This window comes from Oncorhynchus gorbuscha, linkage group LG05 (genome assembly GCF_021184085.1).
Source record: "Oncorhynchus gorbuscha isolate QuinsamMale2020 ecotype Even-year linkage group LG05, OgorEven_v1.0, whole genome shotgun sequence".
NCBI classification, from domain to species: domain Eukaryota; kingdom Metazoa; phylum Chordata; class Actinopteri; order Salmoniformes; family Salmonidae; genus Oncorhynchus; species Oncorhynchus gorbuscha.
The window spans coordinates 16,076,279-16,148,367 of record NC_060177.1 but is presented as its reverse complement, the minus strand read 5'-3'; the positions used below and the strand labels follow the sequence as shown (position 1 = coordinate 16,148,367).

The following is a 72,089-nucleotide window of genomic DNA, read 5'->3' as shown; positions in this document are numbered from 1 at the left end:
CAAACACCTCTCTACACTATTACAATACAAACATCACTCTACACTATTACAATACAAACATCACTCTACACTATTACAATACAAACATCTCTCTACACTATTACAATACAAACATCTCTCTACACTATTACAATACAAACATCACTCTACACTATTATAATACAAACATCACTCTACACTATTACAATACAAACATATCTCAACACTATACTATTACAATTCAAATATCTATCTACACTATACTATTACAATTCAAACATCTATCTACACTATTACAAAACAAACATCTCTCTACACTATAACATTACAAACACCACTCTAAACTATTACAATACAAACACCACTCTACACTATTACAATACAAACATCACTCTACACTATTACAATACAAACATCTCTCTACACTATTACAATACAAACATCACTCTACACTATTATAATACAAACATCACTCTACACTATTACAATACAAACATATCTCAACACTATACTATTACAATTCAAACATCTCTCTACACTATTACAATAAAAATATCTCTCTACACTATTACAATACAAACACCTCTCTACACTATTACAATACAAACATCACTCTACACTATTACAATACAAACATCACTCTACACTATTACAATACAAACATCTCTCTACACTATTACAATACAAACATCTCTCTACACTATTACAATACAAACATCACTCTACACTATTATAATACAAACATCACTCTACACTATTACAATACAAACATATCTCAACACTATACTATTACAATTCAAACATCTCTCTACACTATTACAATAAAAATATCTCTCTACACTATTACAATACAAACATCTCTCTACACTATTACAATACAAACATCTCTCTACACTATTACAATACAAACACCTCTCTACACTATTACAATACAAACATCTCTCTACACTATTACAATACAAACATATCTCAACACTATACTATTACAATTCAAACATCTACACTATTACAAAACAAACACCTCTCTACACTATTACAATACAAACATCTCTCTACACTATTACAATACAAACATATCTCAACACTATACTATTACAATTCAAATATCTATCTACACTATACTATTACAATTCAAACATCTATCTACACTATTACAAAACAAACATCTCTCTACACTATTACAATACAAACATCTCTCTACACTATTACAATACAAACATCTCTCTACACTATTACAATACAAACATCTCTCTACACTATTACAATACAAACATCTCTCTACACTATTACAATACAAACATCTCTCTACACTATTACAATACAAACATCTCTACACTATTACAATACAAACATCTCTCTACATTATTACAATACAAACATCTCTCTACACTATAACATTACAAACACCACTCTACACTATTATTACAAAACCATTCTACACTAACAATACAAACATCACTCTACACTATTACAATACAAACATCTCTCTACACTATTACAATACAAACATCTCTCTACACTATTACAATACAAACATCTCTCTACACTATTACAATACAAACATCACTCTACACTATTACAATACAAACATCTCTCTACACTATTACAATACAAACATCTATCTACACTATTACAAAACAAACATCTCTCTACACTATAACATTACAAACATCACTCTACACTATTACAATTCAAACATCTCTCAACACTATTACAACAAACATCTTTCTACAAACAATACAAACATCTCTACACTATTACAATACAAACATCTCTCTACACTATTACAATACAAACATCTCTCTACACTATTACAATACAAACATCTCTCCACACTATTACAATAAAAACACTATTACAATACAATAGAAAACCTCTCTACACTATTACAATACAAACATCACTCTACACTATTACAATACAAACATCTCACTACAAACAATACAAACATCTCGCTACACTATTACAATACAAACATCTCTCTACACTATTACAATACAAACATCTCTCTACACTATTACAATACAAACATCTCTCTACACTATTACAATACAAACACCTCTCTACACTATTACAATACAAAACATCTCTCTACACTATTACAATACAAACATATCTCAACACTATACTATTACAATTCAAACATCTACACTATTACAAAACAAACATCTCTCTACACTATTACAATACAAACATCACTCTACACTATTACAATACAAACATCTCTCATACACTATCTCTCTACACTATACTATTACAATTCAAACATCTATCTACACTATACTATTACAATTCAAACATCTATCTACACTATTACAAAACAAACATCTCTCTACACTATAACTACAAACTACTCTACACAATACAAACATCACTCTACACTATTACAATACAAACATCACTCTACACTATTACAATACAAACATATCTCTACTATTACAATACAAACACACAATTACAATACAAACATCTCTACACTATTACAATACAAACATCAATCTCTACACTATTACAATACAAACATCTCTCTACACTATTACAATACAAACACACTCTCTACAAACACTATTACAATACAAACATCACTCTACACTATTACAATACAAACATCTCTCATACAATACTATCTCTCTACACACTATTACAATTCAAACATCTATCTACACTATAACATTACAAACTATTACTATTATAATACAAACATCACTCTACACTAATACAATACAAACATCACTCTACACTATTACAATACAAACATCTCTCTACACTATTACAATACAAACATCTCTCTACACTATTACAGTACAAACATTTCTCTACACTATTACAATACAAACATATCTCTACACTATTACAATACAAACATCTCTCTACACTATTACAATACAAACATCTCTCTACACTATTACAATACAAACACCTCTCTACACTATTACAATACAAACACCTCTCTACACTATTACAATACAAACATCACTCTACACTATTACAATACAAACATCACTCTACACTATTACAATACAAACATCTCTCTACACTATTACAATACAAACATCTCTCTACACTATTACAATACAAACACCTCTCTACACTATTACAATACAAACATCTCTCTACACTATTACAATACAAACATATCTCAACACTATACTATTACAATTCAAACATCTACACTATTACAAAACAAACACCTCTCTACACTATTACAATACAAACATCTCTCTACACTATTACAATACAAACATATCTCAACACTATACTATTACAATTCAAATATCTATCTACACTATACTATTACAATTCAAACATCTATCTACACTATTACAAAACAAACATCTCTCTACACTATAACATTACAAACACCACTCTAAACTATTACAATACAAACACCACTCTACACTATTACAATACAAACATCACTCTACACTATTACAATACAAACATCTCTCTACACTATTACAATACAAACATCACTCTACACTATTATAATACAAACATCACTCTACACTATTACAATACAAACATATCTCAACACTATACTATTACAATTCAAACATCTCTCTACACTATTACAATAAAAATATCTCTCTACACTATTACAATACAAACATCTCTCTACACTATTACAATACAAACATCTCTCTACACTATTACAATACAAACATCTCTCTACACTATTACAATACAAACATCTCTCTACACTATTACAATACAAACACCTCTCTACACTATTACAATACAAACATCACTCTACACTATTACAATACAAACAACACTATTACAATACAAACATATCTCAACACTATACTATTACAATTCAAACATCTCTCTACACTATTACAATAAAAATATCTCTCTACACTATTACAATACAAACATCTCTCTACACTATTACAATACAAACATCTCTCTACACTATTACAATACAAACACCTCTCTACACTATTACAATACAAACATCTCTCTACACTATTACAATACAAACATATCTCAACACTATACTATTACAATTCAAACATCTACACTATTACAAAACAAACACCTCTCTACACTATTACAATACAAACATCTCTCTACACTATTACAATACAAACATATCTCAACACTATACTATTACAATTCAAATATCTATCTACACTATACTATTACAATTCAAACATCTATCTACACTATTACAAAACAAACATCTCTCTACACTATTACAATACAAACATCTCTCTACACTATTACAATACAAACATCTCTCTACACTATTACAATACAAACATCTCTCTACACTATTACAATACAAACATCTCTCTACACTATTACAATACAAACATCTCTCTACACTATTACAATACAAACATCTCTCTACACTATTACAATACAAACATCTCTCTACATTATTACAATACAAACATCTCTCTACACTATAACATTACAAACACCACTCTACACTATTATAATACAAACACCATTCTACACTATTACAATACAAACATCTCTCTACACTATTACAATACAAACATCTCTCTACACTATTACAATACAAACATCTCTCTACACTATTACAATACAAACACCTCTCTACACTATTACAATACAAAACATCTCTCTACACTATTACAATACAAACATATCTCAACACTATACTATTACAATTCAAACATCTACACTATTACAAAACAAACATCTCTCTACACTATTACAATACAAACATCACTCTACACTATTACAATACAAACATCTCTCTACACTATTACAATACAAATATCTCTCTACACTATACTATTACAATTCAAACATCTATCTACACTATACTATTACAATTCAAACATCTATCTACACTATTACAAAACAAACATCTCTCTACACTATAACATTACAAACTATTACAATACAAACATCACTCTACACTATTACAATACAAACATCACTCTACACTATTACAATACAAACATCTCTACACTATTACAATACAAACATCTACACTATTACAATACAAACATTTCTCTACACTATTACAATACAAACATATCTCTACACTATTACAATACAAACAAACATCTCTACACTATTACAATACAAACATCTCTCTACACTATTACAATACAAACATCTCTCTACACTATTACAATACAAAAACACTATTACAATACAAACATCACTCTACACTATTACAATACAAACATCTCTCTACACCATGACAATACAAATATCTCTCTACACTATACTATTACAATTCAAACATCTATCTACACTATAACATTACAAACATCACTCTACACTATTATAATACAAACATCACTCTACACTAATACAATACAAACATCACTCTACACTATTACAATACAAACATCTCTCTACACTATTACAATACAAACATCTCTCTACACTATTACAGTACAAACATTTCTCTACACTATTACAATACAAACATATCTCTACACTATTACAATACAAACATCTCTCTACACTATTACAATACAAACATCTCTACACTATTACAATACAAACACCTCTCTACACTATTACAATACAAACAAACACTCTCTACACTATTACAATACAAACATCACTCTACACTATTACAATACAAACATCACTCTACACTATTACAATACAAACATCACTCTACACTATTACAATACAAACATCTCTCTACACTATTACAATACAAACATCTCTCTACACTATTACAATACAAACATCTCTCTACACTATTACAATACAAACATATCTCAACACTATACTATTACAATTCAAACATCTACACTATTACAAAACAAACACCTCTCTACACTATTACAATACAAACATCTCTCTACACTATTACAATACAAACATATCTCAACACTATACTATTACAATTCAAATATCTATCTACACTATACTATTACAATTCAAACATCTATCTACACTATTACAAAACAAACATCTCTCTACACTATAACATTACAAACACCACTCTAAACTATTACAATACAAACACCACTCTACACTATTACAATACAAACATCACTCTACACTATTACAATACATCTCTCTACAAACATCTCTCTACACTATTACAATACAAACATCTCTCTACACTATTACAATACAAACATCTCTCTACACTATTACAATACAAACATATCTCAACACTATACTATTACAATTCAAACATCTCTCTACACTATTACAATAAAAATATCTCTCTACACTATTACAATACAAACATCTCTCTACACTATTACAATACAAACATCTCTCTACACTATTACAATACAAACACCTCTCTACACTATTACAATACAAACATCTCTCTACACTATTACAATACAAACACTACACTATTACAATACAAACATCACTCTACACTATTATAATACAAACATCACTCTACACTATTACAATACAAACATATCTCAACACTATACTATTACAATTCAAACATCTCTCTACACTATTACAATAAAAATATCTCTCTACACTATTACAATACAAACATCTCTCTACACTATTACAATACAAACATCTCTCTACACTATTACAATACAAACACCTCTCTACACTATTACAATACAAACATCTCTCTACACTATTTACAAACAATCAACAAACATTACAATTCAAACATCTACACTATTACAAAACAAAACCTCTCTACACTATTACAATACAAACATCTCTACACTATTACAATACAAACATATTACACTATACTAAACATTCAAACATCTACACTATTACAATACAAACATCTCTCTACACTATTACAATACAAACATCTCTCTACACTATTACAATACAAACATATCTCAACACTATACTATTACAATTCAAATATCTATCTACACTATACTATTAAACAAACATCTATCTACACTATTACAAAACAAACATCTCTCTACACTATTAATACAAACATCTCTCTACACTAACAATACAAACATCTCTACACTATTACAATACAAACATCTCTCTACACTATTACAATACAAACATCTCTACACTATTACAATACAAACACCTCTCTACACTATTACAATACAAACATCTCTACACTATTACAATACAAACATCACTCTACACTATTACAATACAAACATCTCTCTACACTATTACAATACAAACACACTCTACACTATTACAATACAAACATCATCTCTACACTATTACAATACAAACATCTCTACACTATTACAATACAAACATCTCTCTACACTATTACAATACAAACATCTCTCTACACTATTACAATACAAACATCTCTACACTATTACAATACAAACATCTCTCTACACTATTACAATACAAACACACTATACTATTACAATTCAAACATCTACACTATTACAAAACAAACATTACACTATTACAAACAAACATCACTCTACACTATTACAATACAAACAATATCTCTCTACACTATACTATTACAATTCAAACATCTATCTACACTATACTATTACAATTCAAACATCTATCTACACTATTACAAAACAAACATCTCTACACTATAACATTACAAACATACTCTACACTATTACAATACAAACATCACTCTACACTATTACAATACAAACATCACTCTACACTATTACAATACAAACATCTCTCTACACTATTACAATACAAACATCTCTCTACACTATTACAATACAAACATTTCTCTACACTATTACAATACAAACATCAACACTATTACAATACAAACATCTCTCTACACTATTACAATCAAACAAACATCTCTCTACACTATTACAATACAAACACCTCTCTACACTATTACAATACAAACACCTCTCTACACTATTACAATACAAACATCACTCTACACTATTACAATACAAACATCTCTCTACACTATTACAATACAAACATCTCTCTACACTATACTAACAACAAACATCTATCTACACTATACATTACAAACATCACTCTACACAATACAAACATCACTCTACACTATACAATACAAACATCACTCTACACTATTACAATACAAACATCTCTCTACACTATTACAATACAAACATCTCTCTACACTATTACAATACAAACATTTCTCTACACTATTACAATACAAACATCTCTACACTATTACAATACAAACATCTCTCTACACTATTACAATACAAACATCTCTCTACACTATTACAATACAAACATCTCTCTACACTATTACAATACAAACATCTCTCTACACTATTACAATACAAACATCACTCTACACTATTACAATACAAACATCACTCTACACTATTACAATACAAACATCTCTCTACACTATTACAATACAAACATCTCTCTACACTATTACAATACAAACACCTCTCTACACTATTACAATACAAACATCTCTCTACACTATTACAATACAAACATATCTCAACACTATACTATTACAATTCAAACATCTACACTATTACAAAACAAACACCTCTCTACACTATTACAATACAAACATCTCTCTACACTATTACAATACAAACATATCTCAACACTATACTATTACAATTCAAATATCTATCTACACTATACTATTACAATTCAAACATCTATCTACACTATTACAAAACAAACATCTCTCTACACTATAACATTACAAACACCACTCTAAACTATTACAATACAAACACCACTCTACACTATTACAATACAAACATCACTCTACACTATTACAATACAAACATCTCTCTACACTATTACAATACAAACATATCTACACTATTACAATACAAACATCTCTACACTATTACAATACAAACATATCTCAACACTACACTATTACAATTCAAACATCTCTCTACACTATTACAATAAAAATATCTCTCTACACTATTACAATACAAACATCTCTCTACACTATTACAATACAAACATCATCTACACTATTACAATACAAACTACTTACACTATTACAATACAAACATCTCTCTACACTATTACAATACAAACATCTCTCTACACTACAATACAAACATATTACACTATTACAATACAAACATCACTCTACACTATTACAATACAAACATATTACACTATACATTACAACAATCAAACATCTCTACACTATTACAATACAAAATATCTCTCTACACTATTACAATACAAACATCTCTCTACACTATTACAATACAAACATCTCTCTACACTATTACAATACAAACATCTCTCTACACTATTACAATACAAACATCTCTCTACACTATTACAATACAAACATCTCAACACTATACTATTACTCAAACATCTACACTATTACAAAACAAACATCTCTCTACACTATTACAATACAAACATCTCTCTACACTATTACAATACAAACATATCTCAACACTATACTATTACAATTCAAATATCTATCTACACTACACTATTACAATTCAAACATCTATCTACACTATTACAAAACAAACATCTCTCTACACTATTACAATACAAACATCTCTCTACACTATTACAATACAAACATCTCTCTACACTATTACAATACAAACACCTCTCTACACTATTACAATACAAACATCTCTACACTATTACAATACAAACATCTCTCTACACTATTACAATACAAACATCTCTCTACACTATTACAATACAAACATCTCTCTACATTATTACAATACAAACATCTACACTATAAATTACAAACATCACTCTACACTATTACAATACAAACATCATCTCTACACTATTACAATACAAACATCACTCTACACTATTACAATACAAACATCTCTCTACACTATTACAATACAAACAAACTATTACAATACAAACATCTCTCTACACTATTACAATACAAACATCACTCTACACTATTACAATACAAACATCTCTCTACACTATAACATTACAAACATCTATCTACACTATTACAATACAAACATCTCTCTACACTATAACATTACAAACATCACTCTACACTATTACAATTCAAACATCTCTCTACACTATTACAATACAAACATCTTTCTACACTATTACAATACAAACACCTCTCTACACTATTACAATACAAACATCTCTCTACACTATTACAATACAAACATCTACACTATTACAATACAAACATATCTCTACACTATTACAATACAAACATCTCTCTACACTATTACAATACAAACATCTCTCTACACTATTACAATACAAACACCTCTCTACACTATTACAATACAAACACCTCTCTACACTATTACAATACAAACATCACTCTACACTATTACAATACAAACATCTCTCTACACCATGACAATACAAATATCTCTCTACACTATACTATTACAATTCAAACATCTATCTACACTATACTATTACAATTCAAACATCTCTCTACACTATTACAATAAAAATATCTCTCTACACTATTACAATACAAACACCTCTCTACACTATTACAATACAAACATCACTCTACACTATTACAATACAAACATCACTCTACACTATTACAATACAAACATCTCTCTACACTATTACAATACAAACATTACACTATTACAAACAAACATCACTCTACACTATTATAATACAAACATCACTCTACACTATTACAATACAAACATATCTCAACACTATACATTACAATTCAAACATCTACACTATTACAATAAAAACATCTCTCTACACTATTACAATACAAACATCTCTCTACACTATTACAATACAAACATCTCTCTACACTATTACAATACAAACACCTCTCTACACTATTACAATACAAACATCTCTCTACACTATTACAATACAAACATATCTCAACACTATACTATTACAATTCAAACATCTACACTATTACAAAACAAACACCTCTCTACACTATTACAATACAAACATCTCTCTACACTATTACAATACAAACATCTCTCTACACTATTACAATACAAACATTTCACTCTTATCCAGAGCTACACTATTACTATGACAATACAAACATCATATTCTGAAAGGATTACTATTACTATTACAATTACAAACATCTATCTACACTATTACAATACAAACACTTCCTCAGTCTACACTATTACAATGGATGAACGCAAACAATCTCTACACTATTACAATACAAACATCTCACTCCGTAGGCAAGCTACACTGGAAGCCATGGAGAGAGTACAAAGAACTTGGGAAGGTTGAACACCACGCTCTGGACACTATTATGGCAATACAAACAACAGCAAACAGTTCTACACTATTACAATACAAACCTGTGCCGCTCTGTGAGGCACTATTACAATACAAATGTTATCAGGGTCTCTCACACTATTAGTTATCAACCGTGATGGCGAGATCACAAGTTCACTTATCATCCACACTGATATGTCTGCCAGACATACAGAGATGCGATTCGCCACCTGGTCAATACAGAAGGGGGAAAAGAGAAGATTAATTGTGTGTCGTCTGCATAGCAATGATAGGAGAGACCATGTAGGTTATACAGAGCCAAGTGACTTGGTGTATAGCGAGAATAGGAGAGGGCCTAGAACAGAGCCCTACACCAGTGGTATTTACAAGGAGACAATTCTCGCCACGCCACCACACCTGTCTCTCTACACTATTACAATACAAACACCGATAGGTCTAGAAGGATACACTATTACAATACAAACAGTCTCAGTTGAATGACTCTTGAAACACTATTACAATACAAACATCACTCTACACTATTGACACAATACAAACATCTCGCTCTCTTGAAGACGGAACAAACACTGAGGTAAGGGACAAACACTATTACAATTACAACACACTGAGCACTATTACTACAAGGATCTACCTTCTTTTAGTCATCTGCAGAGAGGGAATACAAACAGGGAGGAGAAGGTGGCAAAGAGCTTCCTAGGGTTAGAGGCAGATGCTTATTTAGAATACAAAGTGGCTTTAGCAGCAGAGACAGAGGAGGAAAATGTAGAGAGGAGGGAGTGAAAGGATGCCAGGTCCGCAGGCGAGTTTTCCTCCATTTCAATAAAAATATCGCTCTAGCCCTGTTCTGTGAGCTCGCAATATCGTCAAGCCACGGAGCGGGAAACAGGACCTACGGCCTGGAAGATAGGGGACATAGAGAGTCAAAGGATGCAGAAAGGGAGGAGAGGAGGGTTACACAGAATACAATAGGTTGGAAGCAGAGGGAAGAGATGATAGGATGGAAGAGGAGAGAGTAGCGGGGAGAGAAGCGAAGGTTCTCTACACTATTACAATAAAAAAGCATCTCTCTACACTATTACAATACAAACATGAGTCTACAAACACTGGGGAGGTTACAAAGTCGCCCAGAACTGTGAGAGGTGAGCCATCCTCAGGAAAGGAGCTTATCAAGGCACATTGATGAAAGGGGACCTACAAAGGATGTTCTTGAAAGGGCTAACTGTACACATATTTACAATACAAACATGCCACCACCCCACTGACCAGAAGCTCTCGGGTGTGCGAGAACACGTGGGCGGACGAAAGAGAGCAGTCAAGGAGTAGCAGTGTTATCTGTGGTGATCCACTATTACAATCGAGGGACAAACTGAGATGAACTCTGCCTTGTTACACTAGTTCCAGACAATACAAACATCTGCTACACTGGGATCACCAGATTAGGGTACGCGGTGTACGTTTGTATGGTCTGTGCAGAGAGGAGAGAACAGGGATAGACAGACACATAGTTGACAGGCTACAGAAGAGGCTACGCTAATGCAAGGAGATTACAATACAAACATCTCTCTACACTATTACAATACAAATCTTATTGACTAAAATGATTAAAATGATCTCTCTACACTATTACAATTCAAACATAGCTGGCTAGCTAGCAGTGTTCTACACTATTACAATACAAACAATCTATCTACACTATTAGCTAGCTACGATCAAAAAATCAAACCGTTGTGCTGTAATGAAATGAAATGAAAAATGTGATACTACCTGTGGAGCGAACTATAAACGACCGGGTTGTTGAGTGCGGAAGTTCTATTCAGTAATTACAAACATCTACGTTAAGGACGACAAATAGCTGGCTAGCTACTAAATTACTCTAAACTACAACGAAGACAAACATCTACACTAATCAAGTCGTTATTGAGTGTAATAGTTTCTACAACACGGTGGACGTATCTACACTGGCTAGCTCTGGGCAGATACAGTGTATTACAATACAAACATCTCTACACTATCCTTTACTTCTGTCCTTCTTTTGTCCTTATTACAAACATTCTCTGTTAACTATATTTTTGTTATTATTTATTTTGCTATTACAATTCAAATATCTATCTACACTATACTATTACAATTCAAACATCTATCTACACTATTACAAAACAAACATCTCTCTACACTATAACATTACAAACATCACTCTACACTATTATAATACAAACACCACTCTACACTATTACAATACAACTCTACATATTACAATACAAACATCTCTTTACACTATTACAATACAAACACCTCTCTACACTATTACAATACAAACATCTCTCTACACTATTACAATACAAACATCTCCCTACACTATTACAATACAAACATCTCTCTAAACTATACTATTACAATACACATCTCTCTACACTATTACAATACAAACACCTCTCTACACTATTACAATACAAACATCTCTCTACACTATTACAATATAAACATCTCTCTACACTATTACAATACAAACATCTCTCTACACTATTACAATACAAACATATCTCAACAATATTACAATACAAACATCTCCCTACACTATTACAATACAAACATCTCTCTACACTATTACAATACAAACATCTCTACACTATTACAATACAAACATCTCTCTACACTATTACAATACAAACATCTCTCTACACTATTACAATACAAACATCTCTCTACACTATACTATTACAATCAAACATCTCTCTACACTATTACAATACAAACACCTCTCTACACTATTACAATACAAACATCTCTCTACACTATTACAATACAAACATCTCTCTACACTATTACAATTCAAACATCTATCTACACTATACTATTACAAAACAAACATCTCTCTACACTATTACAATACAAACATCACTCTACACTATTACAATACAAACATCTCTTACACCATACAAACTATACAAACTATTACAATTCAAACATCTATCTACACTATACTATTACAATTCAAACATCTATCTACACTATTACAATACAAACATCTCTCTACACTATTACAATACAAACATATCTCAACACTATACTATTACAATTCAAACATCTCTCTACACTATTACAATAAAAACATCTCTCTACACTATTACAATACAAACATCTCTACACTATAACATTACAAACATATTACACTATTATAATACAAACATCACTCTACACTATTACAATACAAACATCTCTCTACACTATTACAATACAAACATACACTATTACAATACAAACATCTCTCTACACTATTACAATACAAACATCATCTCTACACTATTATAATACAAACATCACTCTACACTATTACAATTCAAACATCTCTCTACACTATTACAATACAAACATATCTCAACAATATTACAATCTACTCCCTACACTATTACAATACAAACATCTCTCTACACTATTACAATACAAACATCTCTCTACACTATTACAATACAAACATCTCTCTACACTATTACAATACAAACATCTCCCTACACTATTACAATACAAACATCTCTCTACACTATACTATTACAATAAACATCTCTCTACACTATTACAATACAAACACCTCTCTACACTATTACAATACAAACACCTCTCTACACTATTACAATACAAACATCACTCTACACTATTACAATACAAACATCTCTCTACACCATGACAATACAAATATCTCTCTACACTATGCTATTACAATTCAAACATCTATCTACACTATACTATTACAATTCAAACATCTATCTACACTATTACAATACAAACATCTCTCTACACTATTACAATACAAACATCTCTCTACACTATTACAATACAAACATCTCTCTACACTATTACAATACAAACATCTCTCTACACTATTACAATACAAACATCTCTCTACACTATTACAATACAAACATCTCTCTACACTATTACAATACAAACATATCTCAACACTATACTATTACAATTCAAACATCTCTCTACACTATTACAATAAAAACATCTCTCTACACTATTACAATACAAACATCTCTCTACACTATAACATTACAAACATCACTCTACACTATTATAATACAAACATCACTCTACACTATTACAATACAAACATATGTCAATACTATACTATTACAATACAAACATCTACACTATTACAAAACAAACATCTCTCTACACTATTACAATACAAACATCTCTCTACACTATTACAATACAAACATCTCTCTACACTATACTATTACAATTCCAACATCTATCTACACTATTACAATACAAACATCTCTCTACACTATTACAATTCAAACATCTCTCTACACTATTACAATACAAACATCTCTCTACACTATTACAATACAAACATCTCTCTACACTATTACAATACAAACATCTCTCTACACTATTACAATAAAACATCTCTCTACATTATTACAATACAAACATCTCTCTACAATATTACAATACAAACATCTCTCTACACTATACTATTACAATTCAAACATCTCTCTACACTATTACAATACAAACATCTCTCTACACTATTACAATACAAACATCTCTCTACATTATTACAATACAAACATCTCTCTACACTATTACAATACAAACATCTCTCTACACTATTACAATACAAACATCTCTCTACACTATTACAATACAAACATCTCTCTACACTATTACAATTCAAACATCTCTCTACACTATTACAATACAAACATTACACTATTACAATACAAACATCTCTCTACACTATTACAATTCAAACATCTCTCTACACTATTACAAAACAAACATCTCTCTACACTATTATAATACAAACATCACTCTACACTATTACAATACAAACATCTCTCTACACCATGACAATACAAATATCTCTCTACACTATACTATTACAATTCAAATATCTATCTACACTATACTATTACAATTCAAACATCTGTCTACACTATTACAAAACACACATCTCTCTACACTATAACATTACAAACATCACTCTACACTATTATAATACAAACACCACTCTACACTATTACAATACAAACATCTCTCTACACTATACTATTACAAAACAAACATCTCTCTACACTATTACAATTCAAACATCTCTCTACACTATTACAATTCAAACATCTCTCTACACTATTACAATACAAACATCTCTCTACACTATTACAATACAAACAATTCAAACATCTACACTATTACAAAACAAACATCTCTCTACACTATTACAATACAAACATCACTCTACACTATTACAATACAAACATCTCTCTACACTATTACAATACAAACATCTCTCAACACTATTACAATACAAACATCTTTCTACACTATTACAATACAAAAACATTATTACAATACAAACATCTCTCTACACTATTACAATACAAACATCTCTACACTATTACAATACAAACATCTCTCTACACTATTACAATACAAACATCTCTCTACACTATTACAATACAAACATCTCTCTACACTATTACAATACAAACATCTCTCTACATTATTACAATACAAACATCTCTCTACACTATTACAATACAAACATCTACACTATACTATTACAATTCAAACATCTCTCTACACTATTACAATACAAACATCTCTCTACACTATTACAATACAAACATCTCTCTACACTATTACAATACAAACATCTCTCTACACTATTACAATACAAACATCTCTCTACACTATTACAATACAAACATCTCTCTACACTATTACAATACAAACATCTCTCTACACTATTACAATTCAAACATCTCTCTACACTATTACAATACAAACATCTCTCTACACTATTACAATACAAACATCTCTACACTATTACAATACAAACATCTCTCTACACTATTACAATACAAACATCTCTACACTATTACAATACAAACATCTATCTACACTATTACAATAAAACATCTCTACATTATTACAATACAAACATCTCTACAATATTACAATACAAACATCTCTCTACACTATACTATTACAATTCAAACATCTCTCTACACTATTACAATACAAACATCTCTCTACACTATTACAATACAAACATCTCTCTACATTATTACAATACAAACATCTCTCTACACTATTACAATACAAACATCTCTCTACACTATTACAATACAAACATCTCTCTACACTATTACAATACAAACATCTCTCTACACTATTACAATTCAAACATCTCTCTACACTATTACAATACAAACATCTCTCTACACTATTACAATACAAACATATCTCAACACTATACTATTACAATTCAAACATCTACACTATTACAAAACAAACATCTCTCTACACTATTACAATACAAACATCACTCTACACTATTACAATACAAACATCTCTCATGACAATACAAATATCTCTCTACACTATACTATTACAATTCAAATATCTATCTACACTATACTATTACAATACAAACATCTCTCTACACTATTACAATACAAACATCTCTCTACACTATTACAATTCAAACATCTCTCTACACTATTACAAAACAAACATCTCTCTACACTATTATAATACAAACATCACTCTACACTATTACAATACAAACATCTCTACACATGACAATACAAATATCTCTACACTATACTATTACAATTCAAATATCTATCTACACTATACTATTACAATTCAAACATCTGTCTACACTATTACAAAACACACATCTCTCTACACTATAACATTACAAACATCACTCTACACTATTATAATACAAACACCACTCTACACTATTACAATACAAACATCTCTCTACACTATACTATTACAAAACAAACATCTCTCTACACTATTACAATTCAAACATCTCTCTACACTATTACAATTCAAACATCTCTCTACACTATTACAATACAAACATCTCTCTACACTATTACAATAGAAACATATCTCAACACTATACTATTACAATTCAAACATCTACACTATTACAAAACAAACATCTCTCTACACTATTATAATACAAACATCACTCTACACTATTACAATACAAACATCTCTCTACACTATTACAATTCAAACATCTCTCAACACTATTACAATTCAAACATCTTTCTACACTATTACAATACAAACATCTCTCTACATTATTACAATACAAACATCTCTCTACACTATTACAATACAAACATCTCGCTACACTATTACAATACAAACATCTCTCTACACTATTACAATACAAACATCTCTCTACACTATTACAATACAAACATCTCTCTACTATTACAATACAAACATCTCTCTACACTATTACAATACAAACATCTCTCTACACTATACTATTACAATTCAAACATCTCTCTACACTATTACAATACAAACATCTCTCTACACTATTACAATACAAACATCTCTCTACACTATTACAATACAAACATCTCTCTACACTATTACAATACAAACATCTCTCTACACTATTACAATACAAACATCTCTCTACACTATTACAATACAAACATCTCTCTACACTATTACAATACAATCAAACATCTCTCTACACTATTACAATACAAACAACACTATTACAATACAAACATCTCTCTACACTATTACAATACAAACATCTCTCTACACTATTACAATACAAACATCTCTCTACACTATTACAATACAAACATCTCTCTACACTATTACAATAAAACAAACATTATTACAATACAAACATCTCTCTACACTATTACAATACAAATCTCTACACTATCTATTACAATTCAAACATCTCTCTACACTATTACAATACAAACATCTCTCTACACTATTACAATACAAACATCTCTCTACACTATTACAATACAAACATCTCTCTACACTATTACAATACAAACATCTCTCTACACTATTACAATACAAACATCTCTCTACACTATTACAATTCAAACATCTCTACACTATTACAATACAAACATCTCTCTACACTATTACAATACAAACATCTCTCTACACTATTACAATAGAAACATATCTCAACACTATACTATTACAATTCAAACATCTACACTATTACAAAACAAACATCTCTCTACACTATTACAATACAAACATCACTCTACACTATTACAATACAAACTATTACACCATGACAATACAAATATATCTCTACACTATACTATTACAATTCAAATATCTATCTACACTATACTATTACAATTCAAACATCTGTCTACACTATTACAAAACACACATACACTATAACATTACAAACATCACTCTACACTATTATAATACAAACACCACTCTACACTATTACAATACAAACATCTCTCTACACTATACTATTACAATAAACATCTCTCTACACTATTACAATACAAACACCTCTCTACACTATTACAATACAAACATCTCTCTACACTATTACAATACAAACATCTCTCTACACTATTACAATTCAAACATCTATCTACACTATACTATTACAAAACAAACATCTCTCTACACTATTACAATTCAAACATCTCTCTACACTATTACAATTCAAACATCTCTCTACACTATTACAATACAAACATCTCTCTACACTATTACAATAGAAACATATCTCAACACTATACTATTACAATTCAAACATCTACACTATTACAAAACAAACATCTCTCTACACTATTATAATACAAACATCACTCTACACTATTACAATACAAACATCTCTCTACACCATGACAATACAAATATCTCTCTACACTATACTATTACAATTCAAACATCTATCTACACTATACTATTACAATTCAAACATCTGTCTACACTATTACAAAAACAAACATCTCTCTACACTATTAACATTACAAACATCACTCTACACTATTATAATACAAACATCACTCTACACTATTACAATACAAACATCTCTCTATACTATTACAACAAACATCTCTCTACACTATTACAATACAAACACCTCTCTACACTATTACAATACAAACATCTCTCTACACTATTACAATACAAACATCTCTCTACATTATTACAATACAAACATCTCTCTACACTATTACAATACAAACATCTCTCTACACTATTACAATACAAACATCTCTCTACACTATTACAATTCAAACATCTCTCTACACTATTACAATTACAAACATCTCTCTACACTATTACAATACAAACATCTCTACACTATTACAATAGAAACATATCTCAACACTATACTATTACAATTCAAACATCTACACTATTACAAAACAAACATCTCTCTACACTATTATAATACAAACATCACTCTACACTATTACAATACAAACATCTCTCTACACTATGACAATACAAAATATCTCTACACTATACTATTACAATTCAAATATCTATCTACACTATACTATTACAATTCAAACATCTGTCTACACTATTACAAAACACACATCTCTCTACACTATAACATTACAAACATCACTCTACACTATTATAATACAAACACCACTCTACACTATTACAATACAGACATCACTCTACATATTACAATACAAACATCTCTTTACACTATTACAATACAAACACCTCTCTACACTATTACAATACAAACATCTCTCTACACTATTACAATACAAACATCTCCCTACACTATTACAATACAAACATCTCTCTACACTATACTATTACAATAAACATCTCTCTACACTATTACAATACAAACACCTCTCTACACTATTACAATACAAACATCTCTCTACACTATTACAATATAAACATCTCTCTACACTATTACAATACAAACATCTCTCTACACTATTACAATACAAACATATCTCAACAATATTACAATACAAACATCTCCCTACACTATTACAATACAAACATCTCTCTACACTATTACAATACAAACATCTCTCTACACTATTACAATACAAACATCTCCCTACACTATTACAATACAAACATCTCTCTACACTATACTATTACAATAAACATCTCTCTACACTATTACAATACAAACACCTCTCTACACTATTACAATACAAACATCTCTCTACACTATTACAATACAAACATCTCTCTACACTATTACAATTCAAACATCTATCTACACTATGCTATTACAATTCAAACATCTATCTACACTATTACAATACAAACATCTCTCTACACTATTACAATACAAACATATCTCAACACTATACTATTACAATTCAAACATCTCTCTACACTATTACAATAAAAACATCTCTCTACACTATTACAATACAAACATCTCTCTACACTATAACATTACAAACATCACTCTACACTATTATAATACAAACATCACTCTACACTATTACAATACAAACATCTCTCTACACTATTACAATACAAACATCTTTCTACACTATTACAATACAAACACCTCTCTACACTATTACAATACAAACATCACTCTACACTATTATAATACAAACATCACTCTACACTATTACAATTCAAACATCTCTCTACACTATTACAATACAAACATATCTCAACAATATTACAATACAAACATCTCCCTACACTATTACAATACAAACATCTCTCTACACTATTACAATACAAACATCTCTCTACACTATTACAATACAAACATCTCTCTACACTATTACAATACAAACATCTCCCTACACTATTACAATACAAACATCTCTCTACACTATACTATTACAATCAAACATCTCTCTACACTATTACAATACAAACACCTCTCTACACTATTACAATACAAACATCTCTCTACACTATTACAATACAAACATCACTCTACACTATTACAATACAAACATCTCTCTACACCATGACAATACAAATATCTCTCTACACTATGCTATTACAATTCAAACATCTATCTACACTATACTATTACAATTCAAACATCTATCTACACTATTACAATACAAACATCTCTCTACACTATTACAATACAAACATCTCTCTACACTATTACAATACAAACATCTCTCTACACTATTACAATACAAACACTCTCTACACTATTACAATACAAACATCTCTCTACACTATTACAATACAAACATCTCTCTACAAACAATACAAATATCTCTCTACACTATGCTATTACAATTCAAACATCTATCTACACTATTACAATACAAACATCTCTCTACACTATTACAATACAAACATATCTCAACACTATACTATTACAATTCAAACATCTCTCTACACTATTACAATAAAAACATCTCTCTACACTATTACAATACAAACATCTCTACACTATAACATTACAAACATCACTCTACACTATTATAATACAAACATCACTCTACACTATTACAATACAAACATCTCTCTACACTATTACAATACAAACATCTTTCTACACTATTACAATACAAACATCTCTCTACACTATTACAATACAAACATCACTCTACACTATTATAATACAAACATCACTCTACACTATTACAATTCAAACATCTCTCTACACTATTACAATACAAAATATCTCAACAATATTACAATACAAACATCTCCATCTACACTATTACAATACAAACATCTCTCTACACTATTACAATACAAACATCTCTCTACACTATTACAATACAAACATCTCTCTACACTATTACAATACAAACATCTCCTACACTATTACAATACAAACATCTCTCTACACTATACTATTACAATAAACATCTCTCTACACTATTACAATACAAACACCTCTTACACTATTACAATACAAACATCTCTCTACACTATTACAATACAAACATCACTCTACACTATTACAATACAAACATTACACCATACAAACAAATATCTCTACACTATGCTATTACAATTCAAACATCTATCTACACTATACTATTACAATTCAAACATCTATCTACACTATTACAATACAAACATCTCTACACTATTACAATACAAACATCTCTCTACATTATTACAATACAAACATCTCTACACTATTACAATACAAACATCTCTCTACACACTATTACAATTCAAACATCTCTCTACACTATTACAATACAAACATCTCTCTACACTATTACAATACAAACATCTCTCTACACTATTACAATACAAACATCTCTCTACACTATTACAATACAAACATCTCTCTACACTATTACAATACAAACATCTCTCTACACTATTACAATACAAACATCTCTCTACACTATTACAATACAAACATCTCTCTACACTATTACAATACAAACATCTCTCTACACTATTACAATACAAACATATCTCAACACTATACTATTACAATTCAAACATCTACACTATTACAAAACAAACATCTCTCTACACTATTACAATACAAACATCACTCTACACTATTACAATACAAACATCTCTCTACACCATGACAATACAAATATCTCTCTACACTATACTATTACAATTCAAACATCTATCTACACTATACTATTACAATTCAAACATCTATCTACACTATTACAAAACAAACATCTCTCTACACTATAACATTACAAACATCACTCTACACTATTATAATACAAACATCACTCTACACTATTACAATACAAACATCTCTCTACACTATACTATTACAATAAACATCTCTCTACAAACAATACAAACACCTCTCTACACTATTACAATACAAACATCTCTCTACACTATTACAATACAAACATCTCTCTACACTATTACAATCAAACATCTATCTACACTATACTATTACAAACAAACATCTCTCTACACTATTACTCAAACACTCTCTACACTATTACAATTCAAACATCTCTCTACACTATTACAATACAAACATCTCTCTACACTATTACAATACAAACATATCTCAACACTATACTATTACAATTCAAACATCTACACTATTACAAAACAAACATCTCTCTACACTATTACAATACAAACATCACTCTACACTATTACAATACAAACATCTCTCTACACATGACAATACAAATATCTCTCTACACTATACTATTACAATTCAAATATCTATCTACACTATACTATTACAATTCAAACATCTGTCTACACTATTACAAAAAACATCTCTCTACACTATAACATTACAAACATCACTCTACACTATTATAATACAAACATCACTCTACACTATTACAATACAAACATCTACACTATACTATTACAATAAACATCTCTCTACACTATTACAATACAAACACCTCTCTACACTATTACAATACAAACATCTCTCTACACTATTACAATACAAACATCTCTCTACATTATTACAATACAAACATCTCTCTACACTATTACAATACAAACATCTCTCTACACTATTACAATACAAACATCTCTCTACACTATTACAATTCAAACATCTCTCTACACTATTACAATTCAAACATCTCTCTACACTATTACAATACAAACATCTCTCTACACTATTACAATAGAAACATATCTCAACACTATACTATTACAATTCAAACATCTACACTATTACAAAACAAACATCTCTCTACACTATTATAATACAAACATCACTCTACACTATTACAATACAAACATCTCTCTACACCATGACAACACAAATATCTCTCTACACTATACTATTACAATTCAAATATCTATCTACACTATACTATTACAATTCAAACATCTGTCTACACTATTACAAAACAACATCATCTACACTATAACATTACAAACATCACTCTACACTATTATAATACAAACACCACTCTACACTATTACAATACAGACATCACTCTACATATTACAATACAAACATCTCTCTACACTATTACAATACAAACATCTCTCTACACTATTACAATACAAACATCTCTCTACACTATTACAATACAAACATCTCCCTACACTATTACAATACAAACATCTCTCTACACTATACTATTACAATAAACATCTCTCTACACTATTACAATACAAACACCTCTCTACACTATTACAATACAAACATCTCTCTACACTATTACAATATAAACATCTCTCTACACTATTACAATACAAACATCTCTCTACACTATTACAATACAAACATATCTCAACAATATTACAATACAAACATCTCCCTACACTATTACAATACAAACATCTCTCTACACTATTACAATACAAACATCTCTCTACACTATTACAATACAAACATCTCCCTACACTATTACAATACAAACATCTCTCTACACTATACTATTACAATAAACAAACATTCAATACAAACACCTACTCTACACTATTACAATACAAACATCTCTCTACACTATTACAATACAAACATCTCTCTACACTATTACAATTCAAACATCTATCTACACTATACAATTCAAACATCTATCTACACTATTACAATACAAACATCTCTCTACACTATTACAATACAAACATATCTCAACACTATACTATTACAATTCAAACATCTCTCTACACTATTACAATAAAAACATCTCTCTACACTATTACAATACAAACATCTCTCTACACTATAACATTACAAACATCACTCTACACTATTATAATACAAACATCACTCTACACTATTACAATACAAACATCTCTCTACACTATTACAATACAAACATCTTTCTACACTATTACAATACAAACACCTCTCTACACTATTACAATACAAACATCACTCTACACTATTACAATACAAACAAACACTATTACAATTCAAACATCTCTCTACACTATTACACAAACATATCTCAACAATATTACAATACAAACATCTCTCTACACTATTACAATACAAACATCTCTCTACACTATTACAATACAAACATCTCTCTACACTATTACAATACAAACATCTCTCTACACTATTACAATACAAACATCTCCCTACACTATTACAATACAAACATCTCTCTACACTATACTATTACAATAAACATCTCTCTACACTATTACAATACAAACACCTCTCTACACTATTACAATACAAACACCTCTCTACACTATTACAATACAAACATCACTCTACACTATTACAATACAAACATCTCTCTACACATGACAATACAAATATCTCTACACTATGCTATTACAATTCAAACATCTATCTACACTATACTATTACAATTCAAACATCTATCTACACTATTACAATACAAACAACACTATTACAATACAAACATCTCTCTACACTATTACAATACAAACATCTCTCTACACTATTACAATACAAACACCTCTCTACACTATTACAATACAAACACCTCTCTACACTATTACAATACAAACATCTCTCTACACATGACAATACAAATATCTCTCTACACTACTATTACAATTCAAACATCTATCTACACTATTACAATACAAACATCTCTCTACACTATTACAATACAAACATATCTCAACACTATACTATTACAATTCAAACATCTCTCTACACTATTACAATAACAAACATCTCTCTACACTATTACAATACAAACATCTCTCTACACTATAACATTACAAACATCACTCTACACTATTATAATACAAACATCACTCTACACTATTACAATACAAACATCTCTCTACACTATTACAATACAAACATCTTTCTACACTATTACAATACAAACACCTCTCTACACTATTACAATACAAACATCACTCTACACTATTATAATACAAACATCATCTACACTATTACAATTCAAACATCTCTCTACACTATTACAATACAAACATCTCAACACTATTACAATACAAACATCTCTACACTATTACAATACAAACATCTCTCTACACTATTACAATACAAACATCTCTCTACACTATTACAATACAAACATCTCTCTACACTATTACAATACAAACATCTCCCTACACTATTACAATACAAACATCTCTACACTATACTATTACAATCAAACATCTCTCTACACTATTACAATACAAACACCTCTCTACACTATTACAATACAAACACTACACTCTCTACACTATTACAATACAAACATCACTCTACACTACACTACAATACAAACATCTCTCTACACCATGACAATACAAATATCTCTCTACACTATGCTATTACAATTCAAACATCTATCTACACTATACTATTACAATTCAAACATCTATCTACACTATTACAATACAAACATCTCTCTACACTATTACAATACAAACATCTCTCTACACTATTACAATACAAACATCTCTCTACACTATTACAATACAAACATCTCTCTACACTATTACAATACAAACATCTCTCTACACTATTACAATACAAACATCTCTCTACACTATTACAATACAAACATATCTCAACACTACACTATTACAATACAAACATCTCTCTACACTATTACAATAAAAACATCTCTCTACACTATTACAATACAAACATCACTATAACATTACAAACTATTACTATTATAATACAAACATCACTCTACACTATTACAATACAAACATCTCTCTACACTATTACAATACAAACATCTCTCTCACTATTACAATACAAACATCTCTCTACACTATTACAATACAAACATCTCTACACTATTACAATACAAACATATGTCAACACTATACTATTACAATACAAACATCTACACTATTACAAAACAAACATCTCTCTACACTATTACAATACAAACATCTCTCTACACTATTACAATACAAACAAACTATTACAATTCCAACATCTATCTACACTATTACAATACAAACATCTCTCTACACTATTACAATACAAACATCTCTCTACACTATTACAATACAAACATCTCTCTACACTATTACAATTCAAACATCTCTCTACACTATTACAATTCAAACATCTTTCTACACTATTACAATACAAACATCTCTCTACACTATTACAATACAAACAACACTATTACAATTCAAACATCTCTCAACACTATTACAATTCAAACATCTTTCTACACTATTACATTACAAACATCTCTCTACATTATTACAATACAAACATCTCTCTACACTATTACAATACAAACATCTCGCTACACTATTACAATACAAACATCTCTCTACACTATTACAATACAAACATCTCTCTACACTATTACAATACAAACATCTCTCTACACTATTACAATAAAACATCTCTCAACATTATTACAATACAAACATCTCTCTACAATATTACAATACAAACATCTCTCTACACTATACTATTACAATTCAAACATCTCTCTACACTATTACAATACAAACATCTCTCTACACTATTACAATACAAACATCTCTCTACATTATTACAATACAAACATCTCTCTACACTATTACAATACAAACATCTCTCTACACTATTACAATACAAACATCTCTCTACACTATTACAATTCAAACATCTCTCTACACTATTACAATTCAAACATCTCTCTACACTATTACAATACAAACATCTCTCTACACTATTACAATAGAAACATATCTCAACACTATACTATTACATTTCAAACATCTACACTATTACAAAACAAACATCTCTCTACACTATTATAATACAAACATCACTCTACACTATTACAATACAAACATCTCTCTACACCATGACAATACAAATATCTCTCTACACTATACTATTACAATTCAAATATCTATCTACACTATACTATTACAATTCAAACATCTGTCTACACTATTACAATCTCTCTACACTATAACATTACAAACATCACTCTACACTATTACAATACAAACACCACTCTACACTATTACAATACAAACATCTCTCTACACTATACTATTACAATAAACATCTCTCTACACTATTACAATACAAACACCTCTCTACACTATTACAATACAAACATCTCTACACTATTACAATACAAACATCTCTCTACACTATTACAATTCAAACATCTATCTACACTATATTACAAAACAAACATCTCTCTACACTATTACAATACAAACATCACTCTACACTATTACAATACAAACATCTCTCTACACCATGACAATACAAATATCTCTCTACACTATGCTATTACAATTCAAACATCTATCTACACTATACTATTACAATTCAAACATCTATCTACACTATTACAATACAAACATCTCTCTACACCTTTACAATACAAACATATCTCAACACTATACTATTACAATTGAAACATCTCTCTACACTATTACAATAAAAACATCTCTCTACACTATTACAATACAAACATCTCTCTACACTATTACAATAAAACATCTCTCTACATTATTACAATACAAACATCTCTCTACAATATTACAATACAAACATCTCTCTACACTATACTATTACAATTCAAACATCTCTCTACACTATTACAATACAAACATCTCTCTACACTATTACAATACAAACATCTCTCTACATTATTACAATACAAACATCTCTCTACACTATTACAATACAAACATCTCTCTACACTATTACAATACAAACATCTCTCTACACTATTACAATTCAAACATCTCTCTACACTATTACAATTCAAACATCTCTCTACACTATTACAATACAAACATCTCTCTACACTATTACAATAGAAACATATCTCAACACTATACTATTACAATTCAAACATCTACACTATTACAAAACAAACATCTCTCTACACTATTATAATACAAACATCACTCTACACTATTACAATACAAACATCTCTCTACACCATGACAATACAAATATCTCTCTACACTATACTATTACAATTCAAATATCTATCTACACTATACTATTACAATTCAAACATCTGTCTACACTATTACAAAACAAACATCTCTCTACACTATAACATTACAAACATCACTCTACACTATTATAATACAAACACCACTCTACACTATTACAATACAAACATCTCTACACTATACTATTACAATAAACATCTCTCTACACTATTACAAACAAACACTCTCTACACTATTACAATACAAACATCTCTCTACACTATTACAATACAAACATCTCTCTACACTATTACAATTCAAACATCTATCTACACTATACTATTACAAAACAAACATCTCTCTACACTATTACAATACAAACATCACTCTACACTATTACAATACAAACATCTCTCTACACCATGACAATACAAATATCTCTCTACTATGCTATTACAATTCAAACATCTATCTACACTATACTATTACAATTCAAACATCTATCTACACTATTACAATACAAACATCTCTCTACACTATTACAATACAAACATATCTCAACACTATACTATTACAATTCAAACATCTCTCTACACTATTACAATAAAAACATCTCTCTACACTATTACAATACAAACATCTACACTATAACATTACAAACATCACTCCACACTATTATAATACAAACATCACTCTACACTATTACAATACAAACATCTCTCTACACTATTACAATACAAACATCTTTCTACACTATTACAATACAAACACCTCTCTACACTATTACAATACAAACATCACTCTACACTATTATAATACAAACATCACTCTACACTATTACAATTCAAACATCTCTCTACACTATTACAATTCAAACATCTTTCTACACTATTACAATACAAACACCTCTCTACACTATTACAATACAAACATATCTCAACACTACACTATTACAATTCAAACATCTCTCAACACTATTACAATAAAACATCTCTCTACACTATTACAATACAAACACCTCTCTACACTATTACAATACAAACATCACTCTACACTATTATAATACAAACATCACTCTACACTATTACAATACAAACATCTCTCTACACTATTACAATACAAACATCTCTCTACACTATTACAATACAAACATCTCTCTACACTATTACAATACAAACATCTCTACACTATTACAATACAAACATCTCTCTACACTATTACAATAAAACATCTCTCTACATTATTACAATACAAACATCTCTCTACAATATTACAATACAAACATCTCTCTACACTATACTATTACAATTCAAACATCTCTACACTATTACAATACAAACATCTCTCTACACTATTACAATACAAACATCTCTCTACATTATTACAATACAAACATCTCTACACTATTACAATACAAACATCTCTCTACACTATTACAATTCAAACATCTCTCTACACTATTACAATACAAACATATCTCAACACTATACTATTACAATTCAAACATCTACACTATTACAAAACAAACATCTCTCTACACTATTACAATACAAACATCACTCTACACTATTACAATACAAACATCTCTCTACACTATGACAATACAAACATCTCTCTACACTATACTATTACAATTCAAATATCTATCTACACTATACTATTACAATTCAAACATCTGTCTACACTATTACAAAACAAACATCTCTACACTATAACATTACAAACATCACTCTACACTATTATAATACAAACACCACTCTACACTATTACAATACAAACATCACTCTACACTATTACAATACAAACATCTCTTTACACTATTACAATACAAACATCACTCTACACTATTACAATACAAACATCTCTCTACACTATTACAATACAAACATCTCTCTACACTATTACAAAACTAACATCTCTCTACACTATTACAATACAAACATCTCTCTACACTATTACAATACAAACATCTCTCTACACTATTACAATACAAACATCTCTCTACACTATTACAATACAAACATCTCTCTACACTATTACAATACAAACATCTCCCTACACTATTACAATACAAACATCTCTCTACACTATACTATTACAAACATCTCTCTACACTATTACAATACAAACAACACTATTACAATACAAACATCTCTCTACACTATTACAATACAAACATCTTTCTACACTATTACAATACAAACACCTCTCTACACTATTACAATACAAACATCTCTCTACACTATTACAATACAAACATCACTTACACTATTACAATACAAACATCTCTCTACACCATGACAATACAAATATCTCTCTACACTATACTATTACAAATATCTATCTACACTATACTATTACAATAAACATCTCTCTACACTATTACAATACAAACACCTCTCTACACTATTACAATACAAACATCTCTCTACACTATTACAATACAAACATCTCTCTACACTATTACAATACAAACATCTCCCTACACTATTACAATACAAACATCTCTCTACACTATACTATTACAATAAACATCTCTCTACACTATTACAATACAAACACCTCTCTACACTATTACAATACAAACATCTCTCTACACTATTACAATACAAACATCTTTCTACACTATTACAATACAAACATCTCTCTACACTATTACAATACAAACAACACTATTACAATACAAACATCACTCTACACTATTACAATACAAACATCTCTCTACACCATGACAATACAAATATCTCTCTACACTATACTATTACAATTCAAATATCTATCTACACTATACTATTACAATAAACATCTCTCTACACTATTACAATACAAACATATCTCAACAATATTACAATACAAACATCTCCCTACACTATTACAATACAAACATCTCTCTACACTATTACAATACAAACATCTCTCTACACTATTACAATACAAACATCTCTCTACACTATTACAATACAAACATCTCTCTACACTATTACAATACAAACATCTCTCTACACTATACTATTACAATAAACATCTCTCTACACTATTCTCTCTACACTATTACAATACAAACACCTCTCTACACTATTACAATACAAACATCACTCTACACTATTACAATACAAACATCTCTCTACACCATGACAATACAAATATCTCTCTACACTATGCTATTACAATTCAAACATCTATCTACACTATACTATTACAATTCAAACATCTATCTACACTATTACAATACAAACATCTCTCTACACTATTACAATACAAACATCTCTCTACACTATTACAATACAAACATCTCTCTACACTATTACAATACAAACACCTCTCTACACTATTACAATACAAACACCTCTCTACACTATTACAATACAAACATCTCTCTACACCATGACAATACAAATATCTCTCTACACTATGCTATTACAATTCAAACATCTATCTACACTATTACAATACAAACATCTCTCTACACTATTACAATACAAACATATCTCAACACTATACTATTACAATTCAAACATCTCTCTACACTATTACAATAAAAACATCTCTCTACACTATTACAATACAAACAAACACTATAACATTACAAACATCACTCTACACTATTATAATACAAACATCACTCTACACTATTACAATACAAACATCTCTCTACACTATTACAATACAAACATCTTTCTACACTATTACAATACAAACACCTCTCTACACTATTACAATACAAACATCACTCTACACTATTATAATACAAACATCACTCTACACTATTACAATTCAAACATCTCTCTACACTATTACAATACAAACATATCTCAACAATATTACAATACAAACATCTCCCTACACTATTACAATACAAACATCTCTCTACACTATTACAATACAAACATCTCTCTACACTATTACAATACAAACATCTCTCTACACTATTACAATACAAACATCTCCCTACACTATTACAATACAAACATCTCTCTACACTATACTATTACAATAAACATCTCTCTACACTATTACAATACAAACACCTCTCTACACTATTACAATACAAACACCTCTCTACACTATTACAATACAAACATCACTCTACACTATTACAATACAAACATCTCTCTACACCATGACAATACAAATATCTCTCTACACTATGCTATTACAATTCAAACATCTATCTACACTATACTATTACAATTCAAACATCTATCTACACTATTACAATACAAACATCTCTCTACACTATATTACAATACAAACATCTCTACACTATTACAATACAAACATCTCTCTACACTATTACAATACAAACACCTCTCTACACTATTACAATACAAACACCTCTCTACACTATTACAATACAAACATCTCTCTACACTATTACAATACAAACATATCTCAACACTATACTATTACAATTCAAACATCTCTCTACACTATTACAATAAAAACATCTCTCTACACTATTACAATACAAACATCTCTCTACACTATAACATTACAAACATCACTCTACACTATTATAATACAAACATCACTCTACACTATTACAATACAAACATCTCTCTACACTATTACAATACAAACATCTCTCTACACTATTACAATACAAACACCTCTCTACACTATTACAATACAAACATCTCTACACTATTACAATACAAACATATGTCAACACTATACTATTACAATACAAACATCTACACTATTACAAAACAAACATCTCTCTACACTATTACAATACAAACATCTCTCTACACTATTACAATACAAACATCTCTACACTACACAAACATCTCTCTACACTATTACAATACAAACATCTATCTACACTATTACAATACAAACATCTCTCTACACTATTACAATACAAACATCTCTACACTATTACAATACAAACATCTCTCTACACTATTACAATTCAAACATCTCCCTACACTATTACAATTCAAACATCTTTCTACACTATTACAATACAAACACCTCTCTACACTATTACAATACAAACATCTCTCTACACTATTACAATTCAAACATCTCTCAACACTATTACAATTCAAACATCTTTCTACACTATTACATTACAAACATCTCTCTACATTATTACAATACAAACATCTCTCTACACTATTACAATACAAACATCTCGCTACACTATTACAATACAAACATCTCTCTACACTATTACAATACAAACATCTCTCTACACTATTACAATACAAACATCTCTCTACACTATTACAATAAAACATCTCTCAACATTATTACAATACAAACATCTCTACAATATTACAATACAAACATCTCTCTACACTATACTATTACAATTCAAACATCTCTCTACACTATTACAATACAAACATCTCTCTACACTATTACAATACAAACATCTCTCTACATTATTACAATACAAACATCTCTCTACACTATTACAATACAAACATCTCTCTACACTATTACAATACAAACATCTCTACACTATTACAATTCAAACATCTCTACACTATTACAATTCAAACATCTCTACACTATTACAATACAAACATCTCTCTACACTATTACAATAGAAACATATCTCAACACTATACTATTACATTTCAAACATCTACACTATTACAAAACAAACATCTCTCTACACTATTATAATACAAACATCACTCTACACTATTACAATACAAACATCTCTCTACACCATGACAATACAAATATCTCTCTACACTATACTATTACAATTCAAATATCTATCTACACTATACTATTACAATTCAAACATCTGTCTACACTATTACAAAACACACATCTCTACACTATAACATTACAAACATCACTCTACACTATTATAATACAAACACCACTCTACACTATTACAATACAAACATCTCTCTACACTATACTATTACAATAAACATCTCTCTACACTATTACAATACAAACACCTCTCTACACTATTACAATACAAACATCTCTCTACACTATTACAATACAAACATCTCTACACTATTACAATTCAAACATCTATCTACACTATACAATTACAAAACAAACATCTCTCTACACTATTACAATACAAACATCACTCTACACTATTACAATACAAACATCTCTCTACACCATGACAATACAAATATCTCTCTACACTATGCTATTACAATTCAAACATCTATCTACACTATACTATTACAATTCAAACATCTATCTACACTATTACAATACAAACATCTCTCTACACCTTTACAATACAAACATATCTCAACACTATACTATTACAATTGAAACATCTCTCTACACTATTACAATAAAAACATCTCTCTACACTATTACAATACAAACATCTCTCTACACTATTACAATAAAACATCTCTCTACATTATTACAATACAAACATCTCTCTACAATATTACAATACAAACATCTCTCTACACTATACTATTACAATTCAAACATCTCTCTACACTATTACAATACAAACATCTCTCTACACTATTACAATACAAACATCTCTCTACATTATTACAATACAAACATCTCTCTACACTATTACAATACAAACATCTCTCTACACTATTACAATACAAACATCTCTCTACACTATTACAATTCAAACATCTCTCTACACTATTACAATTCAAACATCTCTCTACACTATTACAATACAAACATCTCTCTACACTATTACAATAGAAACATATCTCAACACTATACTATTACAATTCAAACATCTACACTATTACAAAACAAACATCTCTCTACACTATTATAATACAAACATCACTCTACACTATTACAATACAAACATCTCTCTACACCATGACAATACAAATATCTCTCTACACTATACTATTACAATTCAAATATCTATCTACACTATACTATTACAATTCAAACATCTGTCTACACTATTACAAAACACACATCTCTCTACACTATAACATTACAAACATCACTCTACACTATTATAATACAAACACCACTCTACACTATTACAATACAAACATCTCTCTACACTATACTATTACAATAAACATCTCTCTACACTATTACAATACAAACACCTCTCTACACTATTACAATACAAACATCTCTCTACACTATTACAATACAAACATCTCTCTACACTATTACAATTCAAACATCTATCTACACTATACTATTACAAAACAAACATCTCTCTACACTATTACAATACAAACATCACTCTACACTATTACAATACAAACATCTCTCTACACCATGACAATACAAATATCTCTCTACACTATGCTATTACAATTCAAACATCTATCTACACTATACTATTACAATTCAAACATCTATCTACACTATTACAATACAAACATCTCTCTACACTATTACAATACAAACATATCTCAACACTATACTATTACAATTCAAACATCTCTCTACACTATTACAATAAAAACATCTCTCTACACTATTACAATACAAACATCTCTCTACACTATAACATTACAAACATCACTCTACACTATTATAATACAAACATCACTCTACACTATTACAATACAAACATCTCTCTACACTATTACAATACAAACATCTTTCTACACTATTACAATACAAACACCTCTCTACACTATTACAATACAAACATCACTCTACACTATTATAATACAAACATCACTCTACACTATTACAATTCAAACATCTCTCTACACTATTACAATTCAAACATCTTTCTACACTATTACAATACAAACACCTCTCTACACTATTACAATACAAACATATCTCAACACTACACTATTACAATTCAAACATCTCTCAACACTATTACAATAAAAACATCTCTCTACACTATTACAATACAAACACCTCTCTACACTATTACAATACAAACATCACTCTACACTATTATAATACAAACATCACTCTACACTATTACAATACAAACATCTCTCTACACTATTACAATACAAACATCTCGCTACACTATTACAATACAAACATCTCTCTACACTATTACAATACAAACATCTCTCTACACTATTACAATACAAACATCTCTCTACACTATTACAATAAAACATCTCTCTACATTATTACAATACAAACATCTCTCTACAATATTACAATACAAACATCTCTCTACACTATACTATTACAATTCAAACATCTCTCTACACTATTACAATACAAACATCTCTCTACACTATTACAATACAAACATCTCTCTACATTATTACAATACAAACATCTCTCTACACTATTACAATACAAACATCTCTCTACACTATTACAATTCAAACATCTCTCTACACTATTACAATAGAAACATATCTCAACACTATACTATTACAATTCAAACATCTACACTATTACAAAACACACATCTCTCTACACTATTACAATACAAACATCACTCTACACTATTACAATACAAACATCTCTCTACACCATGACAATACAAATATCTCTCTACACTATACTATTACAATTCAAATATCTATCTACACTATACTATTACAATTCAAACATCTGTCTACACTATTACAAAACAAACATCTCTCTACACTATAACATTACAAACATCACTCTACACTATTATAATACAAACACCACTCTACACTATTACAATACAAACATCACTCTACATATTACAATACAAACATCTCTTTACACTATTACAATACAAACATCACTCTATACTATTACAATACAAACATCTCTCTACACTATTACAATACAAACATCTCTCTACACTATTACAAAACAAACATCTCTCTACACTATTACAATACAAACATCTCTCTACACTATTACAATACAAACACCTCTCTACACTATTACAATACAAACATCTCTCTACACTATTACAATACAAACATCTCTCTACACTATTACAATACAAACATCTCCCTACACTATTACAATACAAACATCTCTCTACACTATACTATTACAATAAACATCTCTCTACACTATTACAATACAAACACCTCTCTACACTATTACAATACAAACATCTCTCTACACTATTACAATACAAACATCTTTCTACACTATTACAATACAAACACCTCTCTACACTATTACAATACAAACATCTCTCTACACTATTACAATACAAACATCACTCTACACTATTACAATACAAACATCTCTCTACACCATGACAATACAAATATCTCTCTACACTATACTATTACAATTCAAATATCTATCTACACTATACTATTACAATTCAAACATCTGTCTACACTATTACAAAACAAACATCTCTCTACACTATAACATTACAAACATCACTCTACACTATTATAATACAAACACCACTCTACACTATTACAATACAAAACATCACTCTAAACTATGACAATACAAACATCTCTCTACACCTTGACAATACAAATATCTCTCTACACTATACTATTACAATTCAAATATCTATCTACACTATACTATTACAATTCAAACATCTATCTACACTATTACAATACAAACATCACTCTACATATTACAATACAAACATCTCTTTACACTATTACAATACAAACATCACTCTACACTATTACAATACAAACATCTCTCTACACTATTACAATACCAACATCTCTCTACACTATTACAAAACAAACATCTATCTACACTATTACAATACAAACACCTCTCTACACTATTACAATACAAACATCTCTCTACACTATTACAATACAAACATCTCTCTACACTATTACAATACAAACATCTCCCTACACTATTACAATACAAACATCTCTCTACACTATACTATTACAATAAACATCTCTCTACACTATTACAATACAAACATCTCTCTACACTATTACAATACAAAGATATCTCAACAATATTACAATACCAACATCTTTCTACACTATTACAATACAAACACCTCTCTACACTATTACAATACAAACATCTCTCTACACTATTACAATACAAACATCACTCTACACTATTACAATACAAACATCTCTCTACACCATGACAATACAAATATCTCTCTACACTATACTATTACAATTCAAATATCTATCTACACTATACTATTACAATTCAAACATCTGTCTACACTATTACAAAACAAACATCTCTCTACACTATAACATTACAAACATCACTCTACACTATTATAATACAAACACCACTCTACACTATTACAATACAAAACATCACTCTAAACTATGACAATACAAACATCTCTCTACACCTTGACAATACAAATATCTCTCTACACTATACTATTACAATTCAAATATCTATCTACACTATACTATTACAATTCAAACATCTATCTACACTATTACAATACAAACATCACTCTACATATTACAATACAAACATCTCTTTACACTATTACAATACAAACATCACTCTACACTATTACAATACAAACATCTCTCTACACTATTACAATACCAACATCTCTCTACACTATTACAAAACAAACATCTATCTACACTATTACAATACAAACACCTCTCTACACTATTACAATACAAACATCTCTCTACACTATTACAATACAAACATCTCTCTACACTATTACAATACAAACATCTCCCTACACTATTACAATACAAACATCTCTCTACACTATACTATTACAATAAACATCTCTCTACACTATTACAATACAAACATCTCTCTACACTATTACAATACAAAGATATCTCAACAATATTACAATACCAACATCTCTCTACACTATTACAAAACAAACATCTCTCTACACTATTACAATACAAACATCTCTCTACACTATTACAATACAAACACCTCTCTACACTATTACAATACAAACACCTCTCTACACTATTACAATACAAACATCTCTCTACACTATTACAATATAAACATCTCTCTACACTATTACAATACAAACATCTCTCTACACTATTACAATACAAACATCTCTCTACACTATTACAATTCAAACATCTCTCTACACTATACTATTACAATTCAAACATCTCACAAATAATTACATAGGCTGTAACATTTTCCTAAACATGGTCTTAAAAACATAAGCTGAATTAAAGTAGTGAATGTGTATATGTTTAAAACCTCCTGTCTTCGATTAAGTTCAGGCAGTGATAAAAAAAATAAACAGGACAATTTTAGTCCCTTCTCTGATTGATTGTCGCGCCCTGGTCGAAGTATTTTGTGTTTATGTGTAACGACGTTCGTCTGTTGAAAGAAGAGAGTCGGACCGAAATGCAGCGTGTTGGTTACTCATGACTTTAATGAAAGAAACGCGGTACATGAAATAACTGATACTAAATACAAAAACAACAAACGGAACGAAAACCTAATTACAGCCTATCTGGTGAAACTACACAAAGACAGGAACAATCACCCACGAAATACAAAGCGAAACTAAGGCTGCCTAAATACGGTTCCCAATCAGAGACAACGAGAATCACCTGACTCTGATTGAGAATCGCCTCAGGCAGCCAAGCCTATACAATACCCCTAAACAGCCGCGATCCCAAATACTGGCCTACCCAAACATATAACAAAAACACAAAATACAATGACCAAGGCGTGACATTATGTATTGGGTCAGGCCAGGGTGTGGCATGGGTTTTTGTATGTGGTGTGTATATATTGGGATTGTAGCTAGTGGGGTGATCTAGCAAAGTCTATGGCTGTCTGGAGTGGTTCTCAATCAGAGGCAGGTGTTTATCGTTGTCTCTGATTGGGAACCATATTTAGGCAGCCATATTCTTTGAGTTTGTTGTGGGTAATTGTCTTTAGTGTCCTTGTTCCTGTCTATGTGTTAGGTTACACAAGTATAGGCAGTTTCGGTTTTCGTTACGTTTTTTGTAGTGTTTGTATTTAGATTCGTGTTACGTTTGTTTATTAAAACATGGATCGCAATCTACACGCTGCATTTTGGTCCAACTCTCCTTCACACCTAGAAAACCGTTACATTGATTAAACATTAACTAACACTATGTGGGATATTTTCAGCTCATTACAGGTGTTATGGACTAACCGGGCCATACAGACCAAATACATATTTTCCAATACTCAGTTACACTTTTCACTGGGGAAGTACATTTTAGTCACTTAGCAGATGCTCTTATCCAGAGCAACTCGGGTTAAGTGCCTTTTTCAAGGGTACATCGACAGGTTTTTCACCAAGCAATCTCAGGGATTCAAACCAGCAACCTTTCAGTTACTGGCCAACACTCTTAACCGCTAGGCTACCGGCCTATGGCATTGCGTTGTGTGGCAAAACTGCACATTTTAGAGTGGGCTTTTATTTCCCCCAGCACAAGGTGAACCTATGTAATGATCATGCTGTTTAATCAGCTTCTTGATATGCCACACCTGTCAGGTGGATGGATTATCTTGGCAAGGGAGAAATGCAGGGATGAACAGAGATGTAAACAAATTTATGCACAAAACGTGAGAGAAATAATATTTTGTGTGTATGGAACATTTCTGGGAACTTTTATTTCATCTCATGAAACATGGGACCGACACTTCACATCTTGTGTTTACATTTTTGTTCAGTGTACATACAGGAGGACAGCACAAAACACGAGAACATGTTCTGTTTTGACCAAACTTCAATAGCTTCAGGGTTGTACTAGAGCATCAGCGGTCACTGTGTGATGTGTGATGTGCTTGTAGGGGCTTACCACTGCACAGGTACCCTTTTCACTTCCAGGCAGAAAATGACACATTCAATAAACTCAAGTATATTGGTCAAGTGTCAATGGCATCAAACACACCTGACAAGTGACTGAAGTCTTCCGCGCGAACATCGAAGTCCCATCCTGTCATAATATTTTATAATTTCCAAATCATTATCTCTGTTTTGAGATCATAGCTTTGATACATCGAACCACTGCCTTGCTGGCATGCTTTAGCACTGTGAAAAACAGGAAAGTAAAAATGTTTGTCGAGGGTTGTGGGACTTAAGGTTAGATGGTGATGAGGAAATCTAATCTGTGAGATGACATTAACAGAGAGTGTCAATGAGCCTGTGTGTGTCTAAGCCCTCTAGCAGACAGTGGTGGCTAAGGTTACCAACCGTAATTCTGACGGTGAAAGGGACACAATCAGCCTACTTAATCTCAAAGAGCTAGTCTCTTAAAGAAAAGAAAGATGATCTGTCTCCGTTCTACTGCATAAAACAAACGTACATGTGACATATCTTACAATGGAAGAAAACGTACATTAAATTAAAAACGCAGATTGGAGAGATCACAAAGAAAGCCTCAATACCGTTTTCCCTTTATAAATAAAAGCAGGTTGTTTCTCCTCAAAAGTCCCGGCCTTATAAAACTACCTGCCTTGAAAGACACAACCCAGACAGCACATTTTTAAGAATTAGCATCACAAAGAAGTTAAATGTCTCTCCTTGCAATAAACGACTCCTAAAACGACCCTGCAATTTCACTGGTGATGATAAACAGGGGGAGAAAGACAACAGAGGCCTTGTGGGTAAGACAAGCCCTTACTGTACATTACAGCCATTATCATCCCTGAAGAATCCTTTTGGATGGACGATGGGGAAACAGAGCATTATGGTGGCTGTGCTATGCATGAGTGGCTTATTAAAGAATACCCAAAGAGCCTCCCAGTCCCTCCTCTCCTCCAGTCTGGTCTGACTAACCCAGTCTTCCTGCGTTCCCCAAAGGGGACCCCACATTAGTGCTCCCACCTGTTTGTCTGGGGACTGCCCGGACACAATAGGTCATGAAATACAATCTCTCTTTCTCACCACACAAAAGGAAAGAGAGCGGATGAACTGCAAGCTAAATGACCTTCACGTTTGGATAGTCCCCAGAATTGCTCTACCATTAAAATAAACTATGCAAATATTATATTTTACAACTAATCCCAAGAGGATTACTTAAATGTAGAAGAAACACTAAAAGGTAAATGAAAAGTGTTAGAACTGGGTGGATAGTGGATATTTCCTTGTGAGTGTAACACAGGGCAAAGAAATCCTGCTTAATGTTTGTACTCACTATCTGGAAGTCTTGTCTCCCAACCAGCTGTGTACACGCTGTAGACTGTCACTGTTTTTTCCACAGGAAACCAAATCCATGAGAACCATCAGAGGAGAAGAGGGGGAGACATGCTGGAGCTGACGAGGAGAAGAGAAGATATTTAAAAGCATACTCTAATGAGCTGATAGTCATAGAGAATATGACTTTTCTTTTTAATTCACTAATCTGTTCACTCAATGATGAGTATGATTGACAATGCATTTTTTAAAGTGTATATTACATATGATAAAAAAGACCTGAAACTTGACACTCACTTGAGAGTCACTCTAGGAAGCTCCTTTTAGAGGCCCTTAGCGGAAAACCTGTCACCTGGCTGGTATTGATTGACAGGTGTAGGCTGCGGTGCAAGTGTGGCTCGGTGGTCGTGTGTCTTGGGGCCGTGGAGTGTGGCTCAGCGTGGCTCACCATTGTTCGTTGCAGATCTTAGGTCACCCAGAGCCAAGCATAGAGACTCAGTGGGGAGTCCCGACTCCACACCATACCAGGCTCTCCACACCACCAGGCCCCAGGCCACAGTTTGTATCGACTCGGCAGGCCTGACAGCCCAGGACGGGACAGTGAAGAAGGGGGGCTTTGGAGTACACAGGTCTGTGGAGTATAATCCACATTTCACTGGGAGGTTGGGTAGGGACTGTATGGAAGGTACACTACATGAGTTCAAGTCCATAAAATTTGTCTGATGGATTATAGAATTAAATAGGTGTTTCCTCCCTTGCTGTTTATAGTTTCATAACTAAAATTACAAAAACATTTTTTTTTGTGCAAATGACAAGTTATACATTTGCTAATTATAGAGCACAGACTTTACTGTAGAGACACTAAAACTAAAGGGACAGTAAAGTTACTTTGTTAATGTGTTCCATCCTCCCCTTCAGACATTACCACCTTAAACCAGTTAAGTCCATTAGACAACAACACTAAAACAGCATGTTATAAAGGCTGCAAAACAAACATCAATACCCGTAGTGGTGGAAACGAGACAGATCTACATCTTCTATAAGAACGTTATGGAAGATGCTTATGTGCATGAGTGTGAATTAAAAAGTGTTTATTCATCTTATTCTATAACACTGGATGGTGGCATGGAGACACACGCCAAAAGCCTGTCTGTCAGAGAGCCACATGGGCAGACTAGGGGCAGCCTGTGGAGATTATGTTTCACCATGTTTCACCCCAGTCTTCCTGTGGTGCTGTGTTGTGAAGCAGAAAGCCACTACTGGGAGGCACAGTGGAAGAGATCAATTCTACACATTCCTGCCACCTGAGATTCAAGTGTTTCTGTAATGCTGCACAGCTCAATCAATACTTAACCAAAGCTAGTAGGGCTGTTGCCTGCTGCACGCCTGGGGAAAAAGGCCCTCCTCCACCACACATCACTAGGACCACTCACTGAGGGTTTGTTACACAACTAAAAGCATGTGTCTATTTCATTATTTCTCCTTGTTGCATCCCTTTTCTCTCATTTGATCACACAAGGGGAGCTGCTCCATATGCTTATCCCACCATTTTCCATTCTCCTAAATCCGTGGCCGGGCCCTCGAGTTAAGACTGGGTTATTTTTTACGATTATGTAGTTAGCAATCGTTGATGGTTTGCTCCCTAGTATCTGGGCTCTCAAGCCTCTCTGAAGATTTGATCTTTCTTTAAATAGCTGAATTAAAATGATATATATATTCAAAGGAAATATTCCTGAAATTAAAAAGACCTTTGTTTTCAACACATTTTCCTTGGTGCATTGCAGAATTTCAGAGCTTTGGACTGTCATCAAGGACATAGACTATATGTACCCTACTGCAATCAGAGTAGTTTATCCACCTTGAGGCTGAGTGAAAACAAGCACACTGTATCACATCAAACACTTCATTACCCCTACATGCACAACAGTGATATAGTGAACTATAGCCACACATTGTATATAGGCATTTAACTCATGTTTGAAGCTCCACCAGTTCAAAGTTCGATTGAATGTAAGTAATTCCAGCTCTTCAAATAAAAACCATAATATCCATCCACTATTACATGCATTTGAAAATTGTATCTATTGGTTTTATGAAGAATTAGGAATGATTTAATATGGTTGAAATAAACACATTTAACAAACAAATGGTTCTCTATGTCGTGGCAATTTTACCACTATTATTATTATTATTATGATTATTAGTTCATTATAGTTAATTATAATCATTATTATTATTATTTAAATATTGTGCTTCTGGATGGATATTGAACCAACTATAGTTATAGTGTAACATATATTTTGAAATTCGTGTTAATAAATCTAAAGATTTTTTTTTCCTGCATAGTTTTACAGGCCCACTTAAGGTTACAAACGAAATATTAAATAACTTCCATTCTACATCAAAGTGTATGGAGCTAAATCTACGACTGATTAAATAGGCAGATCAGGTATCATTAGTCAAACTATAATCATAAACTGCTATATAAATAAATGTCACATTTACAAGATAAAAAAAAATCCGATATTATCCTACACCTCATTTCCTTGTTTACTTTTCTAAGACAAATCACTAACCAAATCACCGAGCACCGGTGAGAATCCGGAAGCTGATGCACTGTACGAACAACTCTCTATCAGGGGACCAGATGTGACCGTCAAAAGGGAAAACAGGCACGGGGGGCAGGGATCTCATCGTCGGTCCCGCAAGGATCATTTAGCGTCTAGATCTTGTAAATATTGGGGAATCTAGCCAGCTATAAAATCCCGAAGAGGAGGGGGAGAGAGCGCGGCGAGGGAGAGAGGATGCGGAGCTCAAATGAACAGGTCCTGTATTGCAGGATGTGCAATGATGTGTTAAATTAAATGCAGCTGTTGAAAAGCAAAAGGGTAAAATATGCCTCCAATGTCATCAACCGTTCCATCAACTGTCCACGTGGTGTTTCTGGCAATATGTCCCCTGCTCTAGTTTTGAGGCGTTACACAGAAATTAACAACGCAGCCTGTTTTAGCACACTAATTCAAAACAAAAATTCATATTTTCTATCACCGAATATTTAAATTGTATGCGTCATAACACATTGTATGCCTAAATTGGCTAATTTAGCGACAGTTTAAACAAGTTGTTGTTCACTTTGATGTAATTTATAAGGCCTATTCTGGCCACCATTAAGAATATAATTATGCATTATTTTTTGCATTTGAACGAAACGTGTTCTGCAATCTGCATAGGCATACAGCCCAGACACCCCAATTGTTTCCATTCACGTTTCTAATTTCACTCCGGTGAAACATGGATTCAAATGTATGATGAGTAACAGAGAGTGTTACCCTAGGCCTAGACTGTGACGACGAGTCTTCTAAACCCATCACATCAAGCCTTTGAAAGACAGAGGTTTTCGGGACCGGTCGATTCTTTAATTAAAGATTCAATTGACTGACAACAGCAGGAATGATGAACTAAGAAATGTGACGATCGCATATTTTTTCTGCTATCGCATATTTGTTTTATGACCGATCACCACAACCCAGGTGTCCTCATTGATTACGTCTACATCCGAACTCAGATTGTTTGACACAATCATGCAAATCACTTTTACATTTTAATACTGCTTCACAATACTGCTTCAATTTTTAATTACTGCTTCACAACAAGTGCCAGTCGAAAATGAGAGGGGAGATACATTAATTGACCAGTGTTAATAGATCCATGATACAGTATTATTTCATAAGTGCATATTTAAATTCAAATGTAAAAGTTTAATCTACAACAACAAAAAATATCTGATCCCTCAAATAACATGACAAGACCACATTTCAAAAGTGAAAACTCTCTAATTATTCCCAACCCCGTTATCTCCAATCATAAAGCATACAAAACAGAAAGAAACAGAAGAGAATGAAGAGACACAAACACTCATAGTTTTCTTTTGGAAAACGGATGTATTTGAATAATAGAGTAAAGAATGACAGTATCTTAGTTGTTAGTAGGTATTAAAGTGTAGAGAAACTGGACCCATAAAGATCTTCCAACTTTCCAAGAAAGTGCATGTAACAGTCCGAAGGTTGTCAAACCTAATATATATTTATATTTATAAAAAGACTATCATTTGTCCCCTAGCCAAGATGGACTTTGTCTTATGAGCTTTATATGTACATTTTTTTGTGATGGAATTTCTAGTTCCAACGTCTCACATTATTTACATAGACGTCAACACATATGTTGCACTTGATGCCAATGAGGATGCTGAGGACATAGCAGCAATGTGGAAATCCAGCAGATGACCTATAGGAGAATCCCACCAACATGATTGGCTCTCTTCTCACTTCAAACCAGGAAGTGGACCTCTCCGAATTCATCATCTCCTCTAACAGCACAACTGTTTTGTGTTAAACTTAACACCAAAAAGCAACAAAACAAAAAAAGATAAAGAAAAAAAATGGAACTATGGAAGAAAGAAAAAAAGGACAATACATAGAATAACATTAACGAACAAAACAGGTTAGGCCTACTGTAACTCTAAATAAACACTTGAAATGCTTACTGTAACTCTAAATAAACACTTGAAATGCTTACTGTAACTCTAAATAAACACTTGAAATGCTTACTGTAACTCTAAATAAACACTTGAAATGCTTACTGTAACTCTAAATAAACACTTGAAATGCCTACTGTAACTCTAAATAAACACTTGAAATGCTTACTGTAACTCTAAATAAACACTTGAAATGCCTACTGTAACTCTAAATAAACACTTGAAATGCTTACTGTAACTCTAAATAAACACTTGAAATGCTTACTGTAACTCTAAATAAACACTTGAAATGCTTACTGTAACTCTAAATAAACACTTGAAATGCCTACTGTAACTAAATAAACACTTGAAATGCTTGAATGCTTGCATTTTCCTTAAATAAAAGATCAACAGCGGTTGATAAGCAAATGACTACAGTGTAATCATAGTCCCTTGCCTGAAGTCTCAATGATTTTTTCAAGGGGGAACGTTAATACACATCTGTTAGACCATCTAGAGTAGATCAGTGTACATCATTTACAGCCATTCTGTTTCACTTATTACAGATCTAATGCATCACATGAACATCAACAGTTGTGTTAAAGCTATATACTACAGACAAAAATAACTTAATGCCAAGGTAAAGATATGCTAAAGTTTCAAAAGCTCACTTGTAGCTCATACCCATTGTGGCTGTAGAACAGAAAAAAATGAACTGTTAATGCTTCCACTTGGTTCCGAGCAGGGTTATAATCACTAATAAATAAGCTCCTTAAAACTATAACATGTTGTACATTGTACAAAAAAGCAACTTCTTTTCACACTCATGTTGGTAAAGTTTCAAAGGCAAGCCAAAGCCAAGTCATTCTTTGTATTTGCCTGGTTCTCGTTCTCGTTCTCTTTTCAATCACTGTGTGTGTGTGTGTGTGTGTGTGTGTGTGTGTGTGTGTGTGTGTGTGTGTGTGTGTGTGTGTGTGTGTGTGTGTGTGTGTGTGTGTGTGTGTGTGTGTGTGTGCGTGTGTGTGTGTGTGTGTGTGTGTGTGTGTGTGTGTGTGTGTGTGTGTGTGTGTGTGTGTGTGTGTGTGTGTGTGTGTGTGTGTGTGTGTGTGTGTGTGTGTGTGTACATATGAGAGGGAAAAAGTCTCTAGTTGGTGGCAATCTCTTTGTTGTCCTCCATGAAACGTGTGAATCGGAAGTGGGTCCCGTTCTCTGCGTTGGCCATTTTCTCCAGGCCAGCCAGAGCGGCATTGGATTCTGTACTGTGCAGCTTCTCCAGGTTGCCTGTGAAGCCGCCCACGGGCGAGCTGCCCCCGTTCCCCATGCTCCCCGATAGAGATGGCAGGCCTCCGTTCTGGATGACAGAGATTTCATTGGTCTTCATTGCCAAGCCGCTGGAAAACGCTGCAGCGTACTGGTTCCAGAAGCTAGCCGGGTCTCCGTTGCCCAACCTAGATGCCATGTCCTTCTGGAAGATCTCTGGGAACTTGACAGGGTTGGTGCCCAGGAAGGCCATGGAGCCATCTACAGAGAGCCGGCGGCCGCGTCTGGCAGGGGCGCTGTTCCACATGTGTGTCCCCATATGAACCTGGAAAGAGAAACAGAGATATAGAGAGTTAGAGGACGCAAATCAGAAATATTTCAAATTTGGCCACGACAAAGGCACATAGTAACAGATGATGCAATGGAAAAAAAGAAAATAACAAACAGCAAGTTAGTATTAAAAGAGTTCAGCACCCTGGGTACAGCAGGAGGATTGGTGCAGTGAGCTGTGAACGGTGTGGGGACGTGGGCATGGTGTAACCATTTTATTATGGCTAGGATGAAATACTGCATTTAATCTGAAACCTTCATTCAAACGTCTCATGAGGGAGAGAGACCCTTGTGCTTTGGTTCAAATTGCCCTGGCCAGTATTACATCTGATGTTTACCCCTGCTATGCCCTTTGCCAACGAGGACAATGTATTTTTCTCCTTCTTTTGATCCTGAAAGGATGAGTGTTACAGATAATTCATGTTATTATTTTTAAATCTGTAGAAACATGGAGGTGTCAGATACACAACTGAATGTGTTGTCTAGAGTGATAACATGTTTTAAAATATCACTTGCTAGAAATTATACATAATTGTAATAAAAACACACTACAAAATCATAGCATCAGCTAAATGTGAAATCTTGCTACAAATAATAAGGGTATTGTTTTTTTTATATCATCAAGGGTGTAAACTATAACTGGTGCTGATTACCCAGTAATTGCAATCTGGTTATACATTTGACAGTGCTTCCTAAATATTACACCTTTCTATGTTTCACCACCTTGATTTCACACAGTTGAGTGGTGTGATCACATTTGGCCCTTCAGTTCCTGTTTATCTCTGAGGTTTATCACCTTTTCCAAATGGTCAAAGGGAAACTGGGCTTTTCATGGGGTAAACTCTGGAAAACTGAGGATGGTTGCCTCTGGTTGCCTCTAGTAACTGTAGTTAATTCTGTTAACTGAACCACTCCCAGCTGTGCTCTGCTGATCATATTCTCAGGTTTCTACCCAATAATCATATTAATGGGGTGATTCAACCTTTCCGCTGAGCTGGTTCTTTCATCAATTATAGAACATTACTGCCTCCGAATGGCACTAACATAACACACTTCAATTTGTTGCTCAAAGTTATGGTGATTTTTATACTCCTCCTATAGATATTCATTAATAAATATGTGGACATTTTCCAATTACATTCATAATGTTTTTAAATATACAATTGCCCTGAGATATTGAATATGTGTGTATTTTATCTATTGCATTCATAATGTTTATAATCATACAATTACCTTGAGATTTCCTTTGGTGGTGAAAGCCCGACCACAGATGTGACAGGCGAAGGGCTTCTCCCCAGTGTGGGTCCTCTCGTGTATCTGCAGAGCGCTAGAGGAGGAGAAGGTCTTCCCACAAGTGTTGCAGTAGTGCTGCTTGGGTGTCCGGCGTAGAGGGGCAGAGGCTGAGAGCACCGGGGATGTAGAGTCCGAGGTGGTCACCAGGCCGTGGGGCATGTTACTTGCCATGTCCTTATGGTGATCCCGGTCCTGGTGGTCCCTGTGGTGTTCCCTGTGGTGTTCCCTGTGATGGTCGATATGGTGGTCCCTGTGGTGGTCCCTGTGGTGGTCCCTGTGGTGGTCCTGATGGTGGTGGAGGCCGTGGAGGAAGCCGTTGACCTCTGATTTGATCATGGAGGACAGGGAGTTCACAGAGAGGAGGGAGGGGGTCGGACTGGAGGAGAGGCTGGTGTTAGAGGGTTCGAAGAGCTGCGAGGGCAAGTCCCTCATCTGGTGGGTGAGCATGTGCTGCTTCAGGTTGCCCTTAGTCGAGAAGCCCCGGTTACAGGCCGTGCAAATGAACGGCCTTTCTTTGGTATGGCTTCGGTAGTGGATGTCCAAGGCACTCTGACATGCAAACGTCTTCCCACAGATGTCACAGGCTGTGTTCTTGAACGTGCCACGCTCACGGAATGGGAAGAGCATGCCCAGTGGGTCTTTAGACGGGTTGCAGGATGTCAGGTCCAGGGCCCCGATGCTAGAAGGGTGATGCTGCATGAGGCTGGCACTGATGTGATCCAGGGACAAGGCCCTCTGGTGCCTCTCCTGTCTCTCCTGCCTCTCCTGTCTTTCCTCCAAGCTGGGGGATTTACGTTGATGTTGGGGGTGCCCATTGGTAGGGGATGGGGGCTGCATGGAAGAGGTAGATTCTGACACTGCTGGACTCCCGGCACTCTGGCTCTCGATGTCCCCACCCAGAGATGAGGAGTCATTAGTGAGGCAGTCCCCTTCCATTGAACCTCTGTTCCCCATGGCCTTCATTCTGCTGGCCTGCAGCTCCTCTACCAGCCTCTGGTGGGGGTTATGGTGGCTGTTATGCTGATTGTCATGGTGGTTGTTAAGATGTTTGTTATGGTGGTTGTCATGGTGGCTGTGATGTTGATTGTTATGGAGGTTGTTGTGGTGGATTCTATAGTCAATATCATGGTGGGTATTGTGGTAGGCGTTGTGATGGGCATGATGGTTTTTCTCTTGCCCGTCCTGGACGACCATCTCGGGGTGAGAGGGGGAATTGCACAGGCTGTCTTGGGAGGCATCGGCTGACTTAGGGGTGTCTGGGACGCTGCTATCAGGGCCGTCTTCCATCCCTTCCATACCCTCCATCCCCTCCATATCATCATCAGAAAAGTTGTCCAGATCATCAAAGTTCTCATCGAAGTTCCTCTCATCAAAGGAGCCAGTGTCGGAGCCCATGGACTCAGAGTAGCTGTCTGGCAGTGGGGTGTTTGGGATCTGCCCTCCCATGTGCATTCGAATGTGCTGCTGCAGGACCACTGCGTTGGTGAACTTCTTCTGGCAGATGGGGCAGGAGTGATGGACCCTGAGTGGAGGCATGGCCCGGTGGACGGTGTAGTGGGTCTTCAGGTTCCCTTTGGTGGTGAAGGCTCTGCCACACACTTTACACTTGAAGGGCCTCTCTCCAGTGTGAGTACGGTAGTGCATTTTCAGAGCGCTCTGACAGCTGAGCACACGGTGGCAGATGACACACTCATTGGGGTCCGTCAACTTCCTGTCGATGTTCTCCACCAGCTGCTGCAGCTTGGAGGTCTCCGACCCCTGGAGCGGGTCCAAGAGGCCCCCGAACGGGAACTTAGCCTTGAAATGCTCAGACATGAGGGGCATGAGAGGGTTGGTCATCATAGGCGGGCTGTTGGAGGTTGTGTATTCTGTGTTGCGCTCAGACTCAGAGCTCACACTCGGCATGAAGCTCGACGAGTGATTGCCCTCTTCAGTTTTCCCGTTTGACATAGGCAGGGCTGCAGCTTCTTCAGACAACCCGTCGTTGCTTTTCATTGATGGCTCAGCAGCGTCACAACCAGAGTCAGTCTTTGTGGAAAAGGAGGGGCTGGTTATGGCTACCGAATGATCTTCTTTTTTAATGAATGGTGGCAGGCTGGGCATGGTTGGTGGGAGCAGCATGCCCACTGACGAGGTCAGAGTGGAGAGAACAGGTTTGCTGTCCAGCCAGCTGGTCACAGGCTTCTCTGGAGGCATTGACATACCATATGGAATGCCGGTGCTCGTTGGAATATTGTCTAAATGCTCGGGGACAGGGTATGGATTCATCTGAACATGTGGATACTTCTCTTTATGACGCTGGAAGTGGACCTTCAAGTTACCGCGGGTGGAGAAGCGATTGCCACAGATGTTACACTTGTACGGCCTCTCACCTGTGTGAGATCGCAGGTGGATCTGCAAGGCACTGTCACTCCCAAACACCTTGGCACAAAATCTGCACTTATGCTTGAAGAACGCCTCCTCTGAGCTGCTCTTGGGTTCAAATGAAGTTACGTTTGGTGGCTTGCCTTTCCTCTGGGCCAGCGCAGCCAGAGAGTTGAGGTCCTCCACTGTGGTGCCAATACTGGGCAGGGAGCTGGAAAATAGGTGGTTTCCAGACGGGGGCTGAGGTAGATGTGGATTAGTTACAGGGTTCAACAGGCTACCTATCCCAAAGGCTGGCATGGATGACTTAGTGTGTGATGGGTTACTGAGCTGAGAGTGGAGGTTGCTGCTGATCGCATGTATTGGCCTCTTGTCAGATGACGACTGGGAGTTGTTGACTGTGGACGACCCCAGTGAGCTGATGCTCTGAGATGATTCACCGCTGCTGGCGTTGTTGCTCTGAGGTAGCTGCGCCCTTTCAGCCAGCTGCTTCAGGCTGCTGATGCTGGCAGACTGGCTGGCCAGGCTCTGTGCTAAGCCCGCGGCTGCAGCCAGCTGCTGTGAGAGATGGGAGCTGAGCGTGGTCAGTGGGTTGGCTGACGGCCCCAACGAGCCTCCTGGTGTGGAGATGCTGGGGGGCACCTGAATTTCAGGGGACTGGGAGGCCAGTAGCAGGATCTGGTGACGGATCTGTTCAATGAGCTGCAGCTGGTGGATCTGTTGCTGCTGCAGGCCCAGGAGTTGCTCCATCAGGGCCGGCACTGCCACCCTCGGGCCCCCGGACCCAGACGAGCGCTGCATCTCCTGGGAGAACTGGGCCACAGCCACTTTGGTGCTCTGCAGGTTTTCGATGATGACGTTGCTGTTGATCATAGAGATGCTCCCCAGGTCAGTCAGGTTGCCGAGCGGAGGTAGCTGAGCGGCAGAGACGATCGAGGTGCCCGGTGCTGGTCCGGAGCTCTTCCTGCTGGAGCTGTGGCCATTTCCCTCGCCCGTGTTCATGTTGATGTTACTGCCTCCCTCCATGTGGCTGCTACCTCCATCATTGTCGTGACCAGGATGAGCGTTGATTTCGGAAACGTTGACGTCCATGGATTCTTCTTTGTCAAGAGCGTTATGCTCCAAAAGGTCACTGCACTCTGCTTGATCAGTGTTATTAACCATGTCATTCATCTGCTCATCAGGATTATGTGGAGGGGAGCCAGGCGAGAAGCTTCCGGAAGGAGAGGCAGGATTCTCATTCACTATCAGAACTAATTGATTCTTAGTGCAATTCTTCTGGTGTTGTTCAAGATCTGATAGTTCAAAGAACTCAGCACAACATCTGCTACAGACATGGGCATCTGACTCCTTGCAGGGGGGGGGTCTTCCTCCGAGCAGGGCTCTTCTGTGTCCCCTGAAAAACACAGGAGGGGGAAACAGAGGATTAGTGATTAGAAATGTTTTTCAGCTGAAGAGGCAGCTTTATCTATTCAAATTCCTTTGTTGTTAATCTTAAATTAATCAGTTTTACACTTATCTGCTTGATAAGTTCACAAAAAAACAACCATCAAAAAAGCAACAATAAACCAAAAAAATAGTGAAAAAGACTCCTTTTAATGTGGTGGCTCTGAGAAACAGGATAAGAAAAGAATGGAAATCAATCATACTTGTTCAAATATTGTCTAAAAGTGATCTTTGAAGATGTACATCTGGTTTCATCAAGCCAACCATCTTTTAAGTAATCATTTTCTATAGACAATCCATCAGCATATAAAATACTATGAAGTGAGGACATTGGGGCTTAATGACATTTCATAGAGAAGCATTGATTTCCAATATTTCATACTCCTCCATGTCTACTTGTCCATTGAGTGCAAAATCAACCATTTGAAGGACTTATTAGACTTTCAATTTGCTGTCAACTTTGCTCATTTTCAACTCGACTACAGGCGTCTTGGACAGGTTATCCCTGTCACTAAGCTAATTTGTATCCCGTCAGGCTGCAATCGGAATCTGACAGCCACAATAAACAGAACCTTTGGATTCCAGATTGTTCTCTCTGGCCACTCGGACACTCAACAAAGACAGTGCAAAATTATATATGCCATTATTGTACTTATATCACTAAGAATTATACATTTTGTTTTTACTAAAATATCTGTAATGTTTACATAACACATGTTTTTAAATAAATTACAAAACATAAAATAAATAAAACACATTATAGTACCTAATATAAAATGAAGAGTAAAACATAAAGTATAAAACTTTGTATCAAAAACTGTTAATTTGTATTGATGTAAATCTGTAAGTATCACAGTATATATATATATACACACACCTTCCAGGGAAAAATAAAATCAAAACATAACTACAAATGGGTCAATAAATGAGTCAAGACCTATGAGTGGAGCTGCTGTCATATATATTAGAATGAACAGCTTGCTGCCCAAAACCAAGCAACTGGCCACACCAGTTTAAGCAACAGGCAATTCAATACCAACCAATAAGAATATGCTAAATGAATAATTGTCTTTTAAATGTGCAAAGAAACTGGTCTTGGTTATGCAATTTCCATTCAACAAACACAGGGGTCAGTGTGAAAAGAACAAAAGGCGAGTCAACACTCCTGTGCCACTGCTGTGCTCCTGACTTTCCTCATTCTATCTTCTTTTTGTCAAACCAAAATCTCACTGTTTAACATACAAGTTGATTTACAAATTGCAATTCTCTATGAATCCCTTTCATTGTGGGCCCCGGCGATCTACATTTTCATCACGGGTGGAAAGGGAGGAGGGTTCATTTGAAAATGAAACCCAGAGACAGAGAGACAGAGAGACAGAGAGACAGAGAGACAGAGAGACAGAGAGACAGAGAGAGAGAGAGAGAGAGAGAGAGCGAGAGAGAGAGAGAGAGAGAGAGAGATGAGTGCGGCCCTTCCCCACTGAGACAGGATGGCTTCCCATTGTTCACACAGCATGGGAGCGGCGGGCTCGTCGGCACGGCCTGGCCTGGCCTGGCCTGGCCTGGCCTGCTCATCTTGGCCAACTCAAAGCAGATCCTGTTTAATTCAGGGATTATCTCCCTCAACGTTTCTCTGCTCTGGGACATCAGATAACGCAAAGTTGCCATGACAGTAAAACCCAGACTCACACCACTCTAACCATGCAAACGGAGAAGACTTGCTCCAACTTTAATGGTAACTTTTTAATATCAACCATGCAGCCCCCCCTGAAAGAGTCAGTAATGAAAAATGTGTTTGATTTACCTCGTGGGAAGGAAGAGTAGCTTTGTTTGGTATTGGTTGATCATGTGAACAAATGAAAGTGGATTTTATGTAAGAGGAAATACATCAATTTACACAATGTCCTGAATACACTGCTGTAGGAAACACTAATGTAGCTAAACAAAAATGTGAGAAAACTATCCAAAGTCAACAACAAAATAAAAGCGCTTGAACCGCCCTTCAAGAACTTAAAAAAGTTACCTAGAGGTTAGAGGAGCAAACTTTTACAAATATACAAAAGTGCACTATCAAAGCAAAAATGTAAACATCAAGTTCATAGCGTTAATTATTATTCTCTTGCTAGATTAAAGTGCACTGGAGTGTAGTGATGACACACATGTTGAAGCCGCAAGCTACTATTTCCACACATCATTAATAAAAAATGTAAAAAGGATTTAAGATTCCATATATCCAAAGGTTTGTTTAAACTGTCCAATGGAATCTGTATGAAAACACTAAGAACAAGTGACTAGCTCAAGTTTCTTCAGAGACCTGTGGATAACTTATTTAGTTAGGCAGTCAGTAATAACTATCTTTAAATGTAACATTCTCTCATTCGTCAAGTGAATGGAAACTGGACATTGTGGATTGTATCACATTGTGGATTCTATCTAAACATGATCATGTTTAGCGACCAAAATAACTATATTCAAAACCACAGAGAAAAATGAAACAAAGAGCATATGCCCAAATGTAACTCTGTTATCAACTTCTCATAACATTCACTGAAACCACAATATATATGTCCCTAAAAATAACATACTTGTAACAGGCTAGGATTTGACTGAACAAGGGGTAAATTCACTTTCTAAATCTCAAAGTGTGTTACTCTCAACACCCAGCACACCCCACCCCCTTCCTTCATAAATACTCTGTGATTGTAAAGCAAATAGTGGTCCAATTAAAACAATCAAATTATTCCATCTCAAATGTGCTCTTTCACAAGAAGCTATTTCCATACCACCACCTTGGCTATTAAAAAGGGTTAAACATCTCAGAAGCATGGAGTATTTGAAAGTCTTAAATATATAATCATGTACTGGCATGCAATCATGTTTGTTTACATAAGTAGATATGCACATAAAAAGAGAAGATATTTAATATTTTGTTCATCTGATGTCTTTATGAATAAAGAAAATGAATACTATGAAAATAACGCCAACAAATGAGAACAGCCACAATACACACAACACCCAAATGTCTACAGCAACAGTGCATAAATTAGTCAATGTTTAAAAAATAGCTGAGGATGATCTCAGAATAAAAATAATGCGTTACTCTGTATAAAAACTGTATAAAAATCATCATGCTACAAGGAGTCACCAGAGATCAGGCCTTCAGGGAGGCAGAAGAGACACATGCCAAAACAGAGAGCTGTATAAAAAGGACAGAAGAGAGTAAATAATAAGTGATATAGAGATGTGGATTAGTAGAAAATATGACAGAGTAGCTTTTTGAGAGGTCCTACGTTACTTTTTTAGGGACGCTGGCTTCAAGCCTCTTGACACTTGTGAATTCAGTAGGATGACTGATGTCTGATGCATGCCTGAGCTAACCCACCTCCTCTCCAGCCCTCACACTGCTTGCCTCACTGGAAACATCCCAGTGAACACTAGATGGGGTTCCACTATAGCTGCCGTTTCCCGGATGGACAAGCCCCAGCCTTAGCAGCTCTGCCCTGGTGACATGATTACAGCTTAAAGGGGAGGAGAAGGGAGAAAAGCAAGCAAGTCCTTCAGCCGGGATACATCTCAGCCTTCCACTTTATAAACATTGGCAAAATGACAAGTAACTGAATCCCTGTTGTTTGTCGGGTACAACAGTGCGAAGGGCCGAGAACCGCCCTGCCGATCTCCCTCTGGGGGGGCTACTCTTGCAGGGTGGAAGTGGATGGCGGTCACACTGATAAGACCCCCCCCATCACAAATATAGGACAGGGTCCCTGCTAGGCCCCTGTGGTTCTGATCAGCGGGGTCAATGACGAGGTACAGGAGAACACACTGCAGCCTGAACTCTCATCAACTTCCCACAGGGAGACACAGGGGGACCCTGGCAAAGGTTAAAACAGCTGAACATCCCACCCGAGAACTCTCTCTCTCTCTCGGAGGGACGAGATGAGAGACAGACAGCCTTGACTTTCAACCTCATACGCTAACTACCCAGTGGCAAAATGCCCTCAGCATCTCCTTAAAATGTATTAGGAATGTTAGCCTCCCTCTTTTTTTATTTTGCATACAGAGACTCCTGAGGACTTTCCAGTTCCACACAAACAGGAGATCTCTCAGCCATGAGCATACATTCTAGAATGATCAACCCATTACCAGAAATGCAAGTATTCCATGTCCCTAACCCATAATTACAGGTATTGCATTTTCAGCTTGTTTAATGCATGATGCATTTGGGTTATTTATTGTGAAACTCAGTAGGCACCAGTCTGCTGACTGAGAATGACTAAAGTTACTATTCACTACTTTATTACATTTTAGGGAAAATGCAGCAGTCAAGGAAAAACAAGTATGATTCTAGGTATAGACTATGTTTTGCATTGATCCTTAGTTCCAACCAAATCATGCAACCTTTGGTAACAGTAAATGCTTCTTATGCAAGGTTTAAGTTGGGTGAAACAGAGCTTTATTTCCAGCTAGCATAACATGTTTTTTAAAGGATACTGCAAACAACATAGTTGTACACACACTGAAAGAGCTTAAAACATGGACAATGTCAAATCTGTCCAAAAATATAGATTAGTTATATATGAAAAATAAGTCAAACTAAAATGACTGTCTCGATGAAAATATATTTCCATACAACTCCTCAGAAGGAAAATACATAGACAATGTGTATGGAAAAATCAGCCATTTGAGGACAATTAAAGAGCCTCTAGAGTTACCTTTCTGTAGGCTATGTCATGGCAAACACTTCTATTAAACAGATATTAATAGTAATAATAGAGGAATATGGGATACTATAGAGCAGTAACTACAAACAAGTCAAATGTAATCTGTATCAGAGATAGGAGCTTATGATTTCCTTTGCAAAAAGCTAGTGCAATGACAATATAGTCTGCAAAAAGACAAAGCCTAATCTAACTTCCATTTAAACTAATGAACAGAGAAAACGCAACACTTAAATCTACTATATATGTGAGACTTTTTAAAATACATTTACAATTCTAGAATGTTAGATAGAAACTACTGTCGTTTCACTACGACCATTCAACCATTTTGAAAATAGTTATTTCAGTAAATTGTACGTTTGAGGCAATATATCCTATACAAACCTTAATAATCTGCAAATTGCTTGCTATTTTTAAGATAGTGAAACTTAAACTTTGCTGCATCAAAATACCTTACAAACACTATAGGGTGAAAGTTATGGCTATGGGTGTTGTAGGCCTATAAAAAATACTTCCATAACCTGGTTTTCACAGCAGGTCTAAAGCACATTTTTAGCAATAGAAAATTAAATCCCAGCTTGTTATAGGTCTCTTTGGAAAACATAATTTTATCAAATGTATCAGCATAAGAGGAAACGTGACTGTTGGTGGACTTAAAAGAGATGGTCAGCTGGTCACTCCGGAGTAGTGGAAACTCGCAGGGTGACAAAGCGGTCCTAAAGCAACCAAGGTAGTTGCATAATAAAATTCATTCAGCCACTGTCGCCATCTTTTTGATGGTCTCAACCACAACTTGACATATTCTTTATACTAGCTAATTTTCATGACGTGAGGTAATTTGGTGCTGAGCTTTTGTTAAAGTAAATTAACATAAACCTTTTACATATTTTTGAAAATTATAGGTAGAAGTTTCAGGGAGAAGTTAACTTCTATCGTAAAATAACAGGCCTCTGTCCCTCACTATTTCTTTCTCTCTCGTTTTCTCTCAGTGTGTGTGTGTGTGAGAGAGAGAGAGAGAGAGAGAGAGAGAGAGAGAGAGAGAGAGAGAGAGAGAGAGAGAGAGAGAGAGAGAGAGAGAGAGAGAGTGGGGGGGGGGCGAAGGAGAGAGAATCGGAAGCAGTATGTCATCTATTCTAACATTTAAGTTTTTAAATATTTTGAAAATTATGGTTTAGGAATATACACCGGCAGGTGGCCTAGTGGTAGACCGTTGGACTAGTAACCGAAAGGTTGCAAGCTCGAATTCCCGAGCTGACAAGGTAAAAATATGTCTTTCTGCCCCTGAACAAGGCACTGTTCCTAGGCTGTCATTGAAAATACGAATTTGTTCTTAACTGACTTGCCAGATTAAATAAAGGTTAAAAAAAATACACAAGGGAAATGTAGGAAGTAAATAAAAAGTGTGCATGCGACTAAGCTTAAAACCATTATAATGTATTAACATTAAATAAGGATATACATAATAACTATAAGGTGGCGACAGGTAGCCTAGTGGTTGGGCCAGTAACCGAAAGGTTTCTAGATCGAATCCTGAGCTAACAAGGAAAATAATATGTCGTTCTGCCCCTGAACAGGCAGCTAACCCACTGTTCCTAGAAGTTGTTCTTAACTGATTTGCCTAGTTAAAAATACATTTAAAAAAAGGTCATTTAGGTTTCAGTGTTCTGGTGCATCACATTGAGTTTGGGGTTTAAATGTCATATAATTTGTAAACCGAATGTTTACCATCCGCCATTAAGACCACAAGATGTCAACAAACTGAAAATCGATAATTCAAGCAAATGTTTATATTTTCTTATCATTTTATTTTCATCCAGCCAAGGCTTGGCAGAGAAATACCGACTTTGTAGACCAGCCTATGTACAGGACAGTCAGAAACAGTAGAAACTTTACGCGAGTATGCAAATTATTATTTATTTTCTATATAGGCCTAAACCCAAAATAGAGGGTAAACATTTAAGAAAATACTGGTTATTTCGACGCACAAGTACTTGTCCGTGCATAGAGTACAGTTGGGCAACGATTGGAGTGAAACTAAGTCGACTACAAAAGCAGAAACTTAAACGAGCCTTTCGCTGCAGCAACTTTGCTTGCAGCAGCAATAGAGGAAACTTGCTTCAAAGTGTGTAAGACAAAATAGTTGATAAAAAAATCAATCTTTGTAGCCTACCACACAAAGTGTTCTAAAAGTGAATACTAAAAGTGTAGGCTACATAGAAGCCTATGTCGAGGTAAAGGTAGGCTAAGCAGCCTAATAACAAAACTATAACGCATGCACTTTTACACGGTTATATTTTGTAACATAAAGTTGAATTCTAAAGTAATATGAACAACAAAACGCAATAATATTATATTTTCAAGTATAAAAGTATTTGACTGTGTCTTAGAGCGATATAGAAAAGGCACGGGTCATAGTTCGATCATAAAGTACATAGTCTATATATATAACAAATGTGTCGTGTTATGATAAGATGATTTGAGACTGTAAATTGCATGAATTCATATTTTTTTGCCTAACTTAGAAAAGAAAGGGGGAAGAGTTCATATCCAAAAAGAAACGATCATAAAAAGACAAAAACATCTGAAAACCAGCTATTAAAAGATAGTAGCTTGGATAAGAGCGATCCATTGCCCGAACTTACCATTGTGCTTGGATAAGGCCAGATGAGGGTCCGATTGGAAATGTTGCGGCTTTGCTTGTTTCCTCCGCGACATGCTGGCTCACACATCAGCCAAGAAAGAATAAAAAATTACTAAAAAAATCTGCTGAAAATTACAAAAATCGAGTCCATCCACAGCGCATTTGTCCTGTTATGATTATCAATAATGCTTTGCGATTAATCATAAGAGGGTTCTTTGAAAGGCGATTGGCACCTCGCCAGCCCCCTATTCAAATTAAGTCTCTTTAATCAATTAAGTCCTGATTTGCTGGGGACTCTTGTCTCTCTCTCAGCTCCCACCCAATGAGTTGATCCGTGTGGAAGAAAAGGCTGGGTTTTCCAACTCCCTTTAGATACAGTTTAACCCTTCTTAGCAACCAGCTGGTAGCTACGTAAAGCTTATTTTGGCTACTAGTGGAATGTCAGAGTCTTCAGTCCATGCGCGGAACCGTATCTTTCCTATTGACCAAGCAGCGATCTAACCCAGCAGAGTTAGGTCAATTTGAACTGACGAGACGCTCACCGTGAAACCTCCGTGATCTCACATACAAATACTTTCCACAACTCTGGTCGCTGTTGCTGTGCATATCCTCCTTTCAGATTTGCATTGAGGTCGTTGTAATTCAGATCTTGTATGTTGAAACACCAATACCTAATCGTTGGTTGGTGGTGCCTCAAGGCAGCGAGGAAAACGTTTATCGACTATAAGAGGTTCGTGCGTAACGGCACCGTAGGTGTCTCGGAACTCCAAGATATGTATCGAATATCCAAATCCGATTCATTTGATTATCGCCGAACGGTGTTAGTAACACGTTTTCATCACACTTCGCATTCCGCGAACAAACAAACTTTAAGGGCCCATGTAGGACTGTGAGAAATGTTGAGCCCAGCCCACCTATGACGTGATTGGTCACTGGGCTATTCTATCATAAACCGACGGAGGTGCAATCTCTCTCTCCCCTCTCTCTCTCGCTAATTCTCATACGCATGGTTCGCGAGCGAGCGAGTGTGTGTGTGAGCGTGAACGACTGACTGACCAGTAGAGGGGACAGTAAAGAGTGTATGATTCTGTTTCGAAGGCATGGACATGTTTGTATTGTTTATAGATGTTTACTATACATAGGCTACTTCAACACATCATGCATACATTTCACGAACTTGCGCGTCATTGAAACATGGAGTTGCATTAATTTCATAAATTGATTGGCTTGTTTAGGGAAACTCGCTACAATCAGCGTCTTGTCCAAATTGTAGCCTACAGTAGCCCAGCATGTCACGGGTAGCCTGTGTATGTTTATTTTGCTGTACATTATATGTTTTCATCAGTTCTGTAACAAAAATGAGAACCTTATTGCGCAGTTGTAATGCAAGACAAATCCGTTGCTATTCAAGAAGTGGAATTAAATAGAATAATAACAGTAGAATAGTATACATTTAAAACTATAGAGGTTACACTGAATAAACGTTGATCTTTGCTCCAAACACATCGATAAATGTGTACTTTTTCAACATAGAGAACTACTGGCATATACAACCGGGAGGAGAATAGGGCCAGACAAGATCTTTATTGGTAAAGCATTATAATACAATATAGGTCACAAAATAAGTGTTGAAAAATATAATTGAATTGTAACACATTTTTTTGAATATGTGAAGCCAATAGCTAAGTCCATTTTATAACCTACTGTGTGTACGTTAGTAATTTTATAATAATAATAATACAAATCATAATATACAAATTATAAGAATCATAGTTCTAAAATTATACACTATTCGTGATGACTCCTGGAGTCATCCTTGGGAATGTTTGAAGAGAGCAGGAGTTCCCATAGGAGCTGCTCTGTGTCTAGTAGATTTATTGTGTGGAAAAGATAAACGAAGCTATCAGTCGGGCTGATTTTGAGAAATGAAGATAATAATGTTACTATAGGTGATGTCTTGGATGCCATTATTTTTCACTGAATATTTAAAGAGCTGCTGCAGGCTAGATGGATCTAGTCCTCTCTTGTTTCAGCTATCTTTTAGGACGAGTCCTATTTACTTATTAATGGCCGAGGAAGGGACAGGGAAAAAAAATTGGTGATAGCTACTTTTGTTTGGTGGACACTGATAGGTCAATACAGAATATCAATAAGTAATACATATTTTTCAAAATTTTTATAATATTATTGTCGTATTGGAAGTGATATTTTCAGTATAGTCTATAGAATAAAGTTGTATGTTTACAATCCCTCAAGGTAGAATGAATCAAATAAAAATAACCCAACAAAAATAAAGCCTATTCATACAGAGATAATAAGGAAACTGGAATACAATTACATACCTGTATGTCATACAGGGTAATAATAGGCCTACTCGTATTGATACCCATGGGAAAGAAACTTTGCTGAAAATTATATCGGCGGTTAAACTAAGAGGGACAAGAAAATAGGTCTGCAATATTGTAATGTCCCGGGCTGAAAAATCAATGGGCAGTTAATTGATGTGAGTGTTGGTGTGAGATTGTATACAGGGTGATTTGCAGCCCAGCCGAGCGAGAGACATTTTAAATGAGATTCACCCCAGACGGTCGGACTATACTGTGTTAACAATCACGGGATGAATGACACAAACGGCAAGAATTTTGGGGGTCTGAATTGAAATAAGTGGAGGAATGAAAGCGAGGGATGGGGGTAGGGGTTAAATAAAAGCTGTCCGAAACTCACTCCCACCCACATTGAGAGGGGCAATTAATTGGCAGCACTGGAAACAAATGTATAGGGGGACATCTCTGGCTTATAATGAAAATATGACAAAGTTATTAACAATTATATCATATTCATAAAGCGGGTACTACTAGAGTAAGACATAGACTATACATTAAGATTGAGTCAATAAAAAATAATATGTTGGTTGTTTCACTCAAGAAAAAAGTATTTATTCTTTTGAGTTTGGGAGAATATTTTTGCAACGCAGGAAAAGACTGACGCTGTATTTTGCGCACACACACTCAGTGCGCGCTCACTCTCTCTGTCATGCGCAATCGATAAGCAGCATATACGAGTGGGAGATGCGTGGGCCCATCATTCACTATTATCACTGACATACGTAAATTGATCATTGCTCTGAAAACACAGAGCGTTTGACCGCATAATTGAATAGCATAAGCAAAATGGGCATTTCTACAGCACCCCGAGACCTGTGTTGTTGGTGGATCCCATATATCAGTCTCTTGCAAATACCCCCCCGCGCGCTCTCTGTAATAGAGGGCTTTTGTGTAACACCGCATTCAACATGTAGTATTCACACACAGTTCTGTCGGTTTCTAAACACGATGCCCAAAGAATTACAACTAGTTGGATCACACTTTGAACTAGGTCAGATGCATTAGTGGGCTGGAGGCTAAAACAGAATTATAGAAGCTCTAAACAGCTCGAAATTATTTCATTAATGTAAAGAAACTAGACAAGTTGTTTCACGGATACATTCATGGGGGTTTTCAATCTGTAAAAAACGGATAACGGTCTGTCGTCTTCCCGGTATAGGCTACCGCTCATTACACTCCTCAAGGCATTTACTTACCCAGTAGGCCTACGTTGTATCGGCCTAATTTACATGCGAACAGTTGAAGAACACGGGACTATTTTAAGATCCGGAATTTATCCAGATTCACTTGTGCGCCTCATGAGGATAAAGAAGGCTTTCAATAGGAGATAAACGAGCAAATAACACATAATCAACTGACATGGGACAAGACAATTCCCAGCTGAAAGTATGAATATTGCTTTACTAGAATGTTTACATTTCAGTTGAGTTTCTGTGCTTTACATGACATGCACGCCATGTTAGGCCTACTTCTAAACACGATATAATCAATTAGTCAGTGTTTTAATTTCACAAGCATTTCACAATAATCATGATCAAGATGAATACTGGACAAGCAGAGGATGGCCTCAATCATGACACTGCCGTCCTTGATGCGGATTAAAGTCTTGATTAAAGGGATTTCATGCAGAGACCAGCCTGCTACACAAAGCCATAGTCATTTATTTTCCATGTGCTAACTTGCTAGAATAAAAAGTAGGCCTATGTTACTTCTAAAGGTTTAGAGTATTATACAACTATAACTAAGCTATTCGATGCAAAACCCCCAAGATAACATAACTGTGGATATTGCATATTATATTGTGTCCTTAGTTATTAAAATTATTTCAATACATATTTTGACAAAATAATATTATGACAACATTTATTCACAAGTAAGTTTACATCCTGTCAATCATCTTGATTTTGTGATGTATCAAGTTTCCATCAGCAATAACAGCAAGAGAACTGACAACCCACTTAAAAATAAAAATACAATCATATTTTCTGTCAAACTCTCCCGTGTTTAAAACTCTATATAAGACAACACAATATGCCATTTGACAGGGATCCCTTTGAAAAATGGCCTGCATTAAAATTCAGTACCTGCCTCATGCAGCAGAGAATGATGTCCATGAATTAAGAGATCAGACCTCTTCTATTGTCCTCTAGCAGCCCTGCTACACTTGTCCCACAGATTGTGTCTCCCCATTGTTGCCCTCCACAACTTCCTGGAGCATTACTCCATATCAATAGGAACTTGTTTGTATTTACATGACCTTAGTTGGAGTTACAGTCTCTCCTTTCAGGTCTGGCTTGTTTGAAAAAACAAAACAAGCAAACATTCACAAGTGTCACAGTGGTGCCAGAGGTCATCACTCTCCAGCACCCTGTTTCTCCATTTTGTGTGTGTGTGTTGTCAGGTGAGCTGTTGTCCAGGTACTAGTGCTGAGAGCTGTGGGTAGATGAATAAGTATCTGACCTAAAGGCTTACTACCAATCAGAAGGAGTGAGGTGTGAGAGCAGAGAGCCAACAGTTGATCTTGTATTTACAACCATGAGACACTTAGCTAGAGTATACATGCAGGCTTCAGGATGTTAGTGGGGGAGTGAGAGCTCCTTTCAGCACCAAAAAAACAGGACACTGTGGGTTGGGGTTTGTCAAATTGTTCATATCCCAGGTTGGGTTTAATAACACATAAGGCTATTTGAATGGAATTATTTGCTTCTTTTGATTGAAGTGAGATTTAGAGTATTGTTGCACACACAGGGTGTTGTGTGTTATTTTGCAGGAAGTGGTATTTGTGTGCTCAACACTTGATAAGTGGGTTTTGCTCTATTTAACAATCTTATGTGATAAATACATTTAGGATATTAGATATTTGATTTTAAAAGTATTTGTGTCACATCCATACACTGGACCTCAATGTCTGTTTCTCATTAGTTCAACCAAACCCCCAAGAGACCCAGAGCGTTTTCTCAATAGATAAACAGTCATTCCCAGAGATGCAATCATCAAATACTCTCCATAGTTATGATACAAATTCACTTGATTGTATTTGATGAAACCCACTCGCTTGAGTTGGAATAATGATAAACACCTTGACACTCTGAATACCACCAAGATTCTAATTCCGGAATCTTTCATATTCTTTTAAAACAGATTCTGCTTCCATATGACTTTGACAAATTATACTTGGAAACAGAGATGCTTAGTTTGTTAAATGTTTCACTGGAGTCAGAATTACACGGACACACATCTCTTCAGACATGGGAGTTAGAGGAGGACAAAACACTTTAAATATCTTGAAGAAATCACAGACATCACCAAAAAAGCTGAGTGTATCTATTTTTAAGACACTGGAAGAAAATAAAATCTAAATTACACTTGAAATGATCCCTACAACACCACATACACTCGCGAACATTAAACATGGCGTTTCTTCGGGTGAACCAACCAGACAGGCAGTGTAACTTACTACCCCACAAAAGGCCATGCATGCAGGTAACAAAATGGAGGGAGAGCGAGCGAGTCAGAGAACACCACGAAAACCATACCATCCTCGTAATAAATAACCCTGAAAAGTTCAAACATATCAAGTGGTTTATTTGTAGCAGTCCTGGTCACAAGATGTTTATCAGCCACTGTCAGACAGCCATGCTGGTTGGCCAGCGCTTTAACTCTGTCTCAGACAGACCCTTATTGCTATTGATAGTTAGCATCAGTGTCCCGGCTGAGAAATGGAGATGCTGCGGGCAAACAGGGGCTATTGATCTCACGCTTGTCCCTGACTTGCCTGGAGCCGAAGGAGAGGGATGGCAGGGGAGGTCGGGTGTACCACTACACACCCCCCCCCCCTGCCTGGCACTCCTGGGAAAGTAGGGCTGGTGTAGTGGTACACCCGGGGACTACTGTATATATGTGACAGATAGCTGCCTTCAGTACATTTACTCTAGACACCTTGAGGAGTTATGAGGTTTGAGGGTCCTATGAGGTATGAGGCTTTAAGTATATCACAAGATAGCAACAAAGAGAACTGCAAATCTCCTGTCACATAATTTTGCCCTGTCTTCAATTGTGTTCTTATTCTAGTTCAAATTGTGTCATCTTATAGCTGCACTGTAATTGGTTGCCTATTGTAATAACGTTTAACAGTATTAATATATTACAGTATTACAGGTTCAGAGTCTTATTTCTCGTGGTTGGCATAATGATCCCAATTTACTTGGGTGGACAACAGTTGCCATGCTATCTCCATGCTGGGCCAAAGTGGCGTGAGATATATCAGATGAGTATTTCAAGATGTTCTCTACATCATTCATGTTTCCCCCTCTGCCCCTATAAAGAAAATAATGCCTTATTTTGAACGCCTTTCCATTTTTAATTGTTCTTTAAAACAAGCACAAACACACATTATACTGAACTGAGGTTATAGTGGTTGAAATGTGTCACTGTCTGGAAAAGTAAAGTGAGGAGTAGTAGAGGTCCTTCTTTGTAAATCCGTCTGTTATTTTATTTCATAGGGACCACACCGTAAAGCACTGAGTGTAGACTACACTAAGGAAATGTCTGCAGAGCAATAACAACTAGCAGACAAGGTTGGGGTCAATTCCATTTCAATTCAGTCAATTCAGGAAGTAAACAAAAAATTACACTTGAAATGGAACTGACCCCAACTCTGCTGGTAGATCATCTCTGACAAACGCATTCAGGAAAATGTGTTATGATTAGAATTGAGCATTTAATTCCTCATCATGTCTACAGTATTTCTGTATTTGGCACTGTGAGAGAAGGAGACGATGCCCAGGGGTTAATGTGTTATACTCATTTAGTCCACTAGCTGAAGCACAGTCGGATGTGGGACTTCAGAGAGCTCCCTCTCTTTCCCAATGACTACCACACTCACTACCTTGAGGGGTGTGTGAGTTTATTCAGTGATGCTACAGCAGTGCCATCTCTCTCTCTCTCCATCTCTCTTCCTCACTCTCTTTCACTCTCTCTCTCGTGTCTCTCTCTCTCTCCCTTCTTTTTCTGCCTCTCTCATTCTCTCTCTCTCCTCAGCCCTACTCAGGCAGTGTGTCAGACAGAGCAGAGCTGCAGTCTGCAGACTCTCTCTCTCTCATTGAACAGAACTACACTGCCCTCTAATCTGAGTCACCTCCCAGCTTTTTGGCCTGGCTGTCTTGTCTGTCTGTGTTCCTTTCCATTCCCCTCAGTGTATGGCAAAGAGCATAGAGTGAATCTCCTTACCTTTTCATGACCAGGGTGATTCACCCTCCACTTTTAGGATGTCATAGTTAGCAACGTTAATTCTGTCTAGCTCTAATGTCTGAAAACCGAAAACCTTCTCTTACAACAACAACGACATACGCACATGCACAAAAGTACACTCACACAGGTCTCTTTTCAAAGAAGTTCGCTTTTTTATGACTTCCTCTCCCATTCAGTGTCCCTCCCCTCTCTCCCAGAGTGCCCTGGGTTCTGCTGTGAAAGAGCCTGGGCTATTATCCCACTAAAACTCAAAACCCAGCTTTGTTTTGTCCAGATAGCTCTGCTTTTCTCTGCTCTACTCTCTCGTTAATATTCACAGAAAGAGCCCTGGCTTTCACAAGACGGCTGCTCTCACAGTTTAGCTTCCCCTCAGCCAGCCCAGTAACAGCCCTGTGAGTGTAAACATGCTGGAGGGAGGGACATCTCCTGACAAACATCTCCCAGGACGTGCCAGCTTGGCACCCCCTCGGATCTCCCTGGCCCCCCTCGGATTCCCCTGGCCCCGTCATTCACAGCCTCCAGCCTGGCACTGGAGCTAAACGGGAACGTGAGAGTACCTACTAGACATCACTGCCAGAGGGTTGTGGGCACACACACACACACACACACACACACACACACACACACACACACACACACACACACACACACACACACACACACACACACACACACACACACACACACACACACACACACACACACACACACACACACACACACACACACACACACACACACACACACACACACAAGTCTGCTTTCTGCAGCGGAAAATTGGGAGTGGATGCAGCCTACATTGAGATTAATTACATTGAAATAAGTATTACATTTAATGTAACTATCATAAGCACATTCATATTTCATAGAATCATCTAAGAATTATAAATAATGAATAGTACCATTTCAAATGATCATATAACTAAGCATAGCTACCATGGAAAACAACATAACACTACTATTGTTTTTAATTCAATTTTATAATGTAGCCTTTATTCAACCAGGTGGCTCAGCTGAGAACCGACTGACTATCAAGGTACTATCTTAACCTTGCAGCCTTACACTCCTCCAACCCCACCATGGTAAAACACACACACCATGTGTTAAGTACAGGCCCTATATTTAAGAGCCAAGCGCATCACTCCACTCCAAACATTGATAATGCAGCAGACCATGTGGCAGTCAGACCCCTGGTGATGTTAACAGCACACTGCTATTATCGCAGGTGTGATGGCTAGCTCCACACTGTCTCCCTCACCAGCCACCATCCAGCCCACAGTCACATTTACATCTTAATTACCTGCACAATCAATGGGGCTGCACTTTGGCTTCATTTGTGACATTCATGAAACCTCATTTAAGGTGTAAGAATAGCCTCCATAAGTATTGGTGGGGAAAGAAAAGTACCATTCTTCAACAATGTGTAAAAGGTAGTAAAGGGACAAAGCAGTGCATTCTTATAGGTGTAGAGAACACATGGCACTGAACAACAGTCATAGTGAGGTTAGGTATTTATGATGATAGCTGGGAGTAGCAGCCTCCTCCCCAAAATTACAAAGAAAATAGTTGGAACATGTGCATTGTATGACAGAAAACAGATGGCTCATTGGGGGTGATGCGGGTGATTTAAATGGCAAGTGACTGAACAACAAACTCGCATTAAGACTGTATTGATCAGTTCACTGTTTCATTTGTGATCAATAAGACAATAGGTAGGGGCTGAATCCAATACAAGCAGGGCCAGGGAACAGACTGGACTGGAAGTGTATCGAACCCTCTTTACTGTGGTATGGAGGAGGAAATAGCCCGGGACTAGATAACAGGCGAAGTAGCAGAGGACCGTTTCTATATGGCAGATGGTCTGAAATAAATATCTTGAAAGCTTATCCAACTTTATGCAAAACCTTCACCTATTTGTAGGAGAGGAGGGAAAAGAGATGATGCCAGAATCCATGAAAGTGTACTGAGATCCACCCGTTGAATCTACAGAGGGTTTTATACAGAGCATTACACTCCTGAGTCTGACGTGCTCATAACTGCCACAGTGCAGACTGAGCCCCTGGCACCAAACAACTCTACTTCTGCTGTAAACCAAGTGAACATGACTCTCTCCTGTGTCATCACTATCCCCCTACAGCGTGATTGATGTGAAATAGGCACATTTCATTTTCAGCCACACAGTGAGACATGCTGCTCTTCTGACAGAGATGAACGGAGGACTCCAGGATGAATTATAGCACTTTCA

The 72,089-nt window shown here is 34.7% G+C and overlaps 1 protein-coding gene across 3 annotated transcripts; it reads right to left on the bottom strand.

The window, feature by feature from the left end:
• Positions 1-49,160: 49,160 nt before the first annotated feature.
• Positions 49,161-63,090, bottom strand: LOC124035562 (sal-like protein 1). 3 transcript variants are annotated; one of them, XM_046349045.1, is made up of 3 exons: positions 62,208-63,090; positions 50,982-54,789; positions 49,161-49,743 (listed from the first exon to the last, which is right to left on the bottom strand). In XM_046349045.1, the coding sequence occupies exons 1-3, from the start codon at positions 62,282-62,284 to the stop codon at positions 49,303-49,305; spliced, it is 4,326 nt and encodes a 1,441-aa protein (XP_046205001.1). In that variant the 5' UTR covers positions 62,285-63,090; the 3' UTR covers positions 49,161-49,302. The 3 variants fall into 3 exon arrangements, with proteins under 3 accessions (XP_046205001.1, XP_046205000.1, XP_046204999.1); XM_046349044.1 differs by having other exon boundaries at positions 50,982-54,801; positions 62,212-63,090; XM_046349043.1 differs by lacking the exon at positions 62,208-63,090 and adding an exon at positions 58,147-58,258 and having other exon boundaries at positions 50,982-54,801.
• Positions 63,091-72,089: the final 8,999 nt, after the last annotated feature.

What these genes read in the sequence shown, in the direction of transcription:
- LOC124035562 (XM_046349043.1), bottom strand. Translation starts at nt 58,217, where the DNA reads ATGCATCAGACATCAGTCATCCTACTGAATTCACAAGTGTCAAGAGGC. An exon ending in AAGCCAGCGTCCCTAAAAAA is followed by an intron (nt 54,802 to 58,146) that starts GTAACGTAGGAC and finishes TGTGTTTTTCAG; the next exon opens with GGGACACAGAAGAGCCCTGC. An exon ending in CCACCAAAGGAAATCTCAAG is followed by an intron (nt 49,744 to 50,981) that starts GTAATTGTATGA and finishes TTCTCTTTCCAG; the next exon opens with GTTCATATGGGGACACACAT.